Raw genomic sequence first — 52,584 nt, forward strand, 5'->3', positions numbered from 1 at the left:
AAAGAAACAATACTTGAGTAAATACTTTCTCACTTTGACTCATAACAAGTACGTCCTATGTGCGAAGTAGAACATGTATAATAAATTATGCCCACAGCCAGCACTGTCTGGGTAAACACCCTGTTTCAAGAATCGGGCGTGTTCGTAACGATTTTTAGCCTTTGTACGAACCACTGAGAGAGTTCGCCCATCAGCCCTAGGCTAAGTTACTATATAGGTCTTGTCAGTCTGTTTGTTTGGTATCCTTGGTTTCAAACCATATTATAATGACGTACGGGTGTTTGGCGATACAAACTGTTCTTCGATTGGATGTGATTCTGCAGCATAGGAATTTATATGGTGTTAGCCAAGGTGTACTAAGTACCTACATTTCGACATCAAAGTCATCTAACTTTGATCGACGACAACTTAAAACATCCAACCTTAAATGTCTACAGACATTATTGGACATTGTTAGTGTCAGTATTTTTACTAATCTGGTTCTTGAAACTTCTACAAGGATAACTGGGACAATCTGCGATTGTGAGTTTTATTTGTGCCAGAAGGTGTTAATCGGGATTGTCAAAATGCGCACACTCGTCTTTCTCGGTTTCTTTGTGATGCAGTCTGTCAACGCTGCCTACGTTGACGACCTTCGACGTTTGTATAACGAAGTGATTGACGTCAACAACCCCTGGTTGCGCCCCTCTCTGAACAGCAACCTCCCCACGAAGGTGTCCATAATTTTCTTCTCGCTGTCCTCCATCTCCCTGGATGACGTCACGCAGACGATGTCTTCATCCGGGTATCTTGGTGTCACCTGGCGGGATGAGTTTCTGAACTGGCCAGCGGGTAATTACAGCGGTATAAGCAGTCTTTATCCAAACCCAAACAAAATATGGCGTCCGACCCTGGCCGTGAAAAATTCCATCGAGAAGGCGACGCCATTCCGGGCCGACTTCATGTACACTACGGTCACAGCTAACGGGGAGGTGCTGTGGTACCCCGGGGACGTGTTTCAGACAGTTTGTGAAATGGACGTTTCAAAGTTCCCATTTGATACTCATGTTTGTAACATAGACTTTACTCTTTGGCGTTCAACACCAACGGAGGTGGACCTCCTCCTCTTAAGTCGTATGAAATTTAATATGGACGAATTCGTCGAGAATAATCTTTGGCAACTTGTTGATCAGAATGCCGAACGAATCAACAATACAAATTCCTACCCTTTCGTGAGACTGACCTTCACCTTGAGACGGCAGCCTCGCACCTACATCACAAACGTCGTGGCCCCCATCTTTGCAATCGCCCTCCTCAACGTCTTCATCTTTCTCATCCCTTCTCAGAGCGGGGAGAAGATCCAGTTTGGCATCCTCGTCCTCCTGGCTTACGCCATCTTCATGAGCTTCTCCGCGGAGACACTGCCTCAAAGCTGGAACACGACCTCCACCCTCGGTAACTACTTTCTTGTCCTGGAGGTGTTCTGCCTCATCTACATCCTCCTCAGCATCCTCTCCGCCACCATCTACGCCCGCGAGGACTTCCACCACGGCATCTCACCGACCCTGGCGCGTGTGGTGGAGAACATGGAGAAGATCTTCCTCTGTAGATGCTGTAAGAAGAGACCCTCTAGCTCATCCACCATTGAAGTCTCCCCCATGGATGAGCCGTGTTCACATAACGGTACAGAGATGGAGTTCGGGACCAAGAGACCGCTTCCAGTCAGACGTATTCCGGAGAGGATTGAAATGAACTGGAAGAGGGTGAGTAGAGCATTCGACATGCTCTTCTTCTGGCTGTTTCTGCTCATCGTCATCTGCAGCATGATCGGTGTCATGACCTACATCACACCAATGATCAAATTCGATAAGGCCGAATCCGTTTTTAAGAACTGACAGGTGTTATAGAACTTTCTTGTTGCAGATGAAAAAAATGCTTTCTTGTACGACTGTTGATGCTTCATACCAAAGTCACTTGTTTTGGAACAGCGTTTCTACAGAATCTGCTGGTTGTATTGCTTCGTGCTTGATATTCTATTGAATACTGGCTGACCTTGGCCTTTGGAAGAATAACTTGTCTGTTAAATGTTGACGGTTTCATACGGATTATGTTAGAAAGAGACAGCTGTTGTTCTAAGTCACACGTGACAAGGTTTGTACGTAAAAATAACGTATTTTTATACCAGTTATCCATCTGAAGATTGTAAATTGGCTTCGTAAGGTAGATCTATCAGCTGATGTGTCATAAAACATAATTTAGTCACTCTTGCATATAAAAAAAATTGCAAGTAAGAAAGGGACCGACCATTTGATATTCTGGGGACAGTGGGTTGGGATTTTATCGAAAAAAATAATTATGCTTCAGACTTCAACAAAACCAGAAATTGTCTGCCACAAAAAAACTCCGCCATGAATTTTGAAACTGTATCAGTAGCCACCCCTGATTGAAACAGCAGATTTGACACTCTCGAAATGTATTATCTATGTGAAAGTACTTCTTTCTCAATCATTGTCAATCGGTTCGGTTTGAAATGTATTTTTGACGGTTAAATCTACAAATATAATCTCCTAATTATGCACATACACAATGTTATTCTTTTGTTTTTTATTTAATTTTGTTTAACGTAATCAAACATGTATTAATAAATGTCTCACTTTAGTTCTGTGTATAGAGTAAAAGAAATATTAAATTTATTTCAAAGCATACCACAATCAGTGCCTTATGTTAATGATTTAACCACGTTTTTTAGATAGTGCTCCTGGGTGATTGAGAGAGTGTGTTAAAATCAAACGCCACACCGGCATTATTTCGGCCATATAGCGAAAATAGTACTTCTAGCTGTCGAGTCATGCACGTTTGCACTATACTGCTTGAGGTAATTTGCATATTAATTTGTATATATCATATTATAATACTATTTCATATATGATGAATTAATGTAACATTCCTTATTGTACATGCTGATTATCTGTCATAAAATGTTGAAGTGAGATTGTGTTACATATTGCTGCCACGTCAGTGTTGTAATTGGAACATGTGCATATTTATATTGAATACACGTGGATGTAACTGGACTTGAAGCAAATAGTATTGTAACTCGCTATATAATGTTGATTGCTAATTATGGGCAATATAAATCCATCTTTGATTGTTAGCTGCGATTTATGTAACCTATTGTTGACCTAAATGTTGATGTCAAGTCCATACTATTAATTATTATGTTATTTTGTGCCATTAAAAAAATCGATCTACTTTGCATATTTTTCTCTTATTTTATCAATGAGAGAGAGAGAGAGAGAGAGAGAGAGAGAGAGAGAGAGAGAGAGAGAGAGAGAGAGAGCCTTTATGGCCTCAATATGACAGCCTTTATATCCGCTTCACCTATGTACTGATACAGTTATATGTACGTGATACCCTTTATATCGATGTACTGATACAGTTTCATGTACGCGATACCCTTTGTAGCCGTAGTACCTGACACCACCCTCTCCGTCCATTACGCCCACGATGACCCGTGAAGATCCGGGGTAGAACATATATAGGTCTTCAGCAGCCCATACTTGCCGTCAGAGGCGACTAACGGGATCGGGTGATCATGCTCGCTGACTTGATTGATGGATGTCATCGTATCCCAATTGCGTGGATCGATGCCCATGATGTCAATCACTGGATTGTCTGGTACAGACTCGATTATTTACAGACCGCCGTCATATAGCTGTAATATTTCAGGGCGCGGCGTTAAACAACAAGCAAACAAACGTCCAAGATACCTTTCATATCCGTTTATCAGATTCTGTCGAGTGAACACGAAATGGAACCCCATTATCCCTTCTTGTACTTAAAGCGACTGATGAGTTTTGGCTGGATGCGATGTGTGACATTGAACGTAGACCTACGTTCATGCTATCAACCACTGGTTTGCATGACCCAGGCTGGATTTTTACAGGCCACTGTTATTTAGCTAGCATATTGTGGAATGCGACGCAGAACAACATTCACTCATCCCTTTGCCCTAATTCCATAACTCTACTATTTTGTGGGAATTGGCGTCTCACATGGAAAGACAGTGCCATGTTCATGGCCATAATTACAAAAAATATGCTTCATATCGTTGAAAAAAATGCCTGCCACCAAACTAACAGTGTGTTGGCTCCTAGTTATCTTTTTGTCTGGTACCGCAGCTGTAGTTATCTGTTATCTGGTCTCAATAGAAAATACCACACACACACACACACACATTCCACGGGTAATCAGCTTAACCCGGCCAGGCTACCCCTCCACGCATGTATAACGCAACTGTAAAATCTGGTTGAGGGTAAAGTTATCTAATTCTCTCCGCTGCCCATCAGGAAACAGCTAATGATGTATTGTTGGGATTAAGACATACCAGGCTATTCCCAGACAACACGTGCAGAGGTCTCACATCACCAGTCTGACCGACATGCATTTGTAACAGACAGAACAGCCATTACCCGGTCATGTGTGATCTTGGATAGATGTATCTATACATATAACACATCTCACATTAGCACGGTAAGTAACAAGTAGTAAATAAATATTGACTACCCACAGAACATTAGCTTGAATTGAGAAATCTAACAAAGAAATGCAGAATTCAGGTCTCTGATTAACAAGGAATGTCGGGGTATGTAACTGAATCAAATGGCCAATTATCTATGAATTATCACGTGTATACATACGCATATATATATTCTATTTATCTTTGAATGTGTATGATAAATACACACATTTGGTTGTTTAGTGGGGATACAATCTCCAATCAACACCTCTTTGTTACTCAAACACATGTGTTTGTCCGCCACGCGTAATGATCGCCGATGCCGACCGGCGTCCCCGTTATAACGCGACACCGCCGCGAATGGATCCCAAACTGGATTTCTGTGAGCGGAGACGCACATTTGCATGATGCGGTGATATACGGTACAGTCCCACAAGACTAGTCGTTACAGCGAGGTATGCATCATGTCATAATGCCACTCACATGTCTATATGCATGCTATGGGTATATATTTACCGTCGTATATGTTTTGTGCGGTTAAGGGACAACACGAACGCAGACACTGCCAGTTGCGATGTGACATTGAGTTTATGTCTCCCATGTGAATATGAGACTACCGATATAAGAGCATTTTTTCTCTCACACATAAAGACAGTGTTGACATGCTAATTGAAATAGATTATATTAACTCATGATGGCTGTTTTTGTGGTCAGCGAAACTCGGCTAAATAACGCTGTTCTCACCGACGCCATTTTTAGAAGCAGTTATCGATCGGCCACTATATTATGTTGATTGCAACCATTGTGATGATGAGGTATCGCCGCAGTGCAGCTGGTATCTAGTGGCTATTTATAGTAACACGTTGTCACATGACGAGACTCACGTGCCTTTAAAAGCACATGTATTCTTGCTGCTGGCTTCAACATCTGTCGCGATGTTCTCAATATATATAAATAATTTTAAATGTTAGTTTTACAGTCATATTAATGTTACATTATATTGCATTACATTCTAGTTTACAATCATATTATAAGATTCAGCTGCATGACATTCCACTTGACAGTAAATCTTTGAATTATTTATTTCGTAAGGTCCCGATGTCCAGCGTTTATTCAAGGATTTACGATGCTTGTCGTAAGAAGCGACTTACGGGATTAGGGTGGTCAGGCTTGCTGACTTGGTTGATGCATGTCATCGTATCCCAATTGCGTGGATCGATGCTCTTGATGTCAATCACTGGATTGTCTGGCCCAAACTCGATTATTTACAGACCGCTGTCATATATCTGGAATATAGCTTAGTGCGGCGTTAAACAACAAACAAAAAACTATATTTTGGAACAGTCAGGCATTACATGTCCTATGCAGTTCTGTATGGAATTAACGTACATGTTTGTTGCACGGTGGGTTGCCTGAACACTGACAGGGGTATACATGATAGCCTGATTTGTTTAACCAATCACACATTTCTGCGGCGTCAAACAACATCCACTTACTCAACATTAAGCATTTCTCACGCAATCATTTCAGGAGAATCCCCCCACCTCATGACTGTCACGTCAGAGAAGGACATCCAAGATGGCGCTCAGTCCTCCAACGATACTGATCATCGCCCAAGTTGTCGTCATTGTAGCGTTCCTGCGCGTGTACTTCTTCCCCGACGAGGATAGCGACCTCAACTTCGGTGGTTCTTCAGCCAGAATTGCAGCCTACATCAACGACTCATACGACTATATCATTGGTGAACTTTAGTCTTCAAAACTTTCTTCGACGTCAAGATTCATGCCTAAAGTCGCAATAGTGACCACAGGGAAACATATGGCTATAGATTAAGGATGTACGCGAGGACTTACAAACTTAAACTTCTTTCGTACGTCATTGTTCCTCATCTCTTAGTAATATCCCCTTGTGGGTTTAGGGGCATAATAGGTTACCAATATCCCAGGCTCGTTCTTTGTTTGTTTGTTTGTTTGTAAGCACTAAGCTGCACTCAGTTGTATTCCAGCTATACATGAACGGCTCATGCACTGGGTACATCACCCCATATGCCCCAAGGGATCGGTTGACAACGATTTTATTTATGTCCACAGTTCACTGAGTTTCAACTCGTAGCAGACGACACAAACGACCCGAGTTACTTCCCTTTACTCGGTAAACATGGGTACATATTCGAGATAAGCAAGTTACCTACGGTGTGTTCCGATTGATTTCTCAGCGGGCTGCATGGAAAATAATTGCCCGCTCCTTAACCAATCAGAAGGTCGTAGTTTAATGAAAGGTGAGATAAAAAAAACCCATTGTAACTTCGTCTTCTTGCAGTCGGAGCAGGGACTGCCGGGTCCGTCCTAGCCAATCGTTTATCAGAGAAGAGTCACGTGACAGTACTAGTTTTGGAGGCGGGTCCTACAGACCAGAATAACCCCATGTTGGACATCCCGATCGCAGCCTGGCAGCAAGCAAGGACCTCGGACGTCGACTGGAAGTATCTCACAGTGCCACAGAGATACTCCTGCAAGGCGCTAGAGGATCAGGTATGTACGGTTAGTCTTAGAAGCAGTGCTATGCTACCTGAATGCCTCTGTACACATATCTAAAGGACGTTAATGCTTTGTATTACAATGGCGGAGGTGTTAACACGGATCTGTAAACGATAATATCGGTCAATCCATTTTCTAAAACGTCAGTGTGAGATTATATACTTGGTTTCCTCTGCCCCAACTCTAGCACCTCCAAAACCGATAATATGTTCGAAAACCACGTTTTAATTGCCGGAGAAAATAAAGTATAAACTTGGAAATTGGATTTGATAATTGTTTATACCAAGGTTATCTTTTCTCGGCTGAAAGTTGCCAAAAATACTGCCGACTTATGGTCCAAAACACTACCGTGATACACGTATGAAATAATCATCTTCGGATAACCATTTCTTGTTTGTTTCACTCTTAGTTTCCATCATTTTGTTTATTTGTTGTTTAATGCCGCCTCGCGTCATCAAACATGGGAGTATATTATTTTTTAACCGATAGTTAATATTTCTGACAACGAATAGCCAAGTAGTATATATTTTATAACTGGCCGCTGCAGCAATTTAGATATAGTTAAAAGACATATAGCTTTGAATAAGAGAATGTGTGCAAGAGTGAGCGAATTTTGCTTAATGCCGCTTTGAACAGTGATATCACGGCGTGTTAGCTTAAGTGATGCAGGTTTTAGATGCTTACCACTTTGGTAAAACCTGACATTGGTATGGTGCTGACAAACCTAGAAACATAATCGGGAATCGAACCCACGACCATACATGTCTGCCACACACGCAGCTCCCTTGCACAGCAAACTGAGGCGCCTTGGACGACTGGGCCACCGAATGTGTACAAGAACCTTTTCAATATAAAGTTAGATTTTCACTTAAAAACTTTAGATAATTGTCTACAGTTGGGTTTCCAAACATACCATCAAACACATGTTACTTTTTATATCTGAAGTTCTAAATGAACCTTGTGTTGAAAGTACATGTCAAATCCACGTGTTAATCCTGATGTCGGTTTGTAGAGATCGCGTTGGGTATCTGGAAAGGTCCTCGGTGGGACCAGCCAGTTGAATAACATGGTGTATGCCAGAGGTCATCACCATGACTACGACAGCTGGGCAGCCAATGGATGTTCAGGGTGGAGCTACAAGGATGTTCTACCATACTTCAAGAAGTCAGAGACCATGCAAGACTCTGACCTCGCTAGATATAGTACGTATTTTCTAATAATGTTTACAAATAGTTAAACACCATAATTGTTTCTTAAGATACAGAGTATCACATGTCCGTAAGACATAACTTTACCCGTGAAGATCCGGGTTAGAATTGGTCTTCAGCAACCCATGCTTGTCGTAAGAGATGACTATGCTTGTCGTAAGAGGCGACTAACGGGATTAGGTTGTCAGGTTCGCTGACTTGGTTAATGTATGTCATCGTATCCCAATTACGTAGATCGATGCTCATGCCATCAACCACTGGATTGTCTGGTCCAGACTCGATTATTTACAGACCGCCGTCATAAAGGTGAAATATTGCTGAGTTTGGCGTTAAACAACACACAAAACTTACAGTAATCATTCAAGTGATTATATAACTGCTTTATTAATTTTGTTCGCAAACATCAAAATCTATCAATTCAAAGCCATTGCGGATTTTTATTTATGATTTTCGGTACTATTGGCTATTGGTCAGCCATGCCATTTAAACTTTTGGTGGAATATGTTTTTTTACCGTCCCCCTCATCACGTGTTTGTTGTTCTTCCCAGTACACCATGGACGACGTGGGCCCCTGGCCGTGAGGACTGACCGGTTCACATCCCTAGGGGAGGTGTTCGTGAGGGCGGGACAGGAGCTGGGATACGCCCATACTGATACCAATGATGGAAACCAAGAAGGTTAATAAGTCTATGTTACCCATTTGCAAGACAATGAAGTTGAACAGTGTCGAACAAAGAGCTTGTAGAGCTGCAAAATAATATGTTGCAGATACGTAAAGCCTTTCGTTTCTGGCCAAATCAAACATTTCTCTTCTCATGCTTGTGCAGGTGTTCGCGTGATGCCCCTACGTTATAAACTCTATATGTTGGTAATGCAAAAGAGAAGATATATTTGTTTGCCATAAGTCACTTTCTGCCTATTTTTATCATTCTGTCACGTGTGTGGTTACTCTCTCAGGGAGAATCTGCCCGAGGGTTGAAGGTACACTGGTGGTTTGATCCGCGGCCACGTTATACCACAGATGCTACATGCAATTACTCTGCCTGGCTCTCGGCTTTAAGGGGATAAAACAAGAACTGTTCGGCATGGAGTCAGTATACTGTCTGAGTGGGATAACCATCTTTACCTGCCACATGTTATCTCAGAGACTTGCACAATAAAAAAACCACACGCACACAAACACATACACACGTGCATGCACGTCGATATATGAATGAAATACTGTTAAATCCCATTCCACCTCCCCGCCATGCTGTCACTATGTGGTTCCTGTCTCAGGGTTTGGCTATGGACAGTCCACGGTCAAGGACGGAAGAAGGATGAGCACGTCCAGGGCGTTCTTGTGGCCGGCCATGACACGACCTAAACTCCACGTCTCGGCCAACGCACATGTCACCAAGGTAACCAAATGGACGTCATTGAAGAATTCATCATGAGATTTGGGTTGGGTAACCTCATGGATAGTGCTTTTGCTCAGGACCCAGTATTCACCACAATTTCCGTTGAAGAAATATGTGATGCCATGTGTCACAATCACTTTTTGTTCTTCGTCTGTGATATATATGTGATATTGTTTAAAAATTAAAGAAAGTTAAGACTGCATGACGTAGAACGCTTCGGCGTCACCCGCTTAACTAGGGCTATCTAATCTTGCCTGTGACGTATCCACGACTACTTAATCCAATGAAAACGTAAACACACTACATCACGAACAGTGCGAAATCATGTCGTTAAGTTGAATCCAGAACGATTTTTTTATAAATTCTGACAATGTGGGTTAGTTACAAACGCGGTGTAGATCGTATGTCTGTGTTAAGGTATGTGACTGAAAGCAATCATGGCGCAAATATCGCTTTATGGACATGGCTCCAGATCAGCTGACTGTCCATGAGCATGTGTGGACTCATCGTCTCGTCTCTGAAAGGTGTTGCTGGAGGACGACCAGGCCGTGGGGGTGCAGTACATCCAGGACGACCGCGTGAGGACAGTGAGGGCCAGAAAGGAGGTCATACTGTCTGCCGGAGCTGTGGGGTCGGCACATCTACTCATGCTTTCGGGAATAGGCCCACGTAGACATCTGGAAGCAAATAAGGTATTCTGAAGGTGACATACTCGTATTTAGGATGGATGCAGCTACTAAGTAAAAGACCCTTGCAGATCCGGGATAGAACTGATTTTCAGCAACTCATGCTTGTCACAAGGGACCGATAATTTGATAGTGTCTGTGTGTGTGTGTGTGTGTGTGTGTGTGTGTGTGTTATTTTTTTATTGAGACCAGATAACAGATAACTACAGCTGCAATACCAGACAAAAAGTTAATTAGGAGCCAACAATCGCTTCACTTCAAGTATGGTGGCAGGCAATATATTTTCTTTCAACCATATGAAGCATAATGTTAGTATCAAGAACCTTCGGGAACTAGAACATCAAATGGTCGGCCCCTAAGATGCGATTAACGGGATCAGGAGGTCAGGTTCGCTGACCATCCTTTGATGCTATGTCATCTTATGATCCCAATGGCGTAGATCGATGCTCTTTATGTCAGTCACATGATTGTCGGTTATTTACACACCGCTGTCATATACTGGACTATTGGTGAGTGTGGCGTTTAACTACAAACATGTTTTAGTATTTAAGACATGCTTTCTACAGTTGCACGAATATACCTTTCTTCAGTCTGATCCTCCTTCACACCACGAAGCAGAACAGGTCAGCCGCATGTTCTAGGTTTGGTCTCCACTTTTCAGATTCACGTGCACGCTGACCTCCCTGTTGGGGCCAATCTACAGGATCACGTGACCATACCGCTAAGGATATTAACCAAGCGTAAAGTGTCGATCTCACAGGCTCAAACTGACTCGCTAATGACATGGATGAAATATTTCATTTTCAAAACAGGTGAGATTTTAAATTTGTACTACTGCGCCTATAAATGTGTGTGTTGGCAGAGTTACGTCCCCTTTTCAGACACTGTGTTACATCCCTACCACGTGTTTTTGTTTACTTCGAGTGAGTGAGTATGATTTTACGCCGCTTTAAACAATATTCCAGCAATATCACGGCGGGGGACACCAGAAATGGCCCTTAAACATTGTACCCATGTCGGGAATCGAACCCTGGTCTTTGGCGTGACGAGTGAACGGTTTAACCAGGCAGGCTACCTGACCGCCTTTTCTTAACTTCGAGACTTTTGATGGTAGAGGTGTGTGGCAGTATGTTACTTTGGTAACCAAGTATTTATATAGGGGGATTTACGTAGCGAGACAGACACATCAACAAGAGAAAAGTAGCAAACTTATCCTTGAAATAACAACCCTTATAAAGGAGGGGGCCACGGGTGGCCCAGTCGTTTAAGGCGCCGCGATTCGCTGTGCAGAGTTGCGTCCCTTGGGCATGCCAGAAACCTATGCTTGTGGGTTGGAATCCCGGTTCGCCCCGATTATGTTTCTAGGTTTGTCAGCACCATACCCGTGCTCGTGGGTTTCATCGAAGTGGTAAACGTCTGAGACCTGCATCACTTCCGGCTTTCCTCCCACATTAAGCTGACACGCCGCGATATAACTGGAATACTGTTAAAAGCGGCGTTAAACCCAACTCACTCACTCACCTTATAAAGGAACAAACAATATAAAACGTCAAAGCTAGAGAATAACCAGTCTCGATAAAATGACACTGAGCGGAAAGGGCAAAATAGTTGACACCGGGTGTAAAAGGGTAAACATGTACTTGTAGCACCAACCACTCACTCTATTTGCATAAAAAGTACGTTTTTGTTCGTTGCCTAACTGCTGCCACACAACGGCGGCCTGTAAACAATGGAGCCTCGCCTTCATATGGAGAGACACTATGGCACTTCGGAAGAATAGGTTCTTAGTGCCCAACCAAGAGGATCAGATTGTTTATATATGTGACGTTGCCGGTTATGTGTAATCGTGCCGACGTTGTGGATCGTTTATGACGTCAACCACTGGTTTGCATGGCCGAGACTCATTTATTTACTGAGGTGTAAAATCCTTCTCGCCCACTAATTCTCTCACTCATACCCGTATATTTGTAGGTTATATGACAGCAAATGGTATAGAAGCAGCAGCATTTGTGCGGACTACTCCTGACCTGCCTACCCCGGATCTTGGTATTGAAATGTCGGTGATGTGGCTTCAGCCGTCGACTATGAGGACGCTGTTCAACGTTGATGATCAGGTTATTTATATGTTATAAATATGTTCTTGTATGCTTGCATTGCGAGGCGACTCATTGGATCCGGTGGATCATTGGATCATTGGTCAGGCTCGGTAACTTGGTTGATTGGGGGTCATAGCCCCCTGACAGCATGGAACGTTGTTCATAACATCAATCACTGGTTTGGCTTGTCCAGATGCGATTATTCATATACATGTATCTGGCACATATTTTGAGTGTTGAAACAATAAATGAACAAAGCAAATCCCAAACAGGTTTTCGCAGATGACGGGGTAGTCCAACTGAAATCTGCTAGTATGTTGCTTCGTACGACAATCATAGTTTGCTCGTAAGCCAGGATCCCTAAAGAAATCATAAGTTTGCTGAGTTTGGGGTCAGCCAACAAGTAAATCAAACTATTTTTATTTAAACAGGTTATCCGGGAAACGGGGTGGAAGAAGGAAGAAGGATTTTTGATGTTTCCAATGTTGCTGAAACCACGAAGTTTTGGCAGTACGCGACTCCGTAACTCGAACCCCCTTGAATACCCGCTGATAGACCCAAACTACCTCTCACACCCAGAGGAAATCAAGATTCTCATTAAAGGTGAGATCTTTTATCTTTTCATCATCTGTTTTCATTTGTATTTTGCAATGAAAAGTCGAAGCAAGTCCTGATGGTTTCTTTCAGGGGGTAGGGTAGCTTACTGGATAGAGCGGTCACTCGTCACGCCTCCGGTTTGATTCCCCACATGGGTACAATTTGTGAAGCCCATTTCTGGTGTCCGCGACGTAATATTGCTGGAATATTGCCAATCTCATTAAAATCAGATTTTAGCATTGGACATTCCATTAAGAGTCACGTCAAAACGACCTTTTTTCCGACCAATCAGAGCACCGCTTACCAGATCAGGAAACTGACAGACGGAATGTGTTTTCTAATCAGACGACATCGAAGAGGTTAACTCGGGGTATTCAGAACGACAGTTATGGGCTTTACGCATGACTCCGTCAAATCCATCGCCAATCTCTTACTTCAGAAGAGATTTTGCATTGCCCGTGGGAAGTACAGCCATATAACCTCGGCCATCTATATGACATTCCAGAATGTCCTACTGTTCAGTTTTCGTTTAGAATCGAGAACTTTGTCAAAATAGTTTTCAAAGCGTAGTCGCCAGTTTGAAACTAGTGCCGTATAGCTCGAGAAAGCTACTTTCTGATTGGTGAATGGCGTCTTCTTGTTAGTTATTTCTTTGGTCGGTCAAAGTTCGCGAAAGGTCGTTCTGACTTGACACGTAATGGAATGTCCACATATCTTTGTTTAGCGGTAGCGAGAACTAAGATTTCATTTAAATAAGATTGTAAAATTGCTGCAAGCGACGTACAACCATACACTCACTCATTCTTTCAAGATCGTTTGTAATCGCATTGGATTTCGATTGATCCAGGAATTCGCACTATTCAAAAACTCCTGAAGACGAACGCCTTCCGCCAAATTGGCGCCAAGCTGGAGAACGCCCCTTTGTCTGTCTGCACCCATCTAAAGTTCGACTCCGATGCGTATTGGGAGTGCTACATCCGGGGACTGACGGTGTCAGCCTCTCACCCGAGCGGCACGTGCAAAATGGGCACAGCAGACGACCCAACGTCTGTGGTAGATCCACTGCTGAGGTGAGAATATTGTATAAGCTTTTCAAATAAACACGGGATGGCCCAGTCGTCTAGGGCGCCGAGATTCGCTGTGCAGAGTTGCGTCCCTTGGGCACGCCAGAAACATGGGATTGTGGGTTCGAATCCCGGTTCGCCCCAATTATGTTTCTAGGTTTGTCAGTACCATACCCGTGCTCGTGGGTTTCACTTCAGCATCACTTCGGGCTTTCCTCCCACATTAAGCTGACACGCCGCGATATAACTGGAATAAAGTTATAAGTGGCGTTAAATCCAACTCACCCACTCAAATAAACATACGTTGATCGCAGAAATCAGTATAACTTTAAATACGCAAACACAGTAGGTGAAGCCTCTTTCTGAAGACGCATATTGGTCCTGTGTTTGACTGGTGGTTGGGCATAAGATCAGGGGTACCGTTGCCTGTGCAGATTTGCTCTTAGTACCTCTGCAACAGGCAAGCAATTCGTCACATCTTTGAAAAGTCTACACAGTTAGATACACATGTCATGGTAATTTTATTTAGAAAATGCCCTAAACCTGAAATCCTATTTCCATTGGCACTTAATCCTTAGTTTAAAATGGTTGTACGCTTCCACGTGCTGACACCGAAGAATAGTTAGCGATACCTTCATTTTGATGTGAAAAGATATATTGTCATATTCCTCACTGTCGCAGTGCTAGTTGCACATCTTTATAACTATGCAAACAAAGCAATCTGTAAATCGCGCTGAAAAGGTTTCCACTAGGCTAGACTGCTCTGATTTCTGAATAACCGCGCTTGTTTACAAACAAGAGAAAAGTCTAGTCACGTGATATGCAAATTAGCTTGTTGGCGTGGTGTAATGTAAGTCACCACTATACAGGTTTATGACATTTTAGCGTTGCTCAAAGTGAATGTCTATAGTCTCGTCTCCACTGATACGAGTACCCTGTATGATCAGGAGATCTATCAACTCCCACTATAAAGAATTCGGCGAAACATCGGATATAACAACTCTGAATTGAAAGTAACACTGGTTGTCTGTTTGTAGGGTGAAGGGCGTGTCAGGCCTCCGGGTCGTCGACGCTTCAATTATGCCCACCATCGTATCCGGCAACACCCACGCTGCCACCGTCATGATTGCTGAGAAGGCCGCGGACATCATTAAAGAATCTTTGTGACGTACAACATTGAAACATACGAAACTGAAACTTTAACAAGAACTACTCTTTTCTATGATTCCATTATCTTTGATTTTGTAAATTGAACAATGGTCTGCACTTTATGCAAAAAAAACCAATAATTTATTTGTACAATAATGCACTGCTACATATACTGATTGATAAGGGCCGTCTATTGTTGCGTTTAAAACCAATACTTCATTTCAATAAGAGAAGGTAAATCAGTTCTGGAACCACTTACACAAAGCGACCTTACCGATAAGACGGTCGCATCTCCTATTCTTTAACATTGACTTTATTGATTCAAAGCATTTCGAATGGTATGGCTCCCGTTGATTGTGTTATTCAAGTATCCGAATGCTTACATACTTTGTTTGTAGACGGTGTTTGGATATTTGAGCCCTTCCGCACCCTATCGCTACAACACAGTCTATAAGGAGGAGCGCATCCTCCCAAGGTAAGGGAGTTAACTGACTATGAAAGTCTACTGGACGTTTATTGACAGTAAACTCCCGTGCCTAGGAACAAAGGGAGAAGCGCTGATACGACTCCTTTAGATCTATTCAATAATACCCATAAATGTACTTTTAACGAGGTGCGGTGGGGTAACCTAGTGGTTAAAGCGTTCGCTTGTCATACCAAAGAACTGGTTTGATTTCCCACATTGGAACAATGTGTAGTGCCCATTTCCGGTGTCCCCGCCGACAAATGGCTGAAATAATGCTCACAGCGGTGTAAATACATACTCACTCACTCACCAACTACCTGACCTCGCCTCTCCCCAACGGAGAAAATTTAAAAAAAATAGAGGCTGATGTTCAAAGAGGCTGTCGCCTTATCACCTTTGTTTTATCCCGCACCTCAACACAGAGGAACTCTGACCTTCTCTGGCTGATACATTTAGCAACATTTCTATGCAAAGGGTGAATGATGCGAGAGACTTCATGTTATGTGTGATGGTTATAAGTGTACATATAGGATGGCTGTCAATAGAAATATTCTAATTTGTAAATATCTTGTTTCATGTAAATAAACAAATCAATAAACCGTAATACCAATTATTAGCATGCTTGTAATCGATTGTCAGAGACTAAGATATGCAAAGGTATAGCAAATGTGACATCTTAGTGCTAAACAGTTGCGTGCCAGAGACCTATGATTGTGGGTTCGGATCCCAGATGTCTTGGTTTGTCAGCACACCACCCCTTCGAGTTTCTCCAAAGAAGTTAATATCTAAGACCTGCACCACTCAAGTGTTTCCTTTATATTAATCTGACATACAATGATATAACTGAAATATTGTTGAAATAAACAAAATTCATACACTTGTGTTGTGTGTGGTTCAAACCAGAATAGGTCGTCAGCAACCCATGCTTGCAGTAAAAGGCAACTGTTTATCGTGAGGGGCGACTAACAGGATCGGGTTGTCAGGCTGGCTGACTTGGTTTATGCATTTCATCGTACCCCATTTGCGTGGATCGATACTCATGATGTCAATCACTTGATTGTCTGATCCAGACTCGATTATTTACAGACCGCCTACATATAGTTGAAATATTGCTGAGTGTGGTGTTAAACAACAATCAAATAAAATAAAACAAAACCATGGATCTACAGAGCTACATACTTCTCTGGCATATTTTGAAGCTTGTGCTGCACGCGTCAGGTTTACCCAGGCACATTAACGCAGTACAACCTTACAACAGAAAGTCCAATGCCTGTATCTACCTTAATGACATAGCCATGGGCACTTCCGGTTTAATGACATCACTCTCGGTTAGGGAAATACACGACAACGTAATGACAGACACTCCCACGCCTCAAGCTACCCATAACAAGAACGAAGTGTGCACTCCCGCTGTAATTACCTTGATCTGAAGAATCCTGTGGGCCATGGATGGGCTGAGGGAGAAGATGGAACCCAACAGTAGAGAATGAACCCACCTCAACTGTAGCGATATTTTTTGCAACGGATCACGAAAATGTCCCTGTCTCTTAGCAGGTCTTCCTTGCATGGAATCATGTTTCTGTACAGAGAGTACAGCATCAGGAATATATATAGACATGGATCTTGACATCAGAAATGTTATCACTGATAACCTATGACCTATCGTTGTGTTCCCAGTAAATTCAGTTTTTCGTGATGTTTTAATAATTTTTATGAATCAAATGGACTGAAAATCTAAACAATAAAAACAAAACAAGATTTGGGTCATCTTGGAAACGGTTTTGTACAATAACCCTACCACCAAATGAAACACCCACAACCACCCCTTTTCAGCAGTTCATTTAAGAATTGAACGTCAGTTTGAACCCATCCATACTAACGTTCAATTCTTATAATTTCGGAGTCGAGAAAATATCCGTAGACGGAATTAGATATGTACTATTCCGGTTTCTGAGTTGGCCGACCTTCTCCGTGCATACTAGGCCGAGAAGCGGTGGCACATGAGGAGTGACGGGGGCACAGTAATGAAGCTGGCATCAGGTCATACAGTAGGTCCATCTCAGGTGACAAGAAACACCAGCTAAGCAAAGTATTACAGCACACGCGACAAATCCCAAACTCCAAATATCACACACCCTGACGTTGAAAATTCACACAAAAACGCACAAGTTTCAGAGCACTCGGTTCAATCACCACCAGTCCATTCCGCATCGTCCGAAACCAGAGGACTTCAAATTTAAGCAAACATTGTTACAATATTATTCGGCGAGACCAGTAAACTACAAAATATGAAACTATAAGAATTTCGCAAGCTCGGAGGTTCACACAGTTTAACCAGCGCTTTTAAATCGTTCACACTTCAATCAACCCATCCAAATTGACGTTCAATTCTTAGTGGACGACATTAATACATTAAACGTGTGTCTAGAAGCATAGGAATAATATGTTGGCGCTGTTAATTAGGCTCATCATAACCTGAACATAATACAAGCTGTCTAACTTTAGAGGCCCAGTTTGATTTACCGTTGTGCGCAGCAGTAAGTAACAAAATATTGGATTTTCTTACAAACCTTGAGTCAGGCATATTTTAAGTTTTACACCAATATTTTACAAGGCGTTTACAGGCATAAATATTTTGTGGGTATCTTCCACATTCACCACTAACAACATGATTTGCAGGTGTAGACTTTACACTCAGGAAGCGCTCACAGGCCGACATATGTACAGTTTCAATGGCCTTACACAAGTCACGATTTACACCCCATTCTGCTGCCCCATGAAGTAACATTGGTCAAATATTATGAAAAATAAATGAAATGGTAATGGTTTAAGTATTGACAAACATTTAAAAGCACCATATAGAATCTTCTTAGCTTGCAAGGAAGCATCTTTTACGTGTTTGGACCATGATAGAGATTTATTAAACGTTAATCCTAAGTATTTATATGAAGGTACACATACAAGCGGTTGTCCATCATACTTTCATTTCTCATAGTTAGATAACATTCCTCCATTCTTAAAACAATAACCTTGGTCTTATCCAAATTAACACATAAATGGTAGTTATCAAAAAGAGATTTTAAAGCATCTATGCTTCTTTGTAGTCCATACACTGTATCAGAAATCAAGATAACATCGCCTGCAAATAATAATAAAAAAAACTGTACAAGTTCAGGGTGGAACTGGATACCTGGTCCGCAGGGGGCCTCTTTTTCAATGACTGATTCATTTATAAAAAAAGTGAACAAAAGCAGACTTAAAACACTGCCTTTTCTAGCCCGAAAGTACACTCAAAAGCATGGGAAGTAGTATTATTAGCCCCAACACAGGCTTTAACACATTTGTAAATAGATTGTAAAGCTTGGAGATATTTTAAAGATGTGTACTTTTTAACACATGCCATAATTTAGGTCTTAATACCAGGTAAAATGCCTTCGTAAAATCAACAAAAATTGTATATATTATTTCATCTTTTTTTGAAAGGTAACTTTGGACGACTGCCTGTAAAAAATAATATTGTCGATAGTGCTATAACCTTTGGGAAAACCTGCTTTTGACTCCACGCTGTTATCACAAGTGTTGGACCAATAAGTTAACCTATTGTTTAGTACTGCTGTATATACCTTACTAAAACACTTACCACTGTAATTCCTCTGTAATTGTACGGGGAGTGAGTATCACCTTATATCTATGCCAGTAAACCATGAAGCTGGAAGGTAGCCTTTACGAAACAGTATATTAAATACAAGTTCCATATATGGTACAAAAATGTCTTGTAAAGCTTTAAAAAATCTGAGATAACATAATCAATACCCGAGGAATTATTACATTTCATATCCCCAATGGCTTTAAGTATTTCCTCCTTAGTTATTGGAGAGTCTATGCTATCTTTAGTCATGTCTGCATTGTGACTGTATGATTCAGTTCCACTGGCAAAGGCACCTTCGCCGTCATTCTCATTCAAGTCATGGTCAGGTGTGTCAAATATATTTTTAAAATGTTCAAACCTCTTTTCAGTCGTTGCTGGCGATTTATGTAAATCTGAAACCTTGAGCTGTTTTAGAGTCCACCGAAACCTTTTGGCATCATGCGTGCTAGATAATAATTTATCTTTCATTTTATCAGAATATAGACGTTTCTTGTCACGTAAAATACTGGTATATATATGCCGAGATGTGATGTACAGTTGTAATGAGACATTATCCTTGCAACGTCTAAAACATGTAAGAAGCCTGTCTCTTTCCATCCTATAAAATGAACATTCTTTATCATACCAAGGTTGTTGATTTTTTAGTCTTTAAGATAACGTCTTCATGGATTCCCCATCGCGACTGCAACGTGTACGAGATCGGCAAATGAACGGACTCCGCACGAGAAAGTTAATCAATAACGTAATAAATAAGGCTGGTTCTTGAAGAACTGATGTATGTTCGATCGCCAATTCCTGCATCTGAACCGGATCTACCATTTAATATATTTAAATTTAAGGAAGAGAATATATGGATGTCAACTTCTTTATGTAGAGGGGAATGTCCGAGTAACTCTCCATTCCTTAAAAATAATGGAGCAGAGGCCCATTATTTTTAAGGAATGGAGAGTTACGAGGATATTCCCCTACTTAAAACTCATCCCTACTTTTACACTTTGACAAAATATTCTGTAGTTGAAAATATTTGAAAAATAAACCAGAACTCTTTGTTGTCTGTATTTATACTGCGTGAGTCGACATTGCGTGATGCACGAGGAATGCGTTCTCTGCCGCTGTTGCACGTGCGCCAAGCTCCGTGGCGAGCTGACATTTACAATGCATGGTACACGGCTCTTCATAATTGTGTTGGGTCCTAAACTAGAATTTATCAATCGCTTGCACATTGTTAACACATGCTGATGGGTATAATTGGAAATATAGAGCCTCGAACAAGCGATATTTATGTTACCTCATTTGTTTTTTCTCGTCAAAGGTTTATCTAACTATCTATAAATATGAACATTGTTGTGGCTAACGTGCTCTATACATAATATTTTGAGCTTTTAAGCCTTATGCAAAATTGTGAAAGTATTTAATAGTTAATTTCACATTATGCCTTTATGTGCCGCAGTAGCTGAGGTTGACAATTACACGTTTTCAAATCTAACGATGCGGGTTCGAACCCCGCTGGCGACACATGTTTTCGGAAAAAAAATGAAAATATTCACTTGTAAAAAAATAGTTCCGTCTGTTCCAAGTGGAAATTAATTCAAATGTTGCTTCAAGATAATGTACAGTTGACAAGCAACTCTCCATTCCTGAAAAATAATGGAGCGTTCAAACAATGGAATGACGTCACAGATGTGTTTTAATGAGAGGAACACAACGTTTCAGAGTATATGCCTACTCCTTCATCAGGTTTAAGGTCGCACATAATTCTAAAAGTCTTCGTCCCAACTTATTATTTATCTTATTACATGAATATCTGGTTAAGTTAAGGAATCAGCAAGAAAGTCACATTGACCTACGCCTAGTTGTTCAGCAATATATGTCACCGACATCTACTCCAATGCAGGCGTTAAAATCTCCACCGAGGTGAACTTCGACATCCCCAACATCTAGCAGGAATTCAACAAACCCTCTTGGAGCAGTGTAATTGCACACTTTGATCCACAGCGAATTGCCCTATGGTCATACCAAATCATCTCCCCGAGGCAAGAGAGTGAACTGAGTCAACACACTGTTTAAATATTTGAATGATTTCGAGAGAACTTCCCACGTGCAATCTAGAATATGAACCAAATATGATTTCCATGGTGGAATTCACTGTAAAAACGAACTATGGTATACGCTACTCATGTATCTATAAATAAGAACAAGGCGTTAAAGTTGGACAGGATGTTACGAGAAACAAAGCAGTAATTCGCAATCACGATCAAGCATTGACAGGAAGAGTATATTGTTTGCACATGGGTTGGTTTCCATCGGTTTTTCTTGAGTCAGATAGTAATAATTGCAGACCTCTCTGATTTTCTGAAAAACACAAAAATACCATAATTAATTTACTGATGCTAAATAACTTATGACAAGATAGTATGGATGATCAACTTATTATCACAATGGCAGCGATGTTTCACCACTTGCTTGATAACAGTGTTAGCATCTACATCCAACTCAAATATCTTATACGAACCAGCAAATACAAGAAGCATTTGCTATTTTCTTTGAAGAAAGGGGAGAAATATATAAGTCCAAAGACTCAAACCACTTTACCCTCTCGACTAATTTGCCTTTTCCCATTAAGTTGGTTGGTTTGTTGTTTAACGCCTCACTCAGCAATATTCCAGCTATATGACGGCGGTCTGTAAATAATCGAGTCTGGACCAGACAATCCAGTGATTGATATCATGAGCATCGATCCACCCAATTTGGATCGATGACATGCATCAACCAAGTCAGCGAGCCTGACCACCCGATCCCGTTAGTCGCCTTTTACGACAAGCATAGACACCTTTTACGGCAAGCATGGGTTGCTGAAGACCTATTCTACCCCGGAATCTTCACGGGTCTTTCCCATTAAGAAACGAATATGAATATTTAGCAGTTTTAACCCATGACACAGTCACTCAAGGCTCTCCATCAAGAAACTGAAGAGGTTTCTCTGCTAAATAATTGCAAGGTGAGTTAGTCTTTCATTCCTTCACTTTTAAAAAACATTAATTTGCATCACTAATCGTTCTTTACAATTTTCAGGGATGTGAAATCTCCGCGGAAACGAGGAAAATCGCGTTTTTTAAAACAGAAGTCCTCGGAAAAAATCATCTTCCGCGTAAAAATTAAATAAAAATTTCGAAAAAAACAACTCCGAAAAATATGATCGAAAACTGCACAACCATCGCGGATTGTCCTGTTTTCGATCAGAACTTTCACCAGCATAGGCTTTCGGACATCATACGTTTTCTATCACGAATACTTGCACTATAACGTGGTGTGTGGCGTCACACAGAAATTGTAAATACTCAGAGTCAGCTGATGGCTTGTTTTTAAGATAAAGTTGTCTTTAAGCCTGTAAGTGAATGAGATGTTTTACAGTTGTTCATGTGATTAGCGAGAAAACTATGAAGGTTTCTTCAGCGTCCAAAACCCCATAACATGGGGATATATGTTGTATGAATGTCTTGTTTGCAATGGAGTTTTGTTTTTTTCATCAAAAGGTAAGTACAAGGTAAGTTTTTTTTCAATATGCTTCAACATGGGGAAAGGGTCAGACATTGCACGCTTGTGACAGTTGTCCTTGTGTCAGGGGGATGGGGGTTGAAGTTTATGGCAGTATTGCTCTCAGACCTGGCGGGTAGCCAGGGGCGCGAAACCTATGCCCGATTTTTTAAAAGTACTGATTTAACTTCGAAATTTTACTGCATCTGCCATCTTGTTTATTTGACTTATTGACTTTTGCCATTGACTTATTACAATTCTTGGTGTGAATGTTTTCCAAACTGCACGAAATTGCTTAAAATGCAATCAAATGTTTAAAAAATTTCTGGGGGGGCATGCACCCAGACCCCCCTAGACTTTTCCTCTTTTTTCGGGAAAACAGGCTCACATCCCTGAATTTTCTAGTTTTGCATGCGAATGTTTGTTTGGCTCCCTCCTCCAGGTGTTGGTCCACGCTGTAGCAAGTGTGTGGGAGTGCGTTGGGTTTAACACCGCTTTTTGCAATAATATGCATTCGAACAGGGTACCAATGAGGAAATTGGTACCTGGTGTTGGACAAGTTAATCCAGTGAGGGTAACAGCCGTAAAAATATGGATTTGACAATTTACCTCCCGAAACTTCACCTGCGGATCTTGGTCGTAGAGGTTGCCTGTGAATAGCAAACATGATCAGTTAATTTATTTTCATATCAATAAATATTTTTTAATAACAGAGTTGAACATATAGAAGAAAATATTAAAGTATTATGATTCAGGATATTTCTTGGTAATTGTGTAGATTCATTTTGCGCCTATATAAATGACGTAGGTAAGTCTGTGAGAGATGAACTGAGAATGAGAACTGACAGTGTGAATCTGATTATCCGTACAAAATACATACAAGAGTCATAACAAACACACCTCTCAGTATGGGTTTCACTTTCCTGACACAACCGGGTATTACCACTGCCACCATATTTGTTCCGATCCAAGATTAATACGTTCATTATTCTACAATTAAAATACTCCAAAGCATTCAATGTAAAGAGGGGATTCAAGCAGTGATAATGAGTGCTAAACACTGGAGAACATTCGTAACCAAGATCGGCCGAAGTGCATTTTATACCTCCCGAACTGGACCCCGTCCTCGATAGTTTCCGGCAGGTCTCTGTCGAGTGTTTCCGGCAGGAAGAGGGCCAACAAACCTACCAGGACGGCCAGACTGCCAAACATCAATAACGGTAGGACACGACCGAAGTCCCCACCAACAAACTTGCCCTTTATAAGAAAGTGGTTGTAATAAGAGGTATGTCATTGGTCAATTTCAAAACAGTGACTTTGATTTAGGATCGCTTGAACAGTAAATCAGTTATATAAGTATATTTGATGTGGAATGAGAGCCCGAAGTGATGCAGGTCTTACAATGACACCAGTGAGGAAACAACATGGGGAGGTAAGGAAACTGTACCTCTCAGTTGGTTATATTATCTGTTTGATTTTCAATTGAAAGTATGCCATATTACATCTTAAATATGAACTCTACTGTTGCTTAGTCAGCAATCAAAGAATACTTCTGCATGGCTTAAGGTTTTTACAATTATAATTTGATTTAAAACTTTTAAAAGTTAGTTTTTAAAAATATTATACGAATAAAAAATAAAATAATCGCATAATACACAGTAGGCCATGTGGTTGCAAATTCATTTCTTACTCCAGTCAACCAATTAATTTTTTTTTAAATTCTCCAGCTACATGTTACTTTTTACAAACTGTTGCTGGATTGAGTGATTGTTAAATAGACATAAATAAATAATCAAATTTAACCACAGTTTTTTCAATTACCTAAAGGGGGCACGGTTGGCCCAGTCATCTAAGGCGCCGCGATTCGCTATGCAGAGTTGCGTCCCTTGAGCACGCCAGAAACCTATGATTGTGGGTTCGAATCCCGGTTCGCCCCGATTATGTTTCTAGGTTTGTCAGCAACATACCCGTGCTCGTGGGTTTCAACGAAGTGACAAACGCCTCAGACCTGCATCACTTCGGGCTTTCCTCCCACACGTCAGCTGACACGCCGCGATGTAACTGGAATACTGTTAAAAGCGGCGTTAAACCAAACTCACTTACTCACTCCCTCACTTACATAAAAAACTCGGTATATTCTCCTTTGTTCCTCAGTGTACAAAGTGACTGTTTGTCTTAGTTATGTTGCTATCCCGCTATGTATGTCCTGACCTAAATTGTCCATTAACTGTACACATCTCAGCGAACCCGTCACCACCCCTCCTTCAAAAGACCCCGTGTCTCCCTCGCTCAGGGTTCAATAAATATATATCTTATATTCCATAAGTGACACAATCGCATCTCAACACCAGATTGACATCAGGAACAAAGAGCAAATTAAGCAAGACTTCGCCAATCCTGAAGGACAAACCCCTTACCATGTCGACAACATAAGGAGCGACCATGGCCCCTGCCCGTGCACAAGAGGAGCTTGCCCCGGTGGCAGAGTGGCGGATGACTGTGGGGAACAGTTCTGAGGAGAAGATGTAGATGATCAGAAAGCCTCCCGTGGACCCCAGCTTTCCTACCATAGCGAGCAGGACCGTGACCCACTGTAATGCTACAGAAGAAATACGTTTCTGTTTACATTATTCGGTTGGTACCAACACACATATAACGTGTTATCTCAAAAGGACCTAAAGTCCAAGTGAGCTATTACTAGGTGCGTTTTCCGGTGTCCTCAATTAGACCTTTGCTCTCTGCACGGTCTCCACTGAACAGCTGGCCTGTTCAAAGGGGACGTGCGTGTTCCTTCTTATAAATAAACTCAACAACAAAAGTTCCCGTGACACCAATACTTTAGTGTATTTTTCAAACAAGTAAAGTTTCAATATTGTAGAACATGTATGGAATCAAGTCACAAAAAAGCAACTGCTACAGAAAAGCATGCATTCCATGCAAAACTTTTATGCAAGCCCCATGCATTTCACTACCTAAGAATGGGTATTACGCGATTATTCAACATTACGAAATGCTACGCCTGTCCGAAAATGAGCGTCTGCGAGCCATTAGCATGCTTGAAGCAGGATCGAGTCAACGTGATCATGTAAGACAATTTAACGTCCATAGAAACACCATTTGGTGCTTATGGCAACGTTGGCAACAGACGAATGCAGTCAGAAACCATCCTCGGAGTCGCAGGTCACGCGTAACCAACAATCGACAAGACAACTGGATTCGAACAACACACCTACAAAATCGATTCCAGTCAGCAACAGTGACTGCAAGAAGCATCCAAGGCCTTCGACGAATATCTTCACAAACCATACGTCGCCGCCTCAGATGTGCAGGGATTGTCGCCAGAAGACCAGCCAGACGTCCCATTTCGACAGGAAGCCACCGTCAAGCGCGTCTACAGTGGTGCAGACAGCGTCTACGCTGCACGGCCATGCAGTTGGGACAAGTTCTATTCACTGACGAGTCTAGTTTTCACCTCAGCCACAGCGGTGGACGGATTCGAGTGTACCGACGTCGAGGTGAACGTTACGTCAATCATTGTGTCATGGAAGAAGATAGGTTCGGGGGCGGCAGCGCTATGGTATGGGGTGGGATTACAGCAAGCCAGAGGACCCGTTTGATAGTGGTAGAGGGAAATCTCAATGGACAGCGCTACCGCGACGAGATCATCGGCCCTGTTGTTCTGCCGCTTTTGGTCGTCATGGCCCAGGCATTACCTTTCAACATGACAACGCCCGGCCTCATATTGCTCGACTTGTTGAGGATTCTCTTCAACAAAACAACGTGAATGTCATCCCCTGGCCGGCTCGCTCCCCTGATCTCTCACCAATCGAGCACATGTGGGATAAGATGGATCGGTGCCATCGACGTCAACCACGTGTTCCACAGACACTCCAGGAACTTCGAAACATGCTCCAGCAGACATGGACAGATATCCCACAGCACTTTGTGCGACGCCTGGTCCATTCTATGAGACAAAGATGTGTTGCTTGCATCGCAACCAGAGGTGGGCACACACGCTATTGATTTGTAAATTGACATTTTGGCATGTTCATTTGTTTTTTTATGAAATCAGAAATTTTCTGAAGTCCGTATGGCAAATTAAACCATTTGAACACTTACAGGAGTCTTTTATCTGTTGCAAACCGAAATTGTTTCGGATTTGGTAAAAAACATAACTTTGCATTAAATCTTATTCAATGTCACAGGAACTTTTGTTGTTCAGTATACATTATATTTTGTTCAGATAGTTCTGACATCAGGTGTTTTTTAAGTTTAATAATTTTAGGAAAGTCCACTTCGTGTAAGGACTTTTGTAAGGAATCGATTAAGAGGGCATAACATCCGACCACGACGTCCAGCTGTACACCCAATTTCGTTATCGAACTGCACTCCTGACATGGTTAAGAGGTTCAGGACCCGCGAAGGATCCGAGTTAGAAAAGGTCTTCAGCTACCCATGCTAGTCGTAAGAGGCGACTAACGGGATCGGGTGGTCAGGTTCACTGACTTGGTTGATGCATGTCATCGTATACAAGTGCGTGGATCGATGCTGATGATGTCAATCACTGGATTGTCTGGTCCAGACGCGATTATTTACAGACCGCCGCCATATAGCTGGATTATTGCTGAGTGTGGCGTTAAACAACAAACAGACAAACAAAACAAATTCAGAAAAACAGGTTCAGGTTACAGAACTGGAGATTACTCCTCTCCACAGATGAGGTTTCATCTTGTCAGCAGTGATGGCCGTCAGCGTGTTTATCGACGTCGGATGGAACGTTACGCTGACGTAATGGTGTGGGGAGGCGTCACTGCACATCACAGGACCCCTCTAGTGGTCATCGATGGCAACTTGACCGGCGGTCCTCCCGTTCCTTCATAATTTACTTTACAGCATAAACATACCCACCCTTATGTTACACGTGTGGTCACAGATTTCATTGGACAACAGAACGCTCCCTTGGTCTGGCATTCAGCTAGATCTGCCGCCAATCGCATCGCACATGTGTAGGATGAAAATGAAACGTTTTCACCGACTTCCAACATGTGACATTGGTCCAGCCGCCACACGCCTTGGTCCAGACTTGGAATGACACCCCACAAGCCTTTGTAGATCATCTTGAGTTGTCAATAAAGTTTGTTTCACTGTTAATGGTGGTCGCACCCGATAATGACCACACAATTATCGCTACATTCTGCATGAGATGATTTTACAGAGGACTTATGATTCAAATGTTTGCATATCATTATTATCAGTATAAACTTATGACTACGTATTACAATGAATAAACATTTACATAATTATAAAGTAAAAAGACTTATTACTTGCCCGTGAAGAGATCACCCGTTTAATAAACATACAGCTTTATTACACATTGTGTAATACCAAAACGCGTGCTTATGTACTCTCGGAACACGTTTCACGAACAAATATTGAAAGCTCTCAACATCCCTTGGCGTATTCAACGACATTGTGTGTGGATATGATAGATCACTGGGATGAGCTCGATGACCCCAGCAACCTTGTTGCTAGGCTGACGTCACATGGTATTGTTTTGCCGATGGATCTTACAACAAAATTCCACAAATTACGTCATCGGGTATTGTGACGTCATTGTAAACTTTGAGCTGCAAGGCCCCGTTCCACAAGGCGATCGTACTCTAGCGCAACGACAGTCGTTAGTCTAAGTTAAATTATGAGAGTTGTGATAGCCTTAGCACTACGATAATTTTGTGGGACGAACGCCTGAAATCTAAAGGTGGACCATTGTATGATATTAAATTCATACGTTTCAACTTTTGACGTGTTTGAAGTATTATTCTGTTAAACTCAATTGGATTATGCCATGCATGGATCGTGTAGGTGTCAGCCTATTTACACTCAACAGTATAATTCTAAACACATTATAAATGACAAGTAATAAATAAAATACTAAACTCGCTCTCGTGTAAAACCAATTTTATGAAACTCGTGAATAGTTGTGGTATCTGACTCGCTTTCGCTCGTCAGATACCACAACTATTCACTCGTTTCATAAAATTGGTATTACACGGGAGCTCGTTTAGTATTCTATATATACATACTAAAAGGGCGGTGGGATAGCCCAGTAAAAAGCGTTCGCTCGTAACGCCGAATATCCGGGTTCGATTCCTCACACGGGTACAATGTGTGAAGCCAATTTCTGGTGTCCCTCGCAGTCATATTCCTTGAATATTGCTAAAAGCGGCGTAAAATACAACTCACTAACTCACAAGCTAAACTTGCTAGAATCCCTTGACATGAATTTTACATGTACGACAGTTCGTTGTGAAACCTGCATCAACCAAGTCAGCGAGCCTGACAACCGATCTATTTAGTCGCCTCTTACAACAAGCAACTCTTTACGGCAAGCATTGGTTGCTGAAGACCTGTTCTAACCCGGATCTCCATGGGTTTGTCGTATCGAGTAATTGTGATTGTAATTAGACTGGCCTACTTCCAGGTATCACTGTGGAAGGTTACTGCTTACTCTGGTCTGCATAGAGGATGGTGAAGATGGTGAGGATGCAGGACACGCCTCCTACTAACACTGAAGCACAGTACATGACCTTCCTCCCCAGTTTGTTGAGCAGTAATATAACGAAGACAAACGCAGGGAACTCCACCAGTCCCACCAGCAGGAAGTTGAGGTGGAGGCTGCCTGCCCCAAGGTTGTCTGAGTGGAGGGACAGGCCGTAGTACACCATACTGACCACAAACCTAAAACACAAAAGGGCACAACGCTGACCACAGACCAATTTTATACAAAGAATTGACAACACATACATCACACACAATACTGATCTGAAATATAAATTATAGATCAGGAATCTCCTTAAAAACGTAGCTTTGAAACAGATCTTTCAGATTATCTTCTGTTGTTCAACGCTTCACTCCAATCTAGACCTATGACAAGAACCAGTGGACTGTAAAAAACAAATCTGAAACAGACCGTCCAGTGACTAAGGCGATGACCAACGTCCACCACGTCACAATCAACGAGGTCACCGAGCCTGTCCACCATGGCATTGGCTGCTGGGGAACTTTTCTAACCAAGAATCCCCACGGGGCTACAAACTAAGACATTATACAACCTTAGGCGCCTTACCAGTTCAAAAATATGATAAGAGTTCGTATACACATGACTGGATTGGTGAAGAGATGAAAGAAGCTGCTCCTGGGTGTGTCGTCATCGTGTGTTCCAGTCTCTGTCACGTGTTCCTCAAACAGGTTGTCAGGTAGCTTGACTCTGTTAACGTCAGCCATACGGCGTATGATCACTTCCGCTTCCTCTTGTCGGCACTGCTTCAGCAGCCATCTTGGAGATTCTGGAATGATCCTGTAAAGCAAATGTTTGAAGTATGATACAAAAAAATGGAAATAATTGAATCGAAATTATAGAATGCGTTTTTCCATGACATGCCTGAATTTTGAATGAATAAAAAATTATTCAAAATTCAATTTATGTTTGCAGGTTAGGTTCACCACTTCGCGAACACCTGGTACCATCACTATTGGATAGCGGTTCATAAACACATGCTCATGATATACTGGTAGTCGGAATCGTACATTCGACTAGGCTTTCAGCATACATTTCTTATGAATATGGAAAAGGTTTTGTTTTATTTTATTTTTTATTTTGAAGACAAATTATTGATGCTATATTGTTTGAGAAAAATGTTAACATGACTGATATTGCGGAGTGCGGCGTTAAACAGCAAACAAACAAACAAACATGACTTCAACAGTCCTATGTCAGGAAGTCGGACGGTCTCAACGTGCATGGAATAGTCTAGTGGTTAAAGTGATTGTTCGTCAAGCCGAAGGCCGGGTTCGATTCCCGAGTGACAATATTTAAAGCGCATTTCTAAAGTCACTGAACGCGATATTGCTGGAATATTGTTAAAAGCGGCGTAAAACCATACTCACTCGTTCACTGATTCTAAACGTACATAAAAAGCCAGTCAAAACCATGATACGCATTCACTAAAATATCATCGCTTCAGTACCCATTTATATAACGAAATGCCCTTCCTCTGAAGAGTTTGGATGATCAACGGCAATGAATCGCAAATTCAAAACTAAAGAATACGCTGTCTTTTGTTTTAGTTTGCTAATGTTGTGCCAGTGTATGGAAGTGTAGGGTTGACAACTGACCACCAGTAGACAAGACACGCAGCAACAGGGATGGCTGTGGCTAGCTCCAGAGTGTGCCAGTCCCGGATGAAGTAGGCCAGTCCAGACAACACTACCATGCCGATGGCGAAGAATGTCTCCAGCAATGCTCCAAACCGTACACGTTTTGAGGAACCTACCATTTCAATACCTGTTTATTAATAAAAAACAACAACAATGTTACGGATGCATAATTCATCACGGAAATATCTCCTAAAAGGTGTTCTTCGTTAACAAAAGCATGGTACAGTGTCCTATATCATACACTGAAAGCAAATATGCCAAGATTCGTTACATCATTGTAATACCGGTTTTAATTACATTTAAACATTTTTTTCAACATTAAGTTTTATTTGTTTCCATTTGTCTTAAAAATATTTCTTTAAAAAAAAAGAAGTTTTCACATGATTTCTGGTTCCATCCTCTTTAAAATAACGTTTTAAAGGGTTTCTTCGCCTTCTCAACCGCCGCCATTTTTTTATTGGATGCTATGCAATGTTATTGCCATAGCATGACGTTGTCCTAACATCCACTTTTTCAGCATGGCCCCGAAAAATTCTGTTAAAACCATGTCCTAAGAATGTGAAATCGAGAATACTAACATTAATACTAATACTACTTTTTAATACTTAGGGACGGTCGCGTAGCCTAGTGGTTGAAGCTTTCGCTCGTCACGCCAAAGACCCGGGTGCGATTCCCGACATGGGTACAATGTGTTAAGCCCATTTCTGGTGTCCCCCGCCGTGATATTGCTGGAATATTGCTAAAAAACGGCGTAAAACAATACTTACTCGAATACCACTTCAGCTGGATGCACTGGACGTTCAGTAGAAAACATTCATTTCCCATTGCCGAATGCAAGTGATCGAATATGACTTTCTTAATAGTCAACTATAGGTGATACCAAATTGTTTTCGAACTATTTAGTGTTTTTAAGTTGTCAATATATAAGCAAACATTTTGAATATCTTTGCTGACATAAACTTCAGTTAATAGTTTTTTGTTGATATTTCATTCCCAGACAAGCTACAGTATTATAGCGCTATTTTATATAGTTTGCAGTATGGCTGCTGACCAGGTCACGTGAGCCAAGAACTATGTATCACACTGACAGACACACATGTGGAAAGGGACAGCCTCCGTGGTCTATTGGTAGAGCGTCTGCCCGGAAAACGGAAGGTCGGGGGTTCGATCCCCGGCCGCGTCATACCAAAAGACGTTAGATGGAACTTGTTGTTTCCCTGTCTGGCCCTTGGCATTATAGGGCTAAAACCAGAACTGGTTAGCTCGGAGTCTGTATACTGTGTCTGAGTGGGGTATTCATGTTAAAAAAGCAGCATGGTATCTGTATCTCTATAAAATCGGCATCAGTCCGGACTAGTACAAGCAGCCACACACACACGTGCATGCACGTCGCTATATAAGTGCAATAATCTTGAACGCGACGTTAAACCCCATCAACTCACATCGCATGTGTACAAATCTCTACGGAAGATAAGCACGACATACCAATTACAAAGCACGAAACAAAGACCCCGACCGCTGAGGCGCCGTTGATGAAGCGGAGGATGACGAACATGACAAAGTTGCTGGACCAGTTGAGGATGATGCCGCCGGTGATGAGGAGCAGGAGGCACAGATAAAGAGCCTTCTTCCGCCCAATCCTTGGGAAATGACACAAATAAGTGTAGTGTAATCATTACGTCGTGTTTAACAACGAAAGAAATATTCATCATTAAAGGATCCTTTGGTCGTATGGACATCCTCGGTTGGGCTAGGTTCCTATTATCTCATTTAAATTTGGTGTGATGCTTTTACCAACTGACATTATTGAAGGCTCTGTCCAGCAGGTTAAAGTACCTTAAATGATTGTCCCCCTGTGTGACATGTAATTTCTACCATAATCGATGTAACTATCATCAACCAGTGTTTTGAGCCAACTCATTGCTGAGCATTTTTTTAATATTGGCTAGTATTGTGCACAACCACCAGTAGCTAAAGTGATGGCGTACATGTAAACCCTGCTGGAGTATCGTGCAGGAAGCTGAGGCAACGTAAATCCCCATGATCCCCAGCGAGGACAACAACAACAGCAACAACAACAACAACAACAACAACAACAACAACAATACTATGTCGCTCTGCCCTCAATCGCTTTTTTCCACCAATCATGGTTTAATTAACGTGGAGGCTGTTTGTGATAAAATTGTATTGAGCACTTTTGCACACATCCATTTGTCTGATGATCCCCTTGTGAAGCATGTCAAGACTCATGATGAAAACAAGGCATTCCACAGTTTTCTTAAACGAACCATGCGTGTGGAACATAATCTCAATTTCAGTGTTGATTTTGTTGACGGGTCTGTACTGCTGGACGGTACAGAAATGAGTGTCAACCAAGCGAAGTGCCATATCAAATCGGCCCAGACTCAGTTTTCGACCACTGAACGACCACTGCATCGAGTTGACGTGCAGTGTGTTGAGAAGATCAACAACCCAGCAGAGTCCTTCGCTTGGGTGAAGTGGGCTGGCCTGAAAAGTGAAACAGAAGGCGGTCTGTTTGCTGCTCAGGACCAGTCAATTCCCATCCAAACCTCAATGTGTGATTTTGCATCAAAATGTAAATATGGAATATGCAAGGAATTTAAGGAAACTGTCCAACACATTGTCAGTGGATACCCGGTTTGGGCACAAACACAGTATCTTAAGCGACATGATGGAGTGGCTCGATCACTTTATTACCGTCTTCGCCATGCGTGTGATTTTGACACAGATGTCCATCCATAGTACGACCCAGAATATGTCTGGGGTGTCATGGAAAATGATAAATACAAAATTCTTTGGAATAGGCCCGTAAACAGCCAACAAACCTGATCTTGTCCTTTTAATAACCAACGAAATCATATATAGCATTGAATCTCCTGTCCCTTTTGACACTAATGTGATTGACAAGGTGAGTCTTCACATTCTCCGAAAAGTTCTAGGTGGGTTCGATAAGTCAGCGCTTCCTGGGAGAAGTCCCATTCGCTGTCTGGGCTGCTTGTAGATCTTCACGGGTCTACTACTAATGATGATGATGCGCAAGCCTCCATACACTCGGTGCATGCTCAAAGCGCTTCAGTTGAAAGCGTGTATGCACGTACATGCAAGTACTTACTAGGTTTTCAATTGCTAATACCAGGTACTCAGTCTCACTCATACTGTCACCACTTACTTGTCCCCAAGGGTTCCGGCTGCGAAGGATCCCAGGAAGCATCCTGCCATGAAGATCACCTTAGAATGTGTCGCCAGGATGGCGTTGTCACACACAAAATTCAGCTGAAATACGAAGGTAAAGGCCAAGAGGCGACAATGACCTGAGAGATGACAATAAATATTGATTTAGCACATTTTCATTTCAACGGACATGGGAAAAGAGTCCTAATTTATTTAATGATTATGTTTTATAAAAAACATATAAAGACTAAAAGCCTTTAGCTGCATTAGTTGGATTAATACGCTTCCTAATTATAGATTTTCCAATGGAGCTAGTTTGATGAAAATGAATTTTAGAACATTAATATGTTAAACATATACATATATATAAATATTGAAATACAGAAAGCAATTACAAACCATGATTTAGTAAATATATTTAGTTATTATAACTTTTAAAATTACTTCACTTTTTTTACGTCGGCGGGACGATAACTGGTCAATGTCAAGGCTGATTGTTTTCTGGCGTTGATATTATACATTTTAAAACATGTGTCGGCTACACTACCGACCCCATTACATAGGATGAGGAAACATTAGAATTCGTGTCCGACATCAGCTGATATCCGATATGGTGAGGTGTTTCGATCAAATGGTGTTGTGGGAGTGAGGGCACCATTGGGCGCAATCAGGTATGACATGATATATGTAGCTAAACTTATATAAAAACCTAACCTCTGATGAGACCGTGGACTCGAACACAGACTTGTCGTACACCCACTTCTTACAAGCAACCACTGTACGGTCGGCAACGCCATTGGTGCTATTGGCAACGTCGAAGTAGATGTGACAGCTGTCAAGCTGCAGTTTGCCGTCCTTAACGACGTAGGGAATGGTAGCGTTGATAACATGGGCATGATTGTCTGACTGTACATCGTAGGTGTCGTTGTCGTAGCCGGGGATGGCGCACCTGTAGGACAATAGACATGAGATGAGCTAGGGTCCGATCCTGTCTAGGTGGGTAAACTGGTAAGTTTAACAACAGGGGCCTGTAAAGGAAAAACAGGCCTAGGCCAGTCAGATCATCACACCATACCTTCATGCAGTGGATTCTTACAACAATGTCCTAGGTGAGAGTTAGTTAGTGAGGAAATTAAGGACATATAAACTTAAACACTGTTGAAACTGTGTCAAAGAATCACTTGGGATTTTGTATGGGTAAGAATGGACAGATACGGGGTATTTATACATGAAATTGACTGTCCCTTAGCACATTTGTCCGATTCCATCGCGGTCTGGCAGGTGCCTGGAGGGTCACTGGTGGGCTGCCGGAAGATGTGTCACAGATCAATTACCGATGGGGGTGTGGACCACCGGTCGCCGCAAGAAAATAACTCAGAGTTTTTTTCTTCAGTTGTGTCCACCGGGATCTTCCCGATGTCCAAAACATGGCCAATGCTCACAGATGATGGTCCAGCGTCCCGTAGGGTAACTCTCTCTTTTTTTTTGTCGATATGCAGCCTTTTCGGGCATCGTGAACTAATCTTTCCGGGCATCGGTGGATTTGTGACTTAGGCATTAACGCTAACTATATGACGGCGGTCTGTAAATAATCGAGTCTGGACCAGACAATCCACTGATTGACATTATGACCATCGATCTGTGCAATTGGGATACGATGACATGCATCAACCAAATCCCGTTAGTCGCCTTTTACGGCAAGCATGGGTTGCTGAAGACCTATTTTTACCCGGATCTTCACGGGTCCTGTCCCATAGCAACCCGTGAGGGCCCGAAAAATGACTTAATTTATATATTTTATGCGCTGTCCCAATGAATTGTCACTATCTTAGTCGTGGGTTTGATTCCCCACATAGGTTCAAAGTGTGAAGCCTATTTCGGGTGTCCCCCGCCGTCATATTGTCATATTGCTAGAGAAGTGCGGCAGAGAGAGAGAGAGAGAGAGAGAGAGAGACAGACAGACAGACAGACAGACAGACAGACAGACAGACTTCAGCAAGTGGATCATCATCAAGTGCCTGTCTAATCCTTGATACAATCAAGGAAGGGTTTTAATTATATTCACAGAAAGTATTCCGAGACTTCATTCCTCGATTCATGTGGCATTTGTCACTCATAGTGGCGAAAGATATTGTTACATCATTAAAATATTCAAAATAAATTCTAAAAACATAAAGCAAAAGTTTAACTTAAGCTTCAGGTATATCCATGATCTGATATCGTTCAGTAATTGTCAAATAACCCTTTCCCTGCCACTGATTTACCCACCTGAGCAAAAGATAAGAGAGAAGCGAAACCGCCCCATCTCTTTCATGTTTAGATCTGTGCACAACGATTCAGGGACAAATACTATCCACAAGATTATATGACAAATAGTTAACTTTCCCTTTATGCCGAGCAATATCCCTGCAGCACAGCCTTTGGTGTCTACATTTCACAATGTTTGGGGGTACAATAGAGCATTTGCTACAAGTATACGAAAGAGCGTCATACGACTCTTGCTCACAAGTTGATGATCAAGGTTCCATAGTCAAGGCATTTGCAAAGCTTTCAAAGCTTTATGGTAGACATGCGGAGAACCTTTCTACATTTGACGCATGGGAGAAAAAAGGGATGTCCGATGCAATCAATCATTTTGACTAGTATCATATGTTCCGGTGTTGTTTGTCTCAGGTGAACAATTGACTTGCCTTTGCATGTGTTTGTGACGGGTGCCACCGGTGCGGCAGGTTATGCTCACTTTTTCGCAAACACCTGGCATTATCACTATTTGGTAGTGATCATTAAATTCATGCTTATGGTATAGTCGGAATTGTACAGTTGACTCTTCCACTAAGCAGATTTCTTATGATTATGGAAAGGGGTTTCTATTTCATTATTCCTTCCATCCTATTTTCATGTCAAGTGCCAAGGTCGCTATCAGCGAAGCATAAACGGTTAATGCTAGTAATTATTCAGAAAGTATATAATTAGAGCTATGCGTGTTAGAGCTATGCGACTTTAAATCCAAACGACCCTTGCCGCTTGATCAAATTCACTAGCTTCTAAAGACAAAACGTTTGGCCCCTAAGGTCGTAACACCATCTTTGGCATTGGGGTAAGAAGAAGTCTGACGTGTGCGTTCATGGGTTCGTGCGTGTTTTTTTTGTTTGTATTGAACCCTAATTATGATACATATAATCCAACAATTTTTGATACAGTTAAAATGATTGATCAAATATAAAGGACAAAAATCAAATGCAACTTACACATAGCAGTGGAGTGAAAGGTTTAGTTTAATGGCAGGAACGAGTTCCCATACACTTGCGTGCAATAAATATACACTTGTATCCGTGATCACATTAAGGAAACATTAAACACTGTTTAACAGAAGTTGTGATTATGGAGTCGACGGCAAAGTTACACTTAGTTAGTATCCAGTCGACTTTTTCGGCACATGCAACGGATTCTGCTTTTAGTGGAGATTTCTTATGATTATGGAAATGTTTTTTAGTTTTTTAGTCGATTCTACATATTCTTTATACTTTCATACGGTTTAAAGTCCAGTTCCAATTCAACTAAATGACAATGATAACATTTACTTTTGTGGATCTAGCCCAGTTTAGTATGTACTGCTTTAGAATCCGAATATTATCGCTTTAATTTCCGACCTGCGATTTTTCGTACAAAATGTATATGGATATGTTCACACAAGGGTATGATATAAAAAGTGTGTTTTTTCGGATGATTTTGATTCGCTGACTCAACACATTTCCATGAATTTCCAAATACCATAGACGAAACGATAATGCACCATGCACCAAATGCATGGTTGCCGCAATCGTATCAACATTTTAACCATGGTCAAAATACAGAATTTTGAAACTATTAAGGATTGACTTATCAAAGTATGAATCGAAAAGCATTGTGAAAACTGTGTGAATCCTCGAATCCGATGTATAATTTGAAATTTATCTAAAAACTATTATGACGAACAGTAATATGTCACGAACAATAAGTAATGAACTTCTAAAACTGTAGGATACTCCGTGCAGTTTTCAGGTTTTAATATTTACTGACAGAATTGTGTGTTTGCAAACAGACATATTTTGCACTCAGGCGGCAGCTTCTAGTCAAGCAAATCGCAACTTACGGTTAACATACAGTCACGTTCCCACACTGTGAGGTATATTTCGAAAACAGTTTTGCTTTATCTTGAAATGTTACTTCTTTATTGATTTTCATTAATGAATCGGAACAAATGACATTAATAAGTGTATGTACAGGAATAGTTATGTTAAAAAATCAAATACACAACAAACCCTTCTTTGCTTGTTTTACAAGTACTCCGCGTTGTCAGCCAGTATTAGAACTACTCACCTGTGGCCAGGTATGTTGAGGAGGAACACACTGATCATCATCCTGATGCCGAAGGTGATGCCGGAGAGGGAAAGGAAAAGGGACATCCATTTCTGATAGCGTCCAAACTCCCCCAGGTGCCGCAGAACATCATCAAAACTAAGCTTCATCTTTATAAACTCACCCATAGCACCACGTTCCCTTGATATCTATTAGATATAGAGACCGATCAACTCTGAAATCACGAAACCAAAACTTCAAGTTTTTATGGTTTTCTTCTATGATTTCATCTGACTCTGACTCTTCACTTTGGACTGCAAGAGTGAGACAGTTGACTATCACACAGATTTCGCCGGTCTGTTTTATCCGGAGTTTACTTACAGTTAATTAAGGTTCTACATATGATAACACTGTTACTTTTGTACTACAAGTGGTGCCTGTACGCACATGTCCTGCATATATACTACAGTCAGTTGGTCTCTCCAGCTGCTGCAAAGACTATCATTGTTGGATATGTGTAATCAAATTACGAACCATAAAGGTACATAAGCCATATGTAATTACATTTCTTTTAACAGAATATTTATTTCCCAAAACTTCATCTACGTAAATTCACTGTTATATTAGAATGATGCAATACAAACCTGTATAATATAGCATAGCTATTGACTTATGGAAACAAGTCAGTCGTTTTCACAGGCATTTTAGCAGGTTTTGTGTGAATCAAAAAATATAATTCGAACATAACGTATTAGAGAAAATAATAAAGCAACATTTAGTATTCAATCATTGATAACAGGCTCCTGGCATTTCTTTTGAAACAGATTGTAATCTAATCTTTTTATGACGCATATCTAATTGCAACTATAACTAGAATATTCATATCATGTTGACTATATGTTGTATAATGGATTAATGTTGACAGTGACTGCATCTCCACGACGTCATGCATATGCACAAATTTATTAGTTTAAATATATTACTAATATAATGACATTGTGTAAAATCAGGTGTATGCTGTAATGTTAAACATGAATAACATTACTGATTTATTTTTGTGTGGACATTTGCCAAAACATCATGAAGCAGCCATGACACATGACAGTCCGTTCTGGGTGTTGAAGGACAGACTGCCTTATTGGCATAAAAGAGATCAGATATGACAGATAAGGTAACTACAGGACCAACCACTGCCCTGTTACATATAACCCCGTCAACAGAAGACACGAACCCATGCCCTGTTACATATAACTCCGTCAACAGAAGACATGAACCCATGCCCTGTTACATATAACCCCGTCAACAGAAGACATGAGCCCATGCCCTGCTACATATTACCCCGTTAACAGAAGACATGAACCCATGCCCTGTTACATATAACCCCGTCAACAGAAGACATGAGCCCATGCCCTGCTACATATAACCCCGTCAACAGAAGACACGAACCCATGCCCTGCTACATATAACCCCGTCAACAGAAGACACGAACCCATGCCCTGCTACATATAACCCCGTCAACAGAAGTCACGAACCCATGTCCTGCTACATATAACCCCGTCAACAGAAGACATGAACCCATGCCCTGCTACATATAACCCCGTCAACAGAAGACATGAACCCATGCCCTGCTACATATAACCCCGTCAACAGAAGACATGAACCCATGCCCTGCTACATATAACCCCGTCAACAGAAGACACGAACCCATGCCCTGCTACATATAACCCCGTCAACAGAAGACATGAACCCATGCCCTGCTACATATAACCCCGTCAACAGAAGACACGAACCCATGCCCTGCTACATATAACCCCGTCAACAGAAGACACGAACCCATGCCCTGCTATATATAACCCCGTCAACAGAAGACACGAACCCATATCCTGCTACATATAACCCCGTCAACAGAAGACACGAACCCATGTCCTGCTACATATTACCCTGTCAATATAAGACACGAACCCATATCCTGCTACATATAACCCCGTCAACAGAAGACATGAACCAATGCCCTGTTACATATAACCCCGTCAACAGAAGACACGAACCCATGCCCTGCTACATATAACCCCGTCAACAGAAGACATGAACCCATGCCCTGCTACATATAACCCCGTCAACAGAAGACACGAACCCATGCCCTGCTACATATAACCCCGTCAACAGAAGACACGAACCCATGCCCTGCTACATATAACCCCGTCAACAGAAGACATGAACCCATGCCCTGCTACATATAACCCCGTCAACAGAAGACACGAACCCATGTCATGTTACATATAACCCCGTCAACAGAAGACACGAACCCATGTCATGTTACATATAACCCCGTCAACAGAAGACACGAACCCATGCCCTGCTACATATAACCCCGTCAACAGAAGACATGAACCCATGCCCTGCTACATATAACCCCGTCAACAGAAGACACGAACCCATGCCCTGCTACATATAACCCCGTCAACAGAAGTCACGAACCCATGCCCTGCTATATATAACCCCGTCAACAGAAGACACGAACCCATGCCCTGCTACATATAACCCCGTCAACAGAAGTCACGAACCCATGCCCTGCTATATATAACCCCGTCAACAGAAGACACGAACCCATGCCCTGCTACATATAACCCCGTCAAGAGAAGACACGAACCCATGTCATGTTACATATAACCCCGTCAACAGAAGATGCGAATCCACGTCCTGCTTCATATAACCCCGTCAACAGAAGACACGAACCCATGCCCTGCTACATATAACCCCGTCAACAGAAGACACGAACCCATGTCATGTTACATATAACCCCGTCAACAGAAGACACGAACCCATGCCCTGCTACATATAACCCCGTCAACAGAAGACACGAACCCATGCCCTGCTACATATAACCCCGTCAACAGAAGACACGAACCCATGCTCTGCTACATATAACCCCGTTAACAGAAGACACGAACCCATGCCCTGCTATATATAACCCCGTCAAGAGAAGACACGAACCCATGCCCTGCTACATATAACCCCGTCAACAGAAGACACGAACCCATGCCCTGCTATATATAACCCCGTCAACAGAAGACACGAACCCATATCCTGCTACATATAACCCCGTCAACAGAAGACACGAACCCATGTCCTGCTACATATTACCCTGTCAATATAAGACACGAACCCATATCCTGCTACATATAACCCCGTCAACAGAAGACATGAACCAATGCCCTGTTACATATAACCCCGTCAACAGAAGACACGAACCCATGCCCTGCTACATATAACCCCGTCAACAGAAGACATGAACCCATGCCCTGCTACATATAACCCCGTCAACAGAAGACACGAACCCATGCCCTGCTACATATAACCCCGTCAACAGAAGACACGAACCCATGCCCTGCTACATATAACCCCGTCAACAGAAGACATGAACCCATGCCCTGCTACATATAACCCCGTCAACAGAAGACACGAACCCATGTCATGTTACATATAACCCCGTCAACAGAAGACACGAACCCATGTCATGTTACATATAACCCCGTCAACAGAAGACACGAACCCATGCCCTGCTACATATAACCCCGTCAACAGAAGACATGAACCCATGCCCTGCTACATATAACCCCGTCAACAGAAGACACGAACCCATGCCCTGCTACATATAACCCCGTCAACAGAAGTCACGAACCCATGCCCTGCTATATATAACCCCGTCAACAGAAGACACGAACCCATGCCCTGCTACATATAACCCCGTCAACAGAAGTCACGAACCCATGCCCTGCTATATATAACCCCGTCAACAGAAGACACGAACCCATGCCCTGCTACATATAACCCCGTCAAGAGAAGACACGAACCCATGTCATGTTACATATAACCCCGTCAACAGAAGATGCGAATCCACGTCCTGCTTCATATAACCCCGTCAACAGAAGACACGAACCCATGCCCTGCTACATATAACCCCGTCAACAGAAGACACGAACCCATGTCATGTTACATATAACCCCGTCAACAGAAGACACGAACCCATGCCCTGCTACATATAACCCCGTCAACAGAAGACACGAACCCATGCCCTGCTACATATAACCCCGTCAACAGAAGACACGAACCCATGCTCTGCTACATATAACCCCGTTAACAGAAGACACGAACCCATGCCCTGCTATATATAACCCCGTCAAGAGAAGACACGAACCCATGCCCTGCTACATATAACCCCGTCAACAGAAGATGCGAATCCACGTCCTGCTTCATATAACCCCGTCAACAGAAGACACGAACCCATGCCCTGCTACATATAACCCCGTCAAGAGAAGACACGAACCCATGTCATGTTACATATAACCCCGTCAACAGAAGATGCGAATCCACGTCCTGCTTCATATAACCCCGTCAACAGAAGACACGAACCCATGCCCTGCTACATATAACCCCGTCAACAGAAGACACGAACCCATGTCATGTTACATATAACCCCGTCAACAGAAGACACGAACCCATGTCATGTTACATATAACCCCGTCAACAGAAGACACGAACCCATGCCCTGCTACATATAACCCCGTCAACAGAAGACACGAACCCATGCCCTGCTACATATAACCCCGTCAACAGAAGACACGAACCCATGCTCTGCTACATATAACCCCGTTAACAGAAGACACGAACCCATGCCCTGCTATATATAACCCCGTCAAGAGAAGACACGAACCCATGCCCTGCTACATATAACCCCGTCAAGAGAAGACACGAACCCATGTCCTGCTACATGTAACCCCGTCAACAGAAGACATGAACCCATGCCCTGCTACATATAACCCCGTCAACAGAAGACACGAACCCATGTCCTGCTACATGTAACCCCGTCAACAGAAGACACGAACCCATGTCCTGCTACATATAACCCCGTCAACAGAAGACACGAACCCACGTCCTGCTACATGTAACCCCGTCAACAGAAGACATGAACCCATGCCCTGCTACATATAACCCCGTCAAGAGAAGACACGAACCCATGTCATGTTACATATAACCCCGTCAACAGAAGATGCGAATCCACGTCCTGCTACATATAACCCCGTCAACAGAAGACACGAACCCATGCCCTGCTATATATAACCCCGTCAACAGAAGACACGAACCCATGTCATGTTACATATAACCCCGTCAACAGAAGACACGAACCCATTCCCTGCTACATATAACCCCGTCAACAGAAGACATGAACCCATGCCCTGCTACATATAACCCCGTCAACAGAAGACACGAACCCATGCCCTGCTACATATAACCCCGTCAAGAGAAGACACGAACCCATGTCATGTTACATATAACCCCGTCAACAGAAGATGCGAATCCACGTCCTGCTACATATAACCCCGTCAACAGAAGACACGAACCCATGCCCTGCTACATATAACCCCGTCAACAGAAGACATGAACCCATGCCCTGCTACATATAACCCCGTCAACAGAAGACACGAACCCATGTCATGTTACATATAACCCCGTCAACAGAAGATGCGAATCCACGTCCTGCTACATATAACCCCGTCAACAGAAGACACGAACCCATGTCCTGCTACAAATAACCCCGTCAACAGAAGACACGAACCCATGCCCTGCTACATATAACCCCGTCAACAGAAGACACGCGCCGGACAGAAAGGTAGCATACGGGAACTTATTCTACTATCATATTGTAATTACTTTAACATGAAATAGTGAAATGTTAATCAGTGACGTGTACAACACTATATACACCATCAGCATTTATTGAGAAGTTGAACATTAGCGGGCATTTGTTGTGTTTAAGTGTCACGTACCGCATTACACATATTGAAAAGGTCTTATATTATTTCCTGCTCTTTGGGTGCAAGTACAGAATTATATACAAAACCAGTTCTATAACTATAAGAATTTTTTGCTAATAGCAGAGTGAAAGCGTAAGAATATTTTCCATACTCGTATGTATACCAAATGTTGGCAAATGGTGGAACCCGTCACAAACACATGCAAAGGCATTTCAAGGGACCATATGGTACTCAATGTCAGCTTATATGCTGACGCTCACAGATGACAAGATCGTTGGCATTTATAACATCTACTCTCATACTTCACTACCGGCTGCAGTTTGTTCCCAATTCGTTCATTATTATCATACACCTCTTACAGGAACTAATATCTCTTACAATTTGGGAAATTTTAAGTTATTTCCGACTATACCCTCCTTTTTTAAGAGTACATTGTATATATCAAATATAATATTGTAAAATGCCCTTATGAACTGAATAATTGTTATTTTAGATATCTTTAGCAAAAGTTTTGATAAACTCTTGTTTATTTTGTTCATACTGTTACAGCAGCAGTGAACAAAAAACATCACTGATTAAGAAGCAGTCAGATAGCTACAGTTGATAATGAATTGAAAGTTTTTATAATTAGATTTCTGCTTGGTTCAAGGTGATAGTGTTGTTATGAAAATGTTTTCCATTGTGGGAGAGTCATGGTTGACATCAAAACCAGAAAAGACACCATGCATACTTCCACGTCAACACTGTGCTCATGGAACGAACCAAGGGCAGAAGGGTTAATAAAAGCGATAAAACCCTTTATATATTCATTAGAAATCGCTGCTAAAAGCAGAGACGATTGCACGATTCCGACTATATAATGGGCATCAGTTCATGAATCACTATCAAACAGTGACGATAACAGGTGTTCGACAACAGGGAAGCAGCGTATCTTGCCCCACCGGTGGCACCCGTCACAAACACATGCAAAGGCAATTCAATTGTTTTCAAGAAACACAATATTAGTAATAATGGATGGAGAGATGTACCCAAAATGTCATAGAAAGGTAATTTCAAGGACGAACACCAGCCATCAACATATCTAGATAATCTGAAGGAATGTAATCCACACGCTGATTGTTTATTATCTCGAGCAGCCATGGTAAAAAAACCTTGAAAAAACTCTGTCCGAATGGATCCGTCGATTTTCTGGTTGTAGGATTTCCAAGTGCAGATTTCCGAGTCAGAGTCAATATTTGTAATGGAACTTCTCGTCTTACATTTTGAACTTCTTTCAGAAGCTAAGTACATGTATAAGTGACACATTGTGCAAACGAACATACTTACAAACGAGGGTCAGTGTACTGGCTGGAAGATTGCTCGGGCAGACCGAATCATCTCCTCTACGTAAGGAAGGTGCGTAAAAGGAAATAGGACCCCGATTCAATGATACAAATGTCCATGGACCATTTAATTCAGCTGGAAAGAGTTGGAGAAGTGACGAACCAGAGCTGCTTGCAGTTACCTGAAACATGGATATTGTTGACTGAAACTGAACTCCTGAACATCCGTATCATGGATCAAGTCAAGACGGACTGGTGCCTTGCCCCAACTGTATCAATGGCAGTGGTATCTTGGGAAGTGTAGAAGGTTCTTTCATATTGTAGGTCTTGTAGGTCGAGACACTGGAAGGTACATTTTCGACCATGATTTCTGACAAGGTATGTCAGAAAAAATAAATCTATTTTACTGAGACTCAGTGATTCCAGAAGTGTTACGAGACCAATGAAGCTGAAACTGCAATGCTTGTTCCCTCCAATTATGACAACTGAATTTATTCAAGAGGTTCAAATCTGGTTTTCAATACAGCAGATATATCAAAAATACCTGTTTAGGGCACATCTCAGAGCTATATTTTTGTTCAATGAAATTTGATCGACGCAACACACATTGAAACGTCGTTACAATCCTACTTTTAAAATGTCTATCAAATTACCACACACTCATGTTCCTTTTTTCGATATTCTGAATTTTAACTGTTATAATACTTCGAGCATGCACTTAAATTCTCACAAAATTGATTTCTTCGCACTTCAAACACCAAGTGATCACTAGAGCAATAAGCTGAAACGTCACATGCTTGTTCCCACCAATCATTACATCTGAATTTGTAATTTAATTTATATTCATGATGGAGTGGCTATGGGCCTCTGCCTGTACACGGTAATGTGGCTAACGTAATAATATTCGCCTGAGAAGTATAGCACACAAACTCACGGCATTATGTTTCGACCTCCAAATGGAAAAAACAGGTTAACTAGAAAGAATTCAGTGTGAACCAACAAACAACAACGAAATGGTATACAATTAACAATTGTATTTAGAATTAACTAAGTTTACAAATCAACCCAAATTACTGCAACGTTATTACAATGGCAGAACACAATAGAGTGGGAGTGCAAAATTCAAACGCAGTACAATTACAATGACAGCATAAAATACAATAGCTATATTGAAAGCAAAAATGTCTGTGATAATAATATTTACAACAGTGTTCAAGGTTCCAAAATAGGCCTTTACTTGATATCCAGGGTGAAAACAATGATCTTCACACAAACTAATTATTGATAAAACACAATGTTATCAACTTCAACTGAATCTTAACAGGAGCAATGCAATACAACAATGTTTACAATAAATTACATTGCCATATAACAATATTTTCTTGCTTACTTGACATTAATATATGTAATTATGGCAAGGTTACTTATTTCAAACGTATACTGAACAACAAAAGTTCCTATGACATTTTTTTTATCAAATCTGAAACAATTTCGGTTTGGAATATATAAAAGACTCCTGTAAGTGTTCAAATGGTTTAATTTGCCATACTTACTTCAGAAAATGCGTGATTTCAGAAAAAAACCATGAACATGCCAAAATATCAATTTACAAATCAATAGCGTGTGTGTCCACCTCTGGTTGCGATGCAAGCAACACTTCTTCGTCTCATGGAATGGACCAGGCGCCGCACAAAGTCCTGTGGGATATCTGTCCATATCTGCTGGAGCATGTTTCGAAGTTCCTGGAGTGTCTGTGGAACACGTGGTTCACCGATCCATCTCATCCCACATGTGCTCGATTGGTGAGAGATCAGGGGAGCGAGCCGGCCAGGGGATGACATTCACGTTGTTTTGTTGAAGAGAGTCCTGAACAAGTCGAGCAATATGAGGCCGGGCGTCATGTTGTCATGTTGAAAGGTAATGCCTGGGCCATGACGACGCAAAAACGGTAGAACAACAGGGCCGATGATCTCGTCGCGGTAGCACTGTCCATTCATATTTCCCTCTACCAATATCAAACGGGTCCTCTGTCTTTATGTAATCCCACCCCATACCATAACTCTGTCGCCCCCGAACCGATCTTCTTCCATGACACAATGATTGACGTAACGTTCACCTCGACGTCGGTACACTCGAATCCGTCCATCGCTGTGGCTGAGGTGAAAACGAAACTCGTCAGTGAATAGAACTTGTCCCCACTGCATGGCCGTCCAGCGTAGACGCTGTCTGCACCACTGTAGGCGTGCCTGGCGGTGGTCTCCTGTCAAAATGGGACGTCTGGCGGGTCTTCTGGCGACAATCCCTGCACATCTGAGGGCGACGACGTACGGTTTGTTAAGATATTCGTCGAAGGCCAGAGATGCTTCTTGCAGTCACTGTTGCTGGCTGGAATCGATTTCGTAGGTGTGTTGCTTGAATCCAGTTGTCTTGTCGATTATTGGTTACGCGTGGCCTGCCACTCCGAGGATGGTCTCTGACTGCATTCGTCTGTTGCCAACGTTGCCATTAACACCAAATGGTGTTTCTGTGGAAGTTAAATTGTCTTGCAACATCACGTTGACTCGATCCTGCTTCGAGCATGCCAATGGCTCGCAGACGCTCATTTTCGGACAGGCGTGGCATTTCGTAATGTTGTTTAATTGCGTAATTTTGTTGTTTTTCTGAGTGGTTGTTCTTAGCACGATGCCAAACATTGCATATGGAATCCCGTTAACCCACATGTTTTTATACCCATTCTTAGGTAGTGAAATGCATGGGGCTTGCATAAAAGTCAACTTTTGCACGGAATGCATGCTTGTCTGTAGCAGTTGCGTTTTTGTGACTTGATTTCATACATGAACTATAATATTGAAAACCAAACTTTACTTGTTTGAAAAATACACTAAAATATTGGTGTCACAGGAACTTTTGTTGTTGAGTATATGTACGTTTGTCTGAAGTCTATATTGTACAGACAAGTACGTTGTTTCATTTCTACCCGTTTTAATTTGTACTAAATCTTCTCAAAGCTATCAGAAAGGCATAAGTGAAATCACATTGATGTAATTTGAAAGCACAAATATATGTTTACATCAACTGTATTTGTATGTTTTAGAACCACTAGATAGTGTACTTTGCCAGTCTTGCATATACATGTACGATCAACAAATCATCATCTGTAGGATCACCAGGATCTGAATCTGACATAGTTCCAATTTCGAATTTTCAAATGTGCGGCAACCTGTACTAAAATCAGGCGACCCAGTCAGGTAGTCGATCTTAGATTTTGTATGGAGAATAGATATTTGCAATACATAGTGTATTTTGTCAAGTATGTTTAACTATGTCAATTCCTGTAATAACTGATACAAATTGCTCTCGCACCGTTTATGTAGGACCTCAGATACATTCGATAAAAAGACTGCGAGTAGTGCTCGCTTTGAAAACACCCATTGGCTGTATTACCCTTGTGCGTGTTGTCAGTGTCATGGTGAGTAGACTAAGACAACAGACACTGGCTGTATTACCCTTGTGCGTGTTGTCAGTGTCATGATGAGCAGACTAACACAACAGTCGCTGTCTGTATTACCCTTGTGCGTGTTGTCAGTGTCATGATGAGCAGACTAACACAACAGTCGCTGGCTGTATTACCCTTGTGCGTGTTGTCAGTGTGTTGGTGAGTAGACTAAGACAACAGTCGCTGGCTGTATTACCCTTGTGCGTGTTGTCAGTGTCATGATGAGTAGGCTAATACAACAGACGCTGGCTGTATTACCCTTTTGCGTGTTGTCAGTGTCATGGTGAGTAGACTAAGACAACAGTCGCTGGCTGTATTACCCTTGTGCGTGTTGTCAGTGTCATGATGAGTAGACTAAGACAACAGACGCTGGCTGTATTACCCTTGTGCGTGTTGTCAGTGTCATGATGAGTAGACTAAGACAACAGTCGCTGTCTGTATTACCCTTGTGCGTGTTGTCAGTGTCATGATGAGTAGACTAAGACAACAGTCGCTGGCTGTATTACCCTTGTGCGTGTTGTCAGTGTCATGATGAGTAGACTAAGACAACAGTCGCTGGCTGTATTACCCTTGTGCGTGTTGTCAGTGTCATGATGAGTAGACTAAGACAACAGACGCTGGCTGTATTGCCCCTGTGCGTGTTGTCAGTGCCATGGTGAGTAGACTAAGACAACAGACGCTGGCTGGCTTTACAATTATTGACTATTAATGATAACTGACAAGCTCATTATTCTTCTCCAAACTACCAAAACAAAACTCACTTTGCAACTTTGCTGGCATTATAAACTGTGACTATATTTAGGTCAGTTACAGTGTTTTTCAGTTGCTCTTCCAGGTGCCACTGTAAACAGTGGCGCCATGACCCAGTTAGGAGCCTTATAGCACTTTACCTTTGAAGATGTGATGTGTGGTAAAAATGCTACATGTTGCTTAAATATCAGGCCTGGAAATTTGGCCTCGTCGATCTACAACCTAGATGGAATTACCATCTAAAATAACTCGTATTTATAAGGTAATGGAATTTTTGCTTCGTTTTACAACTTATGGCCATTTTCATAAACCACTTTTGTATTATATTTGGACTAAAATTCTACGACTAAAATGTTGTGACACTGGTTTTTTTAATACTAAATCGTGTGATTGACAGGATACTGCCTTGATTTGTTGTCGTCTGTTTCTTAACGCCTTACTCAGCAATATTCCAACTATATGACGGCGGTCTGTACATAATCGAGTCTGGGCCAGACCACCCAGTGATTTACATCATGAGCATCGATACAAGCAATTGGGATACGATGACATGCATCAAACAAGTCAGCAAGCCTGACCACCCGATCCCATTAGTTGACAAGCATAGTCGACTTTTACGGCAAGCATGGGTTGCTGAATAGCTCTACTACGCCGTATCTTCACGGGTCCATTTGATTTTTAAAGGATGTGATGTGGTTCGATTGCCCACATTGACCTGTGCTTTTGTTGTTGTTTTTCTACCTCCATGCAATATTGTTCAAAGCGGTGTAAAATCATTGTCTCATACTAGCTATCTGCAATGTTTAAGCCATTCCTTTTGTTAGCCAAAGGAAATATCTTTCTTGTAGTGTATTTCTGTGGCATTTTATTACGTTTCAATCTTCCCAGACATTAACACAAAACGTTTCTTATCCATCACTAACTGTCGCCCTGTGATCATAGGATGTGCATTATTAAGATATGTTTGTCTTGCAAGATTATTTTCAGGACAGGTGAGAGGTTATGTTTTAGTGATCATGTAAAACTGCTTTTAAGGTGTGTTTTTACTACTGGCAAAGACACAATACAACAATGCATATCACTGTATAATTCAGTGAAACTGCAATAAGGATGTAGAGGTTTGTTTATGCTAATTCTTCATTACCCTTGTATGACCTTTCTGTTAGAATATAGGGGGCGGTCGGGTAGCCTAGTGGTTAAAGCGTTCGCTCGCCAAGCCGAAGACCCGGGTTCGATTCCCGACATGGGTACAATGTGTGAAGCTCATTTCTGGTGTCCCCCGCCGTGATATTGCTGGAATATTGCTAAAAGCGGCGTAAAACCATAACACTCACTCACTCACTCTGATAGAATATAATATTCCCAAAAATTGAATTACATTGGATGTACCTGTAGGGGGTATTGATCATATGCGGATTGAAGTTTGTACAAGACATCAGTTTTTTTGGTTGTTACAGAAATAATGACGCAAACATGTCTGAGTTTAAGAGCTTTGTCTACAAAATAATACATGTCCATAAGTTTAAAGTAATTTGCGGTTTAATCATATTATTAATCAATCAAAGGCATAGATTGTAACATGAAACCCAGTACTTTACGATCTCAAGCATTGACATGAGTTGTAGAATTGCATATTGGGGAAATGTTCCTATTGGAGACCCTTGAGTTAGACATTGCTAACAACAGAAGACCTCGCTGGGGATGATTTTCTGAAAAACAATATATCAACATATATTCGCAAACACAAAATATCAGAGAGCCTTTGATATTTTGTTTCGACATGTAATTCATTTCACCTTACAAACACACTTGGAATAATTTGACAATGAATGTGTTGCCCTTTCACTTACTTTTTTAAAGGAATTATACATACATGTGTAAGATGTAATAAGATAATGACAGTTACTGAGTAAATTGGGCTTCAACAATACCTTTCACAACGACCCTGACACAAACAAAAGAAATGATTGGTCCCATTCTGTCTGGGCTGCATTTAGAGGGGGCAAGGGCCCTGAGCTGATGATGAGTCTAACCAGCCTGACTGTGCTAGGGTCACCCAAACCCTCCTTGCTCCAGTTTTTAATTTTAATCTGTAAATAATAATAATAATAATAATAATAATAATAATAATACAAAAAAATGCTATGTTGAAAATCATTGTAGATTCGGTAATTATATATATATGTATGTTAAACTGGCTAAAATATCATACTATATAGAAAGTCTTAATATAAGTTTGATAAAATATGAATACCAGTTACAGAATAACAGAAATTCAGCTAGTCCGAAGAATGCTCCGATGAATACTGGCACCAACATATTAAAGCCATGTGAAATGCAATGACAGTTTGATATATGTCTACTGGCTGATTTGGTAACTTTATAATGTTTGTGTGCCATGCTACCCCGACGGGTTCCATCCTCTTTCGCCAACAGAGAATACAGTTAATTAAGTGATTTAATGAGAGCTTGTAATTGTAAATAAGTACAGATACGATTTGTAGGATTCTAATATGAGATCATCTTCCACTGACCACTGCAGCAATACGTAATCACTTCTCCGAATGCC

General features: G+C 41.6%; 3 protein-coding genes across 3 annotated transcripts; 2 read left to right on the forward strand and 1 right to left on the reverse strand.

Annotated features, from left to right (window-relative positions):
• Window positions 1-341: 341 nt before the first annotated feature.
• On the forward strand, window positions 342-3,205 carry LOC139474676 (neuronal acetylcholine receptor subunit beta-3-like). Its single transcript, XM_071257773.1, has one exon. It carries the CDS (start codon window positions 567-569, stop codon window positions 1,872-1,874), a length of 1,308 nt encoding a protein of 435 aa, XP_071113874.1. The 5' UTR covers window positions 342-566; the 3' UTR covers window positions 1,875-3,205.
• A 2,835-nt stretch (window positions 3,206-6,040) lies between these two features.
• LOC139474347 (glucose dehydrogenase [FAD, quinone]-like) lies at window positions 6,041-16,185 on the forward strand. The gene is made up of 11 exons (XM_071257329.1): window positions 6,041-6,239; window positions 6,818-7,029; window positions 8,048-8,237; window positions 8,792-8,920; window positions 9,522-9,643; window positions 10,168-10,335; window positions 10,991-11,141; window positions 12,301-12,443; window positions 12,857-13,028; window positions 13,870-14,092; window positions 15,124-16,185. The coding sequence occupies exons 1-11, from the start codon at window positions 6,077-6,079 to the stop codon at window positions 15,251-15,253; spliced, it is 1,803 nt and encodes a 600-aa protein (XP_071113430.1). The 5' UTR covers window positions 6,041-6,076; the 3' UTR covers window positions 15,254-16,185.
• Window positions 16,186-21,604: 5,419 nt separating this feature from the next.
• On the reverse strand, window positions 21,605-38,801 carry LOC139475345 (organic cation transporter protein-like). Its single transcript, XM_071258571.1, has 11 exons — window positions 38,653-38,801; window positions 35,008-35,242; window positions 34,292-34,395; window positions 32,587-32,741; window positions 31,060-31,228; window positions 30,011-30,241; window positions 29,393-29,622; window positions 25,302-25,483; window positions 23,990-24,141; window positions 23,494-23,534; window positions 21,605-21,702 (listed from the first exon to the last, which is right to left on the reverse strand). Exons 1-11 carry the CDS (start codon window positions 38,799-38,801, stop codon window positions 21,605-21,607), a joined length of 1,746 nt encoding a protein of 581 aa, XP_071114672.1.
• Between the last annotated feature and the right edge of the window lie 13,783 nt (window positions 38,802-52,584).

The sequence above is a fragment of the Haliotis cracherodii genome, unplaced genomic scaffold (genome assembly GCF_022045235.1).
Source record: "Haliotis cracherodii isolate W230 unplaced genomic scaffold, xgHalCrac1.p SCAF_3, whole genome shotgun sequence".
Classification (NCBI taxonomy): Eukaryota; Metazoa; Mollusca; class Gastropoda; order Lepetellida; family Haliotidae; genus Haliotis; species Haliotis cracherodii.

What these genes read in the sequence shown, in the direction of transcription:
- LOC139475345 (XM_071258571.1), bottom strand. Translation starts at nt 38,801, where the DNA reads ATGAAGCTTAGTTTTGATGATGTTCTGCGGCACCTGGGGGAGTTTGGA. An exon ending in GCCGGAACCCTTGGGGACAA is followed by an intron (nt 32,742 to 34,291) that starts GTAAGTGGTGAC and finishes TCATTTCCCAAG; the next exon opens with GATTGGGCGGAAGAAGGCTC. An exon ending in CTTATCATATTTTTGAACTG is followed by an intron (nt 29,623 to 30,010) that starts GTAAGGCGCCTA and finishes TTTGTGTTTTAG; the next exon opens with GTTTGTGGTCAGTATGGTGT.
- LOC139474347 (XM_071257329.1), top strand. Translation starts at nt 6,077, where the DNA reads ATGGCGCTCAGTCCTCCAACGATACTGATCATCGCCCAAGTTGTCGTC. An exon ending in TGTTCAACGTTGATGATCAG is followed by an intron (nt 12,444 to 12,856) that starts GTTATTTATATG and finishes TTATTTAAACAG; the next exon opens with GTTATCCGGGAAACGGGGTG. An exon ending in GTGGTAGATCCACTGCTGAG is followed by an intron (nt 14,093 to 15,123) that starts GTGAGAATATTG and finishes GTCTGTTTGTAG; the next exon opens with GGTGAAGGGCGTGTCAGGCC.
- LOC139474676 (XM_071257773.1), top strand. Translation starts at nt 567, where the DNA reads ATGCGCACACTCGTCTTTCTCGGTTTCTTTGTGATGCAGTCTGTCAAC.